Source organism: Chenopodium quinoa, unplaced genomic scaffold (assembly GCF_001683475.1).
Source record: "Chenopodium quinoa cultivar QQ74 unplaced genomic scaffold, ASM168347v1, whole genome shotgun sequence".
Classification (NCBI taxonomy): Eukaryota; Viridiplantae; Streptophyta; class Magnoliopsida; order Caryophyllales; family Amaranthaceae; genus Chenopodium; species Chenopodium quinoa.
This window is the reverse complement of record NW_018742651.1, coordinates 4,198,107-4,270,195: the sequence shown is the minus strand read 5'-3', so window position 1 is coordinate 4,270,195 and position 72,089 is coordinate 4,198,107. Positions and strand designations below refer to the sequence as shown.

Sequence of the window (72,089 nt, the reverse complement as noted above, 5' to 3'; positions counted from 1 at the left end):
TATTAGGGTTTCTCGGGATGCGTGCTGTGCATGATGATTGAATTTTCCTGTTTAGGGTTTGTCTAAACAGTCGGAAAGACATCAATTGAATGAAAACAACCAGCTTAGTGACATGGACTGTGTTCGAGTTCCGACATCATAACAACAATTTAATTTAATTTAATAATAATATTAATTATTATTATTATTATTATTATTATTTTGAAGTCGAGCCTAGTGCTGGCGGACTGGGATTGGGCTGGCTGCTTCCAGGTGGGGCCACTGGGGTGCCCTTTCCTGCCTGGACGAAGATGCCTAGGCCGGTTTCTTGGGTGCCATTGCCCGGGCGAGGATGCTTAGGCGAGCTACCTGGGCATTGCTTGGGCGATGTTGTAACTCGCCACGTCCCGGGCTGAGTGATGAGCACGCACCAGCTGGGCGATGCAGCGCTAGCACGCACCAGCCCAAGACTGGCTGGTTGGGCAATGATGTGCAGCACAAGCACACACCAGTTTGTGGCGGGCGCTACTCAGCCTAGCTTGGTAGGCGATGATCTTGCTAGGCCGACCCATTGTAAGCGATGATTTTATTGTGCGTTGCATCCCCTTGCCTTCCTAGGCGATGATTTGATCGCGTTTGCACGTCTTTTCAGCTTAAAAATAAGGGTGTTTTTAGGCGTTCGTGGGTCTTGTGGGCAATGAAGTATCTTGGGGACCTTCTGTAATTATTAGAAATGCTTAAAAATGACCTATCTCATCATTTATTGAAAGCAACGTTCTTTGTTATTTAATAAATTTTGACAAAAAATTCAGAAAGTCATAACTTAGTCCTCGGGTATTCGAATTAAACAATTTTTTTTTCAACTTGTGTATTTTTCTGAGCTCTGCGCAGCTGGGAAGTTTTGAAGGAGCTTCGACCCAACAAAACTGCAAAAAAGGCATCTAACATGGTGAAAATGCCATTTTTTCGATTATGGTATGTAGGCGTCGTTTGAAGTGCGCCTACGTTAAGCATGTGTGAATATGCTTGACACTCATAGGAAGTGGGAATTGACATATATGTTTAGGGATAACTATTAGGGACAAATAAAGTAGGGAGTCGCCAACAAGTTTTTAAGGAACTTGTAAATCGTTCACGGATCATTTAAGGCAACCACGATAAGGGACAACGATAAGCAACAACGATTGACCCGTGAAGGTTACACACCCCATTCATAATCCATGAGATTGCTAACTTCATATGGTTCGAAACTACGAAAGGAGGACTGGGGATGATGGTTCAAAGTGAGTATGAAGTCACATTCGCCCATATTGACCTCTACTCGGTTCTCATAGTGAAAAGTGATTTCTGCGATCTTAAAGGCATATAAACAAAATATTCAATTCGCTCCAAACTATTATTATGCTAAATTTATTGAATATTAATGCAACATATAATTCTAAAATATTGTGATTACTTCAATTAACAACAAGATTGAAAAGGAATCTAAACTGGTCGTCCAAATTATCTTATTAGGCGTGATTTTCGATTACCTATTCCCTTTAACATGCAATATGTTGATCATAATAACAATAGAAACATTAATATTGGAAACAATTTAACCATAATATCATTAGTCAAATCAAATAATAATAAACCTAATCATGATACTAGCATTATTAAAGTAAAATAAATAATTAAATTAATTAATTACTCACATTTCGCATGCTATTTTAAATTCATTATGAGTAAATTGTTAGTAATTTCAAGAAAAATATAAATCTAATTGAAATGATTAAATTAAATAAAAAGCAGAGTTGATTTGGTACAAACCCTACCTTTTACGTCTTGGTTTAAAGATGGAACCTCGAGTTAAGTATGAACTCCTTGGAGTGCTTAAGGGATGTATTGTGGAAGAATAGGGAAGGCTAGAAATTAGGTTAAAGAGGGTAGAGAAAAGAGAGAAGATTTTGATGTATAAGAGAGGAGGAGAGAATGATTTTTTGGTCCTCGAATTGCAGAAATGAAGGGGGGTATTTAAAGAGGAAACGAACAGGGGAATGCCCGGAGCATTTGAAGAGATAAGAGCCGCTAAAAAACTCTAATTGGGCACCATGACGTGTACCGTAACACGGTACTAGGAATATATCGTTGGAAAGCTTATCAAGTCAAATTTCCAACCTAATTGGAATCAGGTCAAATTCATTTGTAGCTTTTAAGATTTAGTCGTTTTAGTGAAAGGGTGTCGATTTTGGGTTGAGTTTTGTGTTTTGCTCATATCTTCTTCGTTTTAAATAAGAATTGGGCTTATGATATATCATTGTAAAGCTTATTGAAAGACCTATTCAACAAATAATAATTGGATTAAAATTATAAGGCCACACAATTATTTTTTCTTGGTTTTGTGATGTGGACACAAAAAAGAAGAGAATATGTAATGGTTTAGCAAAATGGGCTAGGAATTGGGTTGGTTTATGAAATGTATTGAATGGAAATATGGATTAAACACTCCAAAGGTTAAATACCCAACTTGACCAATAATGGCGGTGAAAGGTTGTTTATCATCGGGTTTGGTTTTGGGGAGACATTTTTAGGTGTCTACATGGTCTCGCTTTAAGGCATGACTTGAAATGGTGTCATGCTTAGATCACCCCATAATGAGCCCTTAGGGTGGGCGATGATATAATTGACGCTTTCAAAGAGCCCCTTGGGTGGGCGATGATACTAGATATTCTTTTGTATATGATTTCGTATAATTATACGTAATCTTCTACATGAGTAACAAGTATCTATGAGGGATTTATTCTGTATGAGTGACAAGTGTCTATGACACCCTTTTTTGCATGAGTGACAAGTGTGTGTGACACCCTTCTTTTGCATGAGTGACAAGTGTCTTTTAGCTCATTTTTCGAGGTAAATATTTCTCTTTATATAGTCAAATTCTCATACATTTCTCATCCACATTTTCATTCTCAAAAGATTTCTAGTGAGAGAAAGTTGTAAGAAAAATTAGTGAGAGAAAGTAGTGAGAGAAAGTATTGAAGGAAGACGTTTGTAACACGAGTTGGTAGAAGGAAGCTTGTACGCTCTTGTTCGGAGGTAGACGAGGCGGTATTCGTGGTTTAGCATGGAGCTCCATTTAGTTGAAAGACGCTTTTTATTAAGGTACGCCCTTATTCATTTATGTTATCTTTCTTTAATGGCTTCATAGTCAAGTTCCTCTAGCATTCGACTGCCATGGTGGGTTGAGCAAGGTGAGCCTGCCGTGGAAGTAGCAAAAGATTATTCTGCTACCTTTGGCATCCCTTATGTCGATGTTGTTAGATTTCGGGAAAACTCCACCAATTGGAGTGTATACCATTGATCACTTTATATAATGTTATAAGCCTAACCCTAATCACGTTAGGGAATCTCATAAGATAATTATACAAAATATATACAAATATATTTGTAATACCCAGTATTTTTTAAGTCACTTATTATTAACTATGGATTTTTCCGAAATATTTTATTATTATACAAAAATATCAATATGATTTTATAATTATATTTTATAAAGATTTTAATTATACGAGTCAAGTCAAAGTTTGTCGTATCCAAATCAAATTTTCAACCGTTAATAATTTGTACCTGATTTAGACGACAAAGTACAAAATTCGCTATTATACACGAGTTCAATTCATATGTGTAGTACACTAGTACTACACACAAAAAAAAAAAATAGTACATCCATTTACCTAGCATTCTACTTCAATATATATAATAATAATAATAAATAATTAAAAAAAATTGAGCATATTGGCAAGGGGGAGGGGGGGGGGGAACCCACTTGCCCACTTGCCTCCTTCATTGATGAAGGTTAATCAAGGAACAATACTTCTCTATAAATAGCCATGAAACATGAGCTATTTCATCACATCTCCTACTTCTCTTCTTACTTTCCTTCTCTTTTCTTCTGCCTCCTCCATATTCACCTTCTTTTAGCTTTCACCTTGTGGTCTTGAGCTCTTCACGAGCACCTCCCCACTGCCACCACTCGACCACCACCTTGCGGCCACCTCCCTCCTTGTTGTTGTTGACTGTAAGTCCCAAGCTATTGCCATACTTCTTAAACTTATGTCATGCACTACTACTACTCTCACCTAAACTACTACTACTACTATTACTCCTATGTTCTACGTACTACTACTACTACTACTACTACTACTACTACTACTTCCTATTGTTGTTGTTGTTGTTGTTGTTGTTGTTGTTGTTGTTGTTGTTGTTGTTGTCAAGTGTTAATTTTATAAAAGGGTTATAATAATAAGTTGTTCATGCACAACTAGTAAAGTCGATAGTTTAAGTCTTTGGGTCTATGAGTTGAAAAGTATTTGATTAGGGTTATTGGTGTGTTGTAGGAGGAATTTCCAGTTCGTAACTAGGAATCCCATGTTTGTTTTGCAAAGATCAAGGTACGTACACGTGACTATATTTTTTATAAAGTGAATTTTATATGCAACGTGATTTACATGTTAAGTGATTTCGAACCATGTTTAAATGATTGTGAAATATATTTCGGCGAAACATGTTTTAATTGTTTGATCTCAAATATTGACATATGTTATATGGTTCATTACAAACTTGTACTGATATTAAAGATGTTTAAAAAGTAAGTTTATTGCTTAAATTATCCTGAGTATGGGATATTGGGAAGTTTATTTAATAGGATTTATTCCTTGGATCTTTGGATTTTTAACTCCCACTATGCGGAGTTAGTTGAAGACTAGGGACTTTGTATGACTTAGTCTTTCCTCTTGATAGCACTATGTAAATGAGTTACTAGCTTGGGGGGTGTGCACACTTAGATGGGAAAATGATTTATGAAAATATGGATTGATCCATCCTATTCAGAATTATCTTTGGAAAGTTGGTTATTTCGAAAATTGGTCCTTTTGACAAGCTTTTATACATGAATTTTCTATTCATGAATGGTTTGGATAAATTATGATTTATGAAATTTAAATCTCTTCAAAAGCATGTTTAATTAATTAGAATGATTTACATGTCTAGCATTTGTATGTACTTAGAATTTTGGCTAATACGTATTTGTTTTGTTTTGGCTTGACCTTACTTATCATTTTGATAAGTAGATAGGTGATGGCGATTGGACAACGTGAACTATATGTTGCATTGGGAACAATGGGCGGTGATCACCTAATTTAATTTTGTAAACATAGTATTAGTGTTGTAGTTACTTTGGAAGTATTTTAAAACTATTACTATTACTATTATTATTAATAAAAGATAAGTATTGTTTTCCGCTGTAAAACTCTGTTAAAGCCTTACGTAATCACGTGGCGGTAATACTCTCAAGTTACTCCCTAAAGTTGGATTATTATTGTTAAATATTAGAGAGTAAATTGGGGGTGTTACAATATTCGACAAATATTATCTAAATATAATATCTATCACACTTCTGCAGTCATAGCGGGAGGAGGTCGTACGCTAATACTGGATTTGAAGTCGAGGAACAACTCTCGGGACAAGCGTTTAATGAATATGTCTGCAAACTGATACCTGGATGGAACATGAAGAACACGTACTTTGCCCAAGGCAACCTTTTCCCTAACAAAATGGATGTCCATCTTCACATGTTTGGTGTGTTAGTGTTGAACTGGGTTGCTAGTAAGGTAGATAGCGCTGACATCATCACAATAGGCAATAGTAGCATGTCGGAGAGGATAATGTAGCTCCAATAAAAGATTACAAAGCCAACACGCCTCAGAAAAAACGTTTGCGGCGCCTCTATATTCTGCTTCTGCACTTGATTTAGATAAAGTGGGTTGATGCTTAACTGACCAAGCCATGAGGTTGCCCCCTAGAAAACAACAATAACCCGATGAGGAATGTCAAGTGTCAGGGACAACCTCCACAGTCAGCGTTAGTATAAGTAATTAAACGAGTGGTAGCAGATGGATATAAATGTAAGTCATGATCAATAGCACCCTGAATATAACGCATAATGCGTTTTAGCGTATCAAAATGTGTTTCCGTAGGATCGTGCATAAATTAACACCTGTTGTACCACATAAGCAATGTCAGGACGAGTAAAAGTGAGATATTGTAAAGCACTTACAAGGCTGCGATACAAAGTAGGATCCTAGAAGGGAGATCCCGAATTTGCACTAAGTTTAGACTTAGTGTCAACTAGAGTGGCAGCAGGTTTACAAGAGCTCATACCTACACGCTCTAAAATGTCCCGAGCATATTTCTGTTGAGATAACAACATGTAAGAGGGAGTGCGTGTCATTACAATGCCCAAAATTTAACTCAATGGTCCCAAATCTGTCATAGGAAACTCTCTTTGCAATCTAGAGATAATTCCAGTAAGCAACCTGTTAGAGGATGTAGCTAGAATAATATCATCAATATAAAGCAGTAAATATGCCATATCGTCACCTTGTCGAAAAGTGAAAAAAGAGTTATCACTTTTGGCAATGACGAAACCTAACTTGAGTAGAAAATTCGCAAACCGCTGATACCAAGCTCGTAAAGCTTGTTTCGAACCATAGAGAGCTTTGTGAAGTCGACAAACATAGCTAGGTTTCCTCTGATCAACGAAACCCGGAGGTTGGTGCATATATATTGTTTCCTGCTAGTCATCATGTCAAAAAAAATTTTTACATCTAGCTAATGAATGGATCACTTTTTAGGCAAAGCTAAACTGAGTACTGTGCGAATAGCTGCCGGTTTGACCATCGGACTAAAGTTTCATCACCATCAACTCCAACTTCAACCGACCTGTAATCACATACAAGACGAGCTTTGTGCCTTTCAAAGTCACCATTAAACTTGTATTTATGCTTAAAGAGCCACATACAATTAACAATATTCACCCTCATAGGCCTAGGTACCAAATCCTAAGTCCTTGTTTTAATTAAAGCATTATATTCATCAAATTTCGCGGCATTCCAATTATGGTCCTGTAGAGCTTGTTTGTGATTTTTGGGTAATGGGGATTTATGCTCAATGGTCAAGTGTGCATACTTAGGATTTGGCTTTATAATGCCATGACGTGACCTGGTCTGCATTTGGGGTGATGAGAGAGTATTGGGTCTAGAAAAGAGGGTGGATTGGCGACCTGTAGGAGTGGAGTGTGCTAGGCTAGAGGAAGCACGTGAAGGCTGGGCGGAAATGTGGGTAGGACTCGGCCCAAGAGTAGGGGAGCCCAAAGGGACAGACCGGGGGGGTTGCGAGGGATCCAGGGCTCGGGGATCCAGCGCCCGTTGACTCGCTGGTTTCCAGCACCCAATGGGGATGGTGGGTTTGCAGTTTGGGCTTGAGGGTTGTGATGTTGAGTGAAAGAATTAGGCTTCTGCATTAGAAAATGTGTTAGAAGCGGTGATCTTTCATCATACCCCAAAAACTCAGTGTATTAAAGTAAAATTCTCCGGTTTAAAAGACTCGTTGAAGTTTACGTGACGAGAAATAATAATCTTGCAAGTGGCAAGATCTAGGCATTTGTAACCACGATGATTAGAAGGATACCCCAATAAGACACAAGGTGTGGACCTAGGAGAAAGTTTATTAGGAGCAGTAGCCGAGAGGTTTGGGAAACAAAGACATTCAAAAACCTAAAGGTGATCATAAGATTGATTTTTACGAGACAAAGCTCGAGTTGGGGTCATATGATTAAGAGATTTTATAAGAGATTTTGTGGGTAATATGTTGAGGAGATATGTGGATGTCTTAAGAACATGGGACCAATAGTTAGGAGGGAATGCGACATGAAACAAAAAAGTGCGTTTGACATTATTAGTGGTTCTAATCATGTGCTTGACTTTCCCATTTTGAGAAGAAGTGTGAAGATAAGAGGATCAAAATACCATTCCTTGTTCTATGCAAAACTTTTTGAAAGGGTCGTTGTCAAATTTGCGACCATGGTCGCTTTGAAAAGATTTAACAGGACATTCAAATTGAGTTTGCACATATTGTTTAAAATGAATAAAGCTTTGGAAGGTTTGAGATTTGTAAGCAAGAGGGATAGCCCACACATAATTATTAAAATCATCAAGGATAACCAAATAATATTTATGACCATATATGCTCCGAATAAGAGATGTCCACAAATCAGCATGAATAATGTTAGAAGGAGAAGAAGTATTATTATTTGAATCATAAAACAAAAGTCTAACATGTTTTCTAATCTGACATGAACATCAAAAAGAGGGGTCGTGCTCCTTATTATAAAAAATTTAATTATTGCTCCTAAGAAACTTTAAAGAAGAAGCCCCGGGATGTCCTACATGATCATGCCACGGGGTGACTGCAGTGAGAGATGTGGCTAGGCATGTGCTTGGAGTATTTGTGGTGACTAGATAAAGCTCCCTGACACTATTGCATCTCGTTATAACCCTCCCCGTACAAATATCCTTCAAAGATAAACCATTAGGGTCAAATTCAATAGACATCGAATTATCAGAAGTATATATACGCACATAATTAAGATTTTTGATAATTTGTGGTGCAAGAAGAACATTATTGAGCCTAAGAGAATTATTTGGAAGGATTGTGTGATCATAACCAGTAATTGGAATGTGATGACCATTGCCTACTAAAATATGGTTATTAGTGCTTAAATTAAAAAGGGGAAGGAGTGTATCGACATTGTTCGTCATATGAGAGGTTGCACCCGAATCCATGTACCATCTGTTTTCAGGAGTTGAGAAAGTCATTGACGAATATGCACTGCCTAATTCCGTTAGAGTCATCGGTGGCCCGTAGCTGGCTGGGCCATTGGAGTAGGCTTGCTGGGGTGGACGGGTGAGGATGGGTTGAGGCTGATATTGTCCTACTGTAGGGAAGGAAGAAGGTGGCACGACCCATGCCTGTTGTTGCTGCCAAGCCTGCTGAGAATTGGGCCATTGTTGCTGCTGGGCCCAAGGCTCCCCAATACGGCTGGCTATTACTGCCATTATTGTTGCGGGTTCAATTGCTGCTGGTAGTTTGACGGGGCGCCATGGCCTTGACCGCTGCGATCGCGATCTTTGCAGCTCCCCTTCCCACCGCCACCGCGGCCTTTCACGGAGGTGCTGCCTTCCCCGTCGCCTGCGAAAGGTGGCTGCTGTTGTGGACATGAGTCTGATTGTTGTTGGGACGGCTGCTGTTGGACAACAAACGACTGTTGTGGTGGTGATGAGTCATAGTTCCGACAAGTCTCTTCCGTTAAGAGTCAGGAACGCGCTGTGTTGAACGATGGCAACGGATCATTTTGAGCGATCATGGTAGCCACCATATCCAAGTCGATCTTGTTCAAACCTGTAACCAAACGGAGAACCATCTTCTTTTTGGAGACGGGCTAGTCTACATTGGCCAATTGATTAGCGATGCTCTTCAATTGCTGACAGAAGGCAGTAACATTAGAGAAGTTATCAAGATGAAAAGTATTGAATTAATTTTCAAGGTACACTGCCTTCATACTCTTGTTATTTTGAAAAACATCTTTGATACGGTCCTAAATTTGCTAAGTAAAAGATTTCAGAGCCAAAACGATATTAAGATCAAGCGATATTGTTCCGTAAATCCATTGTTTACTAACGCATCTAAACGAGTCCAAAGAGCATTAGAGAGATGTCAGTTGGTTTCTGTGTTTTGGGATCGATATGGTCAATGAAAGCACACACATGGCTCTCAAACAATTCAACCCAACTGGAATATTGAACATTAACATAGTCGAGGGTAATAGGGCTGGGTGAAATTCATTCACTGGTGGTGGCGGTGGTGGAGGATGAGCGTCCCCATCTTTAGTCATAGTTGGGGGCTAAAATAAAGAACCGATCACTGAAGCAAGAAGGACGGGCAGTGAGATGTAGCGAAAGCAAGAAAAAAATAAAAATAAATCTAGGATCTAAACCTAAAGATGTGATACCATGTTAGATTTTGGGAAAACTCCTCCAATTAGAGTGTGTACCATTGCTCAATTTATATAATGATACAAGCCTAATCCTAATCACGTTAGGGAATCTCATAAGATAATTATACAAAATGTATACAAATATATCCGACAAATATTATCTAAATATAAAATCTATCAGATGTGTTGTCGGATTATCCTAGCAGGTCTCCATATTTGTTTTCCGAGGAGGACTATGATCCAAGTGAGGTAACTGTAGCCTTCTCACAGGGAGACGGTTTATTTAATAGGCACCTTTTAAATGTTGTATTTATAATAATGGAGGTTGCAAAAGACCAAGGCAATGAAGATCGCAATCACCAAGGCAACGTACCACAATATCAACCGATTGGGAGAGGCCTGTAGGCTTATGGGTTGAGGGCGGTGTTTAGACACCACCTAGACCAAATTTCACGGTCAATGGCTCAGCGATATAGTGTAACCAGTCAATATGTGGGGTACACTCCTGATGACCGGGACACCCCCGCGACTCCACATTTGGGGTGAACCGCCGTGTATTGGGATTTATTGAAGCAGGGAATGTGTTTTCCCCTCCTCCCATTTGTAAGGACTTTGTTATGGGAGTACAACATAGCCATTTGCAATTTGACACCAAACTCTTGGCTAAAAGTGTACTCCTTTTTTATGGTGTGTTCCATGATAGGACAATCTTTGACTCTTAAGGATTTGGATAAACTTGTTCAAGTTTATCCCCTCCAAAGATAATTTTGGTACTAGTTGGTGGGAATTTCGCATCCGCAATGGTTTCAAAGTGGTGCGAGATCAAAGATCAACCGTCAAAAATTGGTGTGGTTAGTTTATGTTTGTTTTCTATCGTAGTTAGGACATCCCATTGGTTCCGAATTTAGGGGAACCTAACTTGAGTTTTAATTACGACGTTCCTCCAATGACGAAGAAGGAGGCTGTGGTTGTGCTTTGTCTAGAAACTCAGGGTTTTGCGATCAAAGGCGTTACCCATGACCTGGATACCCGACCGGGCCTTTCTAGACGATGAGAGAAAGCTTTGTACAGTAGGTCTTGGCTTCCGCTTTCAGGGTTTGATGGGAAGGGGTCTTTCGCACGTATTATAATTATGGATGTCTTTGCATTGTTGTTTAAATATCTTCCAACTCTTGTGCAGCTCTTGGATTCATGGATTCAAAGGCGTTGAAGAACCTGAAATTCCTAGCCCCGCAAGCTGCCACGATGAGGAAGCTATCAAAAAAGGTAACTAGGGAGATACCTCCCCCACCTTCGGTATGTTTTCTTTGTTGACTTTGAATGCATTTGGTGGTTTGAATATCAGTAATCTATAATATTTGCAGATGACCCAAGAAAGAGTTACTTCAACTGCAGTCGAAGTATTAGGGCAAAGTTCCCCTACGGTCATGGGGATCAGGAATGTCAGCCTACAATAATGCAAGAAGGAAATGATCAGATGGTTTCATCTCCTCATCGTCCATCAAGCCCCAAAAGGAAGAGGCGCGATAACGGCAGTAGTTCATCTAGTAAGGCCTCTTTTTGGAACCTCAACAATTCGGGTAAGGAGGCGCGTGCCGAGTCGGCCTTAAGTCACCTTTACTCGAGTGTTGATGCGGACCATTTCAGAGACTTGGATCCCCAAAATGAATTTAGGATCATGCAGCTGTCGTGGGCTGAGGTTAGTGGCCCATTTTATTTATTTATTTATTTATTATTTTTGTGTGGTAACTAATATGCCTTTACTACAGTTTTCAGTACAGGCCGCCGCATTTGTAAAGCATGGGTTTAGTGTGGAGCGTTTGACCCAAGAGAGAGAACAAACCATCCAAGAAGCCACCTCGTTGAGGCAGCATGTTGCGGACCTAGAGTCGCAACTTGAAAATATTAAACGCCTTCGGCAACAGGGTATCTGGAAAATGAACCGGATCAGGAGAGAGCGGAAGGAGGCTATGGAAAAGTTGACTGCGGCTCTGGCAGAGTTAGAGTCGACGAAGGAAAATTAAGCCAGCGTTGAGGGGCAATTGGCTAGTGCTCAACAAGAGATGGCAGAGGCTTGGTTTCAAGCAAAAGATGGTCGGGAACGTCTTGTAGACGAGAGTATTGAAGCGAATGAATTGGGCCAAGAAACAAGTGTTCGTCGTCTCTAGGCCGCCTTTGAGCTTGTTCACCCTAATCTCCAGTTTAGTCTTGTCTACGATAAGTACCAAGAAATTCGTCAGGGGGAGCTTGATGAAATGATGAAAAATTTCTCGGTTTGTGATGAAGAGTCGAGTACTGATGACCAACCCTAAGCGGGCAATAATCAATACCTAGTGGGTAATGATCAATACCATGTGACGAAAGCAAACTGTTCTCAGGAGGATGCCTCAAGCTCTCACTCGCACCATGACTAATTTAGCGTTTTATTGTTTAATTTCCTTTTGTTCGTGTATTTCTTTGTTCCTATGAAGACTCGCTTTGAAACTAATTGTGTTCTGGAAAAATTATGTCTATTGTTATGCAATTATGTTTTGGTAAAATTATGTTCATTGTTACGTTTGATGCCCCTTGGGTATATTGAGCCACTTGTATGGGCGATGATATGTTTGGTGCTTCTTGGGGCTATTGAGCCCCTCGGATGGGTGATGATCTGTTTGGCGCTCCTTGAGACTGATGAGCCCCTTGGATGGACGATAATGTATTTGGCGCCCCTTGGGGTTACTTAGTCCCTCGGATGGACGATGATGTGTTTGGTGCCCCTTGAGGCAAATGAGCTCCTTGGATAGACGATAATGTGTTTGGTGCCCCTTGGGGTTAATGAGCCCCTTAGATGGACGATGATGTGTGTGGTGCCCTTGGGGCTATTGAGCGCCCCTTGGGATGGGCAATCATGGAAAGCTTTGATGTATGATTTATTGACTTGTAACTTTGAAATGGAAAAATGAATTTTGCTATTCATGGAAATTGATTACTGTTGTGCCAACGAATGCATTTATTTCCTGAGCAAACGTCTTACAATGATGAAATGTTCACATAGCTTTTATAGCATCCATGTCCCATAAAAAATAAACTAAATTGAATAATGAAAAATGAAAAATATGAATAAAACATAAAACCTTATAAGGTTCTCCGCGTTCCATGACCTTTTTAAGGCTTTGCCTTGGGAATTCTTAAGCGAAAAGTCCCTTATGCGACTTGCTCTGTGACCTTGTAGGGTTCGTCCCAAATGGGCGATAATTTTCCTAGCACGGGCTTACGACCTGTGGCCTCTATATTGCGTAGCACCAATCTCCCACTCTGATTTGCTTCTCTTTGACCCTCCTGTTCAAGTAACGCGTCATTTTCTGCTTTTGTGTTATTGATCGGAGTAGGGCCTTGCCCCTACTTCAGGCAATAGATCTAGATCCATGACTTTGTTTGATTCATTTATGTCATAATCATAGAATGCGACCTTAGGTGAAGGGATTCTTACTTCGAAAGGTAGCATCACCTCGCTGCCATAAACGAGAGTGAACGGGGTTTGTAAGCCATGGAGTATGATTTTTTTTCGCGGCTTTGGTTAGGCCATTTGCTTGAGGATGAGATGCAGTACTAAAGTTTGTGTGTATTCCAAACCTCTCGCAATACTCAACAGTCGGTCGACTGTAGAATTGCCTCCTATTATATGACACAAGACTTCTAGGCACCCCGAACCTTTTGATGATGTTGCGCCATATGAAGTTCTGAATTTGCTTATCAATGATTGAGGCTAAGGGTTCGGTATTGATCCACTAAGTGAAGTAGTTTATAGCGACCATGAGAAATCTTCTTTGCCCCGAAGCTGATGGGAACGGTCCGAGCAAATCCATGCCCCACTTGTCAAATGGTAGGGTGGCGATGATTGTTTGCAACAGGATCGAGGAGAACCTTTGCACATTGGCAAACTTCTGACACTTGTCGCACTTTTTCACTAACTTGGTTGCATCTTCCCTTAAGGTATGCAAGTAAAACCTTGCCTTTAGTGCTTTTCCTGCTATGCATCGAGCCCCCTGATAACTTCCACAAGCTCATTGGTGTATCTCTTGCAGCACATAATATCCATCTTCTGGGATGATGCACTTGAGTGGGGGATGAGTGTACGACTTCTTGAATAGGTTTCCCTCGTACCAAACGAACCATTATGCTCGTTTCTTAATTGTTTCGGCCTCTTTAGGATCTTCTGGGAGTTTGTTGTCTCGCATGTATTGCATTATTAGATCCATACAAGTATTGGACTAGTTTAGGTAGTGAAGTGCTGGTGCATTGATGTTTGGCTACTTGAGAACTTCCCATATTATAGAGCGAGGGTAGTACCCTTGGGCAAAATAAGCCATTCGTGCGAGGGCGTCGGCTTGTTGGTTGTCATCCCTTGGAAGTTGCTTGATCCAAAATTCGGACAGGGGTAAAGCAGTTTCTTTTGACCTTTTTGAGATACATGCACATGCTATCTTTCTTGGCTTCAAATTCCCCTTGGACCTAGCTCACGATCAATTGGGAGTCGGAGAAGGCATTAACTGCCATAGCTCTAGCCACCTGGCACAACTCTAGCCCCAAGATGGGGGCTTTATATTCTGCCTCATTGTTTGAGGCGTTGAAGTCAAACTTGACTGCGTACTCAAACTTTTTGCTTCTTGATGATATGATTAAAATGTCGGCCCCGCTCCCTGAGGAGGAGCTTTCAACATACAACTGTCATGGTTTGGATCCATCATCATCAGGGCGATAAGTGCATTCGGCAATTAAGTCTGCTAAAGCCACTAGTGGAAAAAGCCTATTCGTAACGGGCAGTGGGCGTTATGTATACAACCGTTATGGATAAAAATATTATTTGTAATGGGTGCTTGCCCGTTACAAATAACCCGTTATTCGTAACAGGCACATTATTTGCCCGTTACGTTATTTGTAACGGGCAAATATTTTTCCCATTACGAATAACAGGTTATTTGTACCGGACACATATTTTCCTGTTACGAATAACAGGTTATTTGTAAAGGGCATGATATCTGCCCGTGACGAATAGTGTGTACCACAATTTTTAAAAATTAAAATCTAGCACATGATGTGTTGGATTAGCTAGCTTACACAATATTTATAGCACAATCATTTTATCAATTAATTGAGATAAAAATATATTTCATATTACATTATACAATCAGCAAAAGCCTACATTCATTATTACGAGTACCTAATAACTAAAACTAAAGAAAATAGAGCAAAAGAAAATCTCAATGGCAATAAGAAATTTTAATATTTTTCCACTAAATTAATGTTGAATCATTTACATCTTCCACCAATTTTTTCAAGTTACTGCAACTGCGATCTCAAATTCCGAATGTGCCTTAGGAACCAAATTCTGGCTTCTTGGTCCTTGCAATTTAAAAGAATAACATAATTAAGAAATTATAAGATTCTAGTAGAGAAGCCATAATAATAATTGGGATTGAAATTGAAGAACGAGTATAAATTATACCGTAATTAATTACTACTTATATCACCAACAAAAATTCTGGCCATGAAATCCCCTTGACAAAAAATAACTTGCATCAAACAAACAAATTGTACAACTACATACTATTTCAGTAATCTAGGACACAGAAATAAGCACTAATGAGTATCAAACATAGGCTGGAAACAAGAATAATTGATCCCAAACCAGAATGGAGCAGTGGTTAACAAAAAATTGTTTCAGATATGGTGAGTAGTACATAATGAAAATGCAATGCAAGCACGATCAAGGGTTTTAGCTATGCCTCTCTGAATAATTTAGAAGCATTAGTAGACCATTACAAATCTATAAGTCATGCCACCTTTTTTTTTTCTAGTTCCATCCAACCATTCAATCACACTAGTCAATAAGTAAGAGAGTACTAATACATTCTCAAGACTCAAAAACTCAATACAAGATTACAAGATACGAGTACCATTTTCAATGACACATACTAATGGAATCTATTTTTTTGTAGAATGATTGAAAAGCTACAATCATGAAGCACCACACACCAAAACCACAAGCAATCACAAACACCTGAAATGTAGAACTATAAACCTGACACATTGAATGGCAGAAGTACATGAAAGGGAAGAGAAGAGAGATCTATCCTGAAGACTAAACCCAAAAAAAAAGATATATATATCACATACCACAGCCTGAATGAACTCAGGTCGGTTGCAGGAGATCAAGTCGATCAACTGCATAATTTCAGTTAAACACTGCAATCGTGCTTATGCAATCTCAAACAAAAATTTTTAAAACCCCATATCCCAAAACATCGAATATAAATGAGAATTCATCAAATCCTAAACTATGGACAAAAATAATAGCAAATACTTTTAATAGTAAGCAATTCATTACCTAACACTCCAACTTTATCGTCTCCTAAACTTGACTCATAATTCACATACATGCAATAAAACCCCAAATCCCACGTTGAAAAAGAGTCCAATTTTCCAATACCTCACATTGTTCCACTTGTAAAACCTAAAATACAACACTTAAATCAACAAAACACCCAAATATTCTACAATGTATTCCATATCAACCCTTTAATCCTTAAATTCCAACATAAAAACTTCAAAAACTAGAATCAAATTTTATTCAAACAAAAACGAATAATATACACACAAAATAATGACAAATCTCATACGAAAAAAGCAGTTGTTAAAAATTAAATTGTTCGACCAAAATTGAGTTCTTACATATCTATTTCTTAAGATTTCAGTGATTTATAGACAACCCAAAATTCAACATTGATCACAGATATAAATAAAATCTCACCATAACAAACCTATGAGAATATACATGATTAAAGACAAAATCGATAAGCCCTATATCAAGTTCAATTTTTTCTGTATTGAGGGTCAGATTAACACGAAAATGCAAAAAAATTATCAAGCGACATCCTTTACCTCATCATCATCAAACTCAGCACCATACCCAACCTTCACATGGCCACAAAGCCCATAATACCTGAGTTAAATCCCGTACCCAGGTTTGCTCCACTGTACATTAGTAATTTGAAAGCTAAAAAACACAGATCTATATGATTTCAAGAAATCTGACAATGAAATGTTGTCAAAATTTAGTAATTGCGGTGCTGCATGTAATTGAGGAAGGAACTATTTCTATGGAGTAATATTGAATTAAAATCGAAAATCTGAAAACCCTTGGGTTCCGAAAACATGAAATTGCAAATTTGAGAAAAATAAAAACACGAAATAATGAAATTATTTAAAGAGAAAATAAGAAAAAAGCACGAACCTTCAGGGAAAATCATTTCGTGAGGGGGAAACGACGAGAGGTGGTTTGTATCAGCTCCTTGCGCCATTGCCACCGTTGCTAGGTTCGACCCACCGACGTGCCGTGAACATGAATAGAGGAAGGAGGAGAAAGAAGATGAGGAAGGAGGAGAGAGAGAGAGATTGAGAAAGAAGATAAAAGAAAGGATGAAAGAGAGACAGAGAAGAACGTTGAGGAACAAAAGCGACTGCGAAAGAGATTTACGACTGAAAAAAAATATTTTATAAGAAAAGGAAATTAGGAGCTGAATTGAACTGAACTGAAGTTCAATGTAAGAGAACAGACCCTTAGTTGTAACAAAATTAATATTTGGCCGATACAAATATTAATTATTTGTAACGGGCATTTATTTCTCCGTTACGATTATTAACTATTCGTATCGGGCAATTATGTGTCCGTTACAAATGACTTTTTTCCGTAACGGTCAAATATTTTGTTCGTTACTATTACTCTTTTTGTAACTAAATTTATCATGTCCGTTACAAATAACGTGTTATAAATGACAATTTTGCCACTAGTGATCTTGTGCTTTAATTGCCTTTCTAGGCTCCTATAAAAGACCAAAATTTGCAACCTGGTCTGCCCAATCTGTCATTCTGCTCGAGTGGTTTCTCCCTTCGATTGCTTTCTTGATGGGATGGCTGGTAAAAAATTTAATAGGTTGGGATTGAAATTAAGTATGGCTTCAACTTTCGGCTTGCCATAACTAGGGAGAACACCAACTTCTCAATTTGGGAATATTTTGACTCTGCTCCTCTATAGGCATGACTGACGAAATATAACAAATGTTGCGTCCTATCCCTCTCAGTAACCAACACGGTGCTGGAAGAGTATTCTGATATAGATAAGGAAAAACCAACTTGGGAAGAGAGTTCAAGTGCTCTTTTAACTGTTGGAAGGCGATCTCGACCGTTGCATCCCATTGGAATACTTTTATCTTGAGGGTATTGAAAAAAGATAAGCTCTTGTTCGCCGACTTTTGTAGGGAATAGTTTCAAGCCTTTAAAATCCCACTAGCTTGAACCCCATTGTGATCATACACTACCGTACGGTGGCGTCCAAAAGGGAAGAAGATAGAGCAAAAGAGTCGCCAACAAGTTTTTAAGGAACTTGTTTAACCGTTCACGAGGTGAAGGTTACACCCCTTAACGATCCAAGAGATCGTCAACTCCATAAGGTCATGAACCAAATAAGGGTTCGGGGATGAAGGTACAAATCCAACCTAAAAGAGATTGAACCTGCCCTAATAATAGGCCTCTACTTTATTCTGCTTGTATTCATGTGCGCTTTCTGACTAACATACAATCAATAGGATTAACCCTAAACCTGTTTAATCTATGTTGGTTGAATTTAATGCACAAATAAACTATTATGGGAGATCACTTGAAATTATAATCACAATTAACCTAACAAGATTATTAATTATCTTATTAAGCGTGGTTGCAAATACAAATTCCCTTTAACCTGCAATAAAAGGTGATCAAGACATAACAATATACAATAATATGCATATCAAGCAACATAATAAATAATCATCATCAATCATAATCATAAATATTAGAAAGAACATAGGAAGCATCATACTTTTAATCACGCTTAATATTAAAAACACCCTAGACATGATACTAAGAATCATAATAACAATCTAAGCATGATGTCTACATCATAAAATCAATTAAACCATTAAAGTACTTACTTGGATGCCTCGTACCTCTTTCTAATTACAAAATACACACGTTAGTAACTTCAAGGAAAATAATAAACAAAACAATTGAATTAAATAATTGAAATAGAGATTTGGGACCAAACCCTCAGAAATTAAAACCTTTCACGTCTAGGGCGAAGGCAACTTCGAATATGGCTAGGTGTATCAAGATCTTGTGAATGCGGAATTTTGTATGAAAAAGCAAGAAAGAAAGAATGCTAACAGATTAATGTAATCGAGAATTGATGAAAGAAAGATGATGAATGAATGAATGAATTGGATGAATGAAAAAGAATGAAAAAAGAATAAGGAGAATTGGTGAATGTAAGTGATTGTAGATTGTAGATGAATGAAAGCGGAGTTTTCTGAAACGATATTTATAAAGAAAATCGGCCAAAAAAGATAATTTATCAAAATAGAGCCTGAAGATCACATAACTAACTTGGCGCCAACCCTGGCTTATTGGCTCCAGGACCAGTGGCTAGCGCCAAGCGCCAATGGCTGGCGTCTGGCGCCAATCCTGGTTCCAGGCGCCAAGGCCTGGGGTTGGACGCCAAACCGGCTTTTAACACGTTTTCGAAAATCTGATAATTTTACCGTACTGGAAGATAAAATAATATAATTTCAGTCAAAAATGCTATTTGATCTAATTAAAACTCTAAAGAATCCTAATTGAATTAAGAATGATAAGACCTTCTAGAATTTTCTAGAAGACCAAAACCATTTCTAATTACATTAGGAATGATAAATCATATTAGGCCCTTCCCTAGATCATTGGGCTGTACTTAAAACTCAAACCGGACCCAGTTTAGTAAATTGGTCATAACTTCCTCAATACTCATCAGAATTGGGCTTATAATATATCGTTGGAAAGGTCTTTGCAAGCCCTATCCAACTACACCATTATTGGACCCATATCATGGACCAACCAAACTGGATCGGCTGTTTTCTTAAAATAAAGTTTTCAAAAACAGAGAGAAGAGAAAAGAAAAGAAATAAAACTTTCAGCAACACTAGACCTTTCCACACTTTCGTTTCATTCGATTATGATTCGACGTGAAAGGCACTCATCACTGGGTTTGGTTTTGGGGAGACACAAATGGGTGTCTACAGAAGCCCCCACTTTGACTGAGTTTGGAGAAACGCAAGTTTCGAAAACGAAAGTCAAAGTATCGATAGGGACAGAGAATGATTCAGAACGTTCTGCGATCCTAAATCAATCTTATAACGCCGATACCTGCAAAACTAGCATTAGTTAAACATATAGAAGAGTTAAGAAACGTGTATCTTGCACCGTCGAGCACACGTCTCTGAAAGTAACCGATTGCTGCTGTTGTTGTTGCTTTGATGACCTTCTACAAGCTAGAGAATGCCATCCCGCCTGAAAACCGCTACGCCTTGTAACTACTTCCAATTAGAAGATTGTTTTGCCTGAAACTACCTTCTCCGCTGTGATAATATTCCATATCCAAGGGAATACTATCGAAGATTGCTTCTCTTGAAACAATCCTCAGTTGTTTGTGACAAATCTCCACAATCTAGGGAACGTCATCTTGCTATTTGTTTTGACGATCTTCCACAATCTAGGGAACGCCGTCGATCAATGTTGCTACATCTTGAGCCTTTTCTTGAATCATAGTGACAACCTTTCCAATCATAGAAAAAGTCGTCGAAGACTGCCCATCTCGTGCTATCTTCTCAAATCTCGGGTGACAACCTCCACAATCTTAGCGAATGCCGTCGAAGACCGCCCATCTCGTGCTATCTTCTCAAATCTTTGGTGACAACCTCCACAATCTTAGCGAATGCTGTCGAAGACCGCCCATCTCGTGCTATCTTCTCAAATCTTTGGTGACAACCTCCACAATCTTAGCGAATGCTGTCGAAAATAACTTTACTTGAAGTCATCCTCAGTTGTTGCGATAATATTCCAAAGAAAATTACCAAAGACCAACACTTGTCGATCTTTAAAGCTCGCTCGAACTTTGTTTCCGCTATGCCTGTACGTTGGCGCTTTCGTTGCTTTGAACCTATATGTCGGTGCCTTTTCTGCTTTTGAGCCAATGCCTTAGCGCTTTAAGCTAAGTGAGACGATCTTTCATCAGGTCGATCACTTATTGCAATTGTAATCAAACTGACTACTTAATCATGTCAAATTGCTTATAGGGGCTAACTGGCGTACCAAGGAACCCGAAATTGCTGTATGAAGTCGAAATCACCTTTCTGGGAGGCTTCTAGCTCTGTCGTTGCTGAGATATTTCTGGCCCCAAGAATTGACTCTGTCGCCGAACGCTGTGATAGGGTCTTCCCTGTTCTGCTGCACCTGTATTTATTTTGACTATAGAACTTTGCCAATCTCTTTAATCATCTTAGGGTTGACCTAAGGCTTAACGTTGCTTGACTCATTGACTTGACACGACTCAAGGTATAAGCTTGACTCGATGTGATTGACTCGAGGTTGACTCGACTCAAAGTGAAAAGACACGTGTGACTCAAACCAAAGTGATATGGCACGACATGACTTAATGTGTACATGACTCGTGTGTGCATTGTAATGTGATCGTGCGACTCGAAAAAAAATGCAAAAAAGCAAAAAATTTCCGTCAATTTTGTGGAGGGTACCGACTTTCTCCTGAAAAAGAAAGACGCGAAAAAGAATCGAAAGTGAAGATGCATGTTGAATGAGCTTATCCAAATGTTGTTTGTTACTATCTCTCAAGGTGCAAGGATTAATCCATCCTAGGCTATCTCAATGGTTGACTCCATGATGAAAGTATTTGGGTAACTTAGGCATGGAGGCTAAGCACTTCATACTTCGTGATGCAATGACTATTATGATTGATGAGTGATGTTGATATGACAAAGCATGCTTCAGCATTATGATTTCATGACAAAGGGTTCCTAGGGGAATTATATTTGGTCATGTATCTGTGCAGTGTGTGATAGTGACACTAAAGTTAGGCCGCAAGAGCTAAGAGTGTGGAAAAAATATATTATTGAAAAGAGTCAAATGGTGGTGACTCTTAGGCTAGGCAAGCTAATAATATAAGGATCAAGCCCCCAAGTCTAGCTCTAAATGAATAGGGATGAGCATAGGGAATTCCTTGATATGATCATGGTGCAAGTGTGTGAATGTGAATATGAATGCATTTTTATTACGGCCGCACCTCGATGTGAGGTTGCCTACGTATCCGTTAGGAATCAGGCCGAACGTAGCTCTAGCCGAACCTCGCACAAGTGTGTATACCTCAAAAAAGGTCTTTTTAAGGGTTGTAACGTGGTTAGGCTAAAGGTATAAAGAAGATGGGGGTAAAGGCTCAAGACCCTAGATAAGCCCCCAAGGTGTACAACCTCACTTTTGAATCTTTGTATTTATGCTTGAGTTTCTACTCTTTTTTAGCTCTTTTTGCTTTAGCATTTATTTTATTTTTATAAGTGTGGGCAATCCCGATCATGCGGTCTATCACTCACTTGGCATTCATGTTTCTCAGGCACGGTACCGAGCACTCGATAAGAGACGCAATCTGAGACATGTTCTTATCGAAGATACTTTCATATCAAAGACATTGGAACACTTACCCTTTTGTACACTTGTTTTCGTTTTTTATTATTGCTTATTTTTGCTATTGCTTTCTTTTGAATTTGCTCAAGCTTTCTTTAGAATTGCATAAGTTGCACGCCATCCCATCCCAAGGTTAGGTAGATGTAGGTTGAAAAAAGAAGGGTCTATCGTTAGACGAGACTCAAAGTGGTTTATGAAGAAAGGATTTGTAAATTAGAAAGGCGAAAGAAGATATGATGTGGCTACAAGGGGGGCCTCAAATCATTAGTATACCTTGTGCTTAGCTCGACATGGATTTTTTTTTTTTTTTTGCAATGCAATGTGATGATCATATGCAAGGAAATAAATGCTCATTTTATTAAAAAGGGAAAAAGGAAAAAAATCCTATTAATCTACAAGAAAAGAAAAGGTGTCTATGCTAGACTTATTGGGGAAAGGAAAAAATGAAGAAGAAATAGAAAAAGAGGTCACGAAATCTTGTCGTCGCAGCTCGCCTCTTGTCTTGTGTCATTTTCTTCATCATCACCCAGTCTTCTTGTTAACTGGAGGCATGGGAAGCTTGTTATTATCAATCAAATGTTGGATAGCCTCCTTTAGTTTCCAAAAACTCTCAGTAGTATGACCCCTACCTTGATGGTACTTGCAGTGTTCGTCTGGATTCCAACTAGGCAATCTTTTTTCAGGTGCGGGATCTTGAATAGGTCCAATGGGAGTAATGAGTCCTTTGGCATGGAGTCGATCGAAGGCAGTATCGTAGCTCATCCCAATGGGGTGAAGTCTTTCCTTAGTTGCTTCTTAGATCCCTGGTTATCTATGGCTAAAACTTCACTGAGATCAAAGGTACTAACATTGTTACTAGAGTGGGCGTTTTCGGAAGAAGAAGGATTGTCGTTCTTTTTTCCTTTCCAGCCACCGTGGTTACCATTGTTAGTAGCTTTTTGCTTTGCAAGGTCATCTTCGATTTCAATTCCGATGTCATAAACGGCCTTGAAAGTATTCAAATTGTGTTGATATTTTAGGTGCTTCGAATACTTTTCTTGGAGATTTTTGATAAACATCCTCACAGACTCCTTTTCGGTGGGGACCTCAATCATCTTGGCGAAAGTTTCCCTCCATTTATTAAAGAAAGAAGTAAAGCCTTCATTTCCTTTTTGTCTTAGCATCTCAAGTTGTCTATGATCGGTTTCAACTTGGATATTGCACTTGTACCTATCAACGAAAGTGTTTGCTATCGATTCCCAGGTAGAGGTTTCCCCCTTGTCAAGGGAGAAAAACCATTGTTGGCAAACGGTTTCAAGAGATAGTGAGAACAGAGAGGGGAAAACCTTCTTATCGATACTCTTAATGGTCATTATAGTTTCAAAAGCTCTTAGATGGAAGTAAGGGTTATACGTTGCCTTGAATTTTGGGATGTCGTTGGCATTGAACTTCTGCGGAAGAAGATCTTTGTCCACCGAGACCCCTTGTGATGTAAGCTCTTGAAACTTGTAATCGCTAGACAACTTGCTTAGGCTCTCTTGCATGAGGTCCATCTGTTGTAGCTTTAAGGGATCATCAACCTTGAGGGTGAGTAGCTTCAGTGTTTCAGTCATGGTAACCAATTGGTTCCTAAGCTCATTGACTTCTTCTTGAGTTGCCATTATCTTCTTAGCCTTCCTCTTTTGACGAATCGGTTTATCAAAAAGCGAGACTTGAATAAAGAGGTTGTCCTTGATTAATCGCCCTTCTCTCCTCGACCCAGTACTATGGAAAAGGAATTTGGGGATACTTATTGTTAATTATTTGACTCAAACTTTATTCAACATGCAATGGATGGAGGAGGTGAAGAAGGATCGGAATATAATGTGAAAGAAGATTTAGATGGAGGGATATGAAGAATTAGGAATAGAATGTACCCCCAACTCAAATGACGGAATGACCGACTCATGCATGGACCTAAGACATGGTCATGGTGGTGTATACTCAAAGCGTGTGCTAAGACTAGTGAGTGTAGGTGACATGTTAAGACTCGTGTCATGACCATGTGGCTAGACTATGTGACCAAGACTCGATTAATGACTCGACACGGTGTTATTGATAGCGAAAATTGACCGAATTAATTAGCAAACTGGTTAATTTGACATTAGGTGATGACTCGACAGATAATCCGAACTGTCGGCCAAGCGACAGGACTGGCGTCACAATATGGTGATTGACACCAGACTTTTTAGTAAATGTCTGGCGCTACACACCATACAGTGGCGCTACAGCTCAAATTTTGGCACCAACATTAGAGCCTCGGTCTGGGACTGTTTTCGATATTATTAGTCAACTTGGGTATGCTTAAAGTCGTACTAGGTCAATTCCGATTAAAAGAAGAAAAAACTTTATTGACTCGAATTAATTAATTAATTAATTCATTAGGCAAAGTTCTTTAAGTCATTGATTATAATCTCAACACAAATCAACAAACGGTTAGGAGGAGCATAGAATATATATGCGCAACAAATAATGCACAATTAGTCAAGTAGGCACAATATGATGCAATGAGTTCGCAACCTAACCATGGCGCTAGTTCTCTAACGTTCGGGATATGGTTTAGTCAAATAGGGTCCATGGTTAATTGTTCAGATGCACCGCGTAGAAGCCTAATCGTGAAGGGTTAACGCGTGTGGATAGAACACCGCGAGTTTTTTAGAAAAAACTCGCTTCCATGGTTTGGTGAATTCAACCTCTCAGATGTACCCTTTGTTGCCAGGAGCGTTCAATCGGGTAGATAGAGCATGAATTCCCAGAGGGTTATGTCCATATGTAGAACACATATGGGTTTCAGAAAAATGAGAAAAAATTCAATCAGGAAGTAGGATTGAGCAAACAATACGAAAAACCGGTCGAAATTAGAACGCATATTTCTGGCTCGGTATTGGGGGAAATTGGCGCCAGCAAACAGAGACTGGCGCCAACCTTTAACTGTACCGCCTGACGCCAATACTGGCGTCTGGCGCTACGGAAAAAAGTGTGGCGCCAAGCTCTGGCCCCTGACGCTACTTCCCACATGCCTCAGCAGCTTTCTGTGCTCAATAAAATAATCCAGTTTCGCGCGGTGTTATTTCAGTCCTAGTTGTGAAAGACATTTCTCAAATTTCCTACGTGTAAAATCCTATGTTTTTGACTCATTACGGATGGTCTTTCCAATGAGAACCTTTTTATGCATATGACAATAATATTAATCAAAATTACGCACATGAAATACTTAGAACTTTTCGAGTCTCATCCACTCATTCTAAATCATTGCCGAAACAAATTCAGGAATTAAAATAGAAATCCTCCCTAGTGGAGTCGCCAAAAACTGTAGGGAATAGTTTCAAGCCTTTAAAATCCCACTAGCTTGAACCCCACTGTGATCATACACTACAGTACGGTGGCGTCCAAAAGGGAAGAAGATAGAGCAAAAGAGTCGCCAACAAGTTTTTAAGGAACTTGTAAACTGTTCACGAGGTGAAGGTTACACCCCTTAACGATCCAAGAGATCGTCAACTCCATAAGGTCATGAACCAAATAAGGGTTCGGGGATGAAGGTACAAATCCAACCTAAAAGAGATTGAACCTGCCCTAATAATAGGCCTCTACTTTATTCTGCTTGTATTCATGTGCGCTTTCTGACTAACATACAATCAATAGGATTAACCCTAAACCTGTTTAATCTATGTTGGTTGAATTTGATGCACAAATAAACTATTATAGGAGATCACTTGAAATTATAATCACAATTAACCTAACAAGATTATTAATTATCTTATTAAGCGTGGTTGCAAATACAAATTCCCTTTAACCTGCAATAAAAGGTGATCAAGACATAACAATATACAATAATATGCATATCAAGCAACATAATAAATAATCATCATCAATCATAATCATAAATATTAGAAAGAACATAGGAAGCATCATACTTTTAATCACGCTTAATATTAAAAACACCCTAGACATGATACTAAGAATCATAATAACAATCTAAGCATAATGTCTACATCATAAAATCAATTAAACCATTAAAGTACTTACTTGGATGCCTCGTACCTCTTTCTAATTACAAAATACACACGTTAGTAACTTCAAGGAAAATAATAAACAAAACAATTGAATTAAATAATTGAAATAGAGATTTGGGACCAAACCCTCAGAAATTAAAACCTTTCACGTTTAGGGCGAAGACAACTTCGAATATGGCTAGGTGTATCAAGATCTTGTGAATGCGGAATTTTGTATGAAAAAGCAAGAAAGAAAGAATGCTAACAGATTAATGTTATCGAGAATTGATGAAAGAAAGATGATGAATGATAAATGAATTGGATGAATGAAAAAGAATGAAAAAAGAATAAGGAGAATTGGTGAATGTAGGTGATTGTAGATTGTAGATGAATGAAAACGGAGTTTTCTGATACGATATTTATAAAGAAAATCGGCCAAAAAAGATAATTTATCAAAATAGAGCCTGAAGATCACAAAACCAACTCGGCGCCAGCCCTGGCTTATTGGCGCCAGGACCAGTGGCTAGCCCCAGGCGCCAATGGCTGGCGTCTGGCGCCAATCCTGGTTCCAGGCGCCAAGGCCTGGGGTTGGACGCCAAACCGGCTTTTAACACGTTTTCGAAAATCTGATAATTTTACCGTACTGGAAGATAAAATAATATAATTTCAGTCGAAAATGCTATTTGATCTAATTAAAACTCTAAAGAATCCTAATTGAATTAAGAATGATAATACCTTCTAGAATGTTCTAGAAGACCAAAACCATTCCTAATTACATTAGGAATGATAAATCATATTAGGCCCTCCCCTAGATCATTGGGCCGTACTTAAAACTCAAATCGGGCCCAGTTTAATAAATTGGCCATAACTTCCTCAATACTCATCGGAATTGGGCTTATAATATATCGTTGGAAAGGTCTTTGCAAGCCCCATCCAACTAAAATATTATTGGACCCATATCATGGACCAACCAAACTGGATCGGTTGTTTTCTTAAAATAAAGTTTTCAAAAACAGAGAGAAGAGAAAAGAAATAAAACTTTCCGCAACACTAGACCGTTCCACACTTTCGTTTCATTCGATTATGATTTGACGTGAAAGGCACTCATCACTGGGTTTGGTTTTGGGGAGACACAAATGGGTGTCTACAACTTTGAAAGAAATATGCCAAGACGGCTATGCACCCACTCAGCCTCTGCACCTCCTTTACACTTCAAGGGGACTGCATGTCTAGGATGACACTAATTTTGTTGGGGTTAGCTTCGATGCCCCTTTCGTCGATAAGGAAGCTAAGGAATTTGCCGCCCTTGACTCCAAACACACACTTCTTGGGATTCAGCTCCATCCCACATTTTTTTAATGTCATAAGCGTTTCGACCAAGTCTGTGACATGGTCATTCTCGTGGCGACTCTTTACTATCATGTCTTCAACGTAGGCCTCAAAGTTTCTCCCTAATTTCCCTTCGGATATTTTGTTGATGAACCTCTAGTATGTGGCTCTTGTATTTTTAAGGCCGAAAGGCATGACTTTTTAGCAGTATACTTCTTGGTTAGTGATGAATGTGGTATGTGGTTAGTCCTCTTCCACTATTGGGATTTGATGATATCCTGCATTTGCATCCATGAAATTGAATAAAGCATGCCCAACTGTTGAGTCCATAAGCTTGTCAATTTTTGGGAGAGGATGGTCATACTTGGGGCACGCCTTGTTTAAGTTAGTGAAGTCAACTCATATCCTCCATCCCCAGAGGGTTTCTTGACCTACACAACATTTTTAAGTCAATCTGTATACCGGCACTCTTTAATAAACTCTGCTTCAAGTAGATTTTTTACCTCCGGTGCAATCGCGGCAGTGCGTTCTGGGCCTTGATGCCTCAACTTTTTCTTAACATACTTGTAGCCTGCCTTGATGTTCAAGCGATGAGTCATAATAGCGGGGTCTATGTCGGGCATTTCATCTACTGTGTAGGCGACGTCTCAATGTGCCTTTAGCACATTGATTATCTGAAAGCGTAATGTCGCGTCGATGTACGTACCGACCCGCACCATTCCTTTTGTGGTACCAATGGCTTCTTCCTTATCTCCTTAAATAGGTTTGGGTTTGTCCATCCCCTTCGATTCTTCAGTGAAGAAGACAGAATTGTCGGTTGTTTTGCTCTTTTTCGACGGTTCAGCTAGCGCTTCTGATCCCCGCTTTAAGCTATTGACGTATCATTCTCTAGCGGATCCTTGATCCCCATTTACCTTCCCAACTGATCCATCTTCTAGTTCGTATTTCATGAACAAAAGATATACTAATATAGCCGCCTTTACCTATTCATCAGCGGCCGCCCCAGTATGACATTGTAGGGAAAGGGTGTGTCTACCACCAAAAAGTTGGCGATTACCGACTTTCCCCTTTCCCTTATGACCAAGTCGAACTGGTAAACGTATTGTCCCTTTAGGAAAGACGGACTCTCCCCCAAAGCCAATTAAGGGTTGACTCACGAGTGAAAAATCTTCTTCGTTGTAGTTCAAACATTTCAAGCAATCAAAGGTAATGATATCTGATGATGACCCGCTATCAACGAGCACTCGACTTACTCTGAAGTTGGCAATTTTCATCTTAATGACCAAGGGGTCGTCGTGAGGGACTTGCAGTGGGCGTTCTGACTTTCCTCCGAATGTCATGATGGGCGAAGAGGGCGTTAAAGTTGGTGTGACCTTGATCAATTTATGTTGTAAGGTGTGTAGGTTGTCTTTTGCTTTTTTTATCGATCCTCTAAGCGCTAAGCCATCGGCAATGACAGCAACATGTCCTCAGGTGTCGTCGCTGCGAGCCTCTCTTGCCTTTTCTTTTTCCTTGTTTGAGCGGTCAGACCCCTTAAGGTATTTGTTAAGTTTTCCTTCGTCAGCAAGTTGATCAAGGACTTTCCTTAACTCCCTACAATTCTTTGTGGTATGCTCGCATTTGCGATAGTACTCGCACCAGAATCTCTTGTCCCTCTTTTTCTCAAGGGTCCGAGCTACAGGAGGCCTTGGCAACATGTTTTTCTCCTTGATATCCAAATAGATCTCACGATGACTACGATTGTACCGAGGGTCGTTACTATGATCTGTGATCAGGTTGGATCGTTTGGATGGTTGGCTCTTTGAAGGTTCATCCTCATGCTTCCTTTTTTTCTCTGGTTGAGAATTCTTACGCCTTGTGCCACAAACTTTTGAGGCTTGTATATTCTTGTGTGTCCGCTCTAGGGCTTCAGTGAGGGTTGAAACCCCTAACTCAATAAGCTTAAATTTGAAATCCGTGAAACTCAGCCTGGGCAAAAAGGATGTTAGTGCGGTCTCATCCGGTAAGTTTTGGATTTTCAAAGACTTTTAGTTGAACCTTCGTATATAGTTGTGCAAGGTCTCCGTCTTCCCTTGGAGACCTTGCGTCACAGACATCATATTGACACTTGTTTTCTTCTGTTTTGCTTCGTGCTTGAAACGGCTAACAAACACACGTTCCATATCTTGGTAGCTATGGATACTACCCTTTAGCCCACACTTCCAGAACCACAACAAGGCTTGTCCCTTTAGCGTGGTAGGAAAAATACTTGGGCCAGGTGGCCTCGTAACTCGTTTGTACACTCATTTTCGCGACATATGCGGCTAAGTGCTCATCCGGATCGGTAGTTCCAGTGAAAGGCTCTATGGTTGGCATCTTAAGCTTTCCCTCTTTTGGGGTATTCATCAACTCCTGACTCAATGGAGTTATTGGCGCAGATAAATATGATGGCCGCTGTGGGGAATAATTTCAAGCGTTAACCCCTAGCTTGAACCCCACTGTGATCATACACTAAAGTATGGTGGCGTTTAAAAGGGAAGAAGATAGAGCAAAAGAGTCGCCAACAAGTTTTAGAAACTTGTAAACCGTTCACAGGGTGAAGGTTACACCCCTTAACGATCCAAGAGATCGTCAACTCCATAAGGTCTTGAACCAAATAAGGGTTCGGGGATGAAGGTACAAATCCAACCTAAAAGAGATTGAACCTGCCCTAATAATAGGCCTCTACTTTATTCTGATTGTATTCATGTGCGCTTTTTGACTAACATGTAATCAATAGGATTAACCCTAAACCTGTTTATCTATGTTGGTTGAATTTAATGCACAAATAAACTATTATTTGCGACCACTTGAATTATAATCAAATTAAAACCTAAACAAGATTATTAATTATCTTATTAAGCGTGATTACAAGTACCAAATTTCCTTTAAACATGCATAAAAGGCGTGGTCAAGCAATAAAAATAAATATCAAGCAACATAATAAATAATCATAAATAAAATTATAACAATAATAACAATCATAATTAAAAATAATCAATAATAATAATTATAACAATTATATTAATAATAATAATAATCATGTTAAAGCATAGCAAGATCCTAGGCATGATACTAACAAGATTAATAACAAACCCTAGCATGTCACTAAACAATAAAAATCAAATCTTTAACCCTAACATGATACTAACAATCATAAATATTAGGAAGAAAATAAAAGGCATCATACTTTTAATCATATTTGATATTAAAATTACCCTAGACATGATACTAGGAATCAAAATAACAATCTAAACATGATTTCTACATCATAACATCAATAAAAACCATTAAAGCACTTACTTTGATGCCTCGTACCTCTTTCTAATAACAAAATACACACGTTAGTAACTTCAAGGAAAATAATAATCAAAACAATTAAATTAAATAATGGAAAAAGAGATTTGGGACAAAACCCTCAGAAATTAAACCTTTCACGTCTAGGGCGAAGGCAACTTCGAATTTGGTTAGGTGTTTCTAGATCTAATGAATGTGGAATTTTGTATGTAAAAAGCTAGTTTAGAAAAAAAGAGATAGAGATGGTGAATGATTAGAGAAGAGAATGAGAGAGAATTGATAATTGTGAAAATCGTTAAAACTGGTTGTAGGTGAATGAAAACGGAGTTTTTACGACGTTATTTATAAATAAAATCAGCCAAAAAGATAAAAATATCAAAACAGAGTCTGGCGCACAAAAAACAGAACCAGCGCCAACGCTGGCTGTTGGCGCCAGGCGCCAACACTAGAGCCAAGCGCTACAGCTGGCGTTTGGCGCTGATTTAGAAAATCACGCGTTTTCTTAAAATCAGATAAAAATTACCGTACAGGAGGATAAAATCGTATTTCCCTCAAAAAATGCTCTTTGATTTTAATTAAAACTCTGAAAAGTCAACAAAAGTCAATTTATCAATGCTAATCGAATTAAGAATGAAAAGAACCTTCTAGAAGAATTTAGAAGACTAAAACATCATTCCTAATGCAATTAGGAATGATAAATCTATATTAGGCCCTCCTCTAGATCATTGGGCCGCATATAAGGCTCAAACCGGGCCCAGTTTAATAAATTGGCCATAACTTCCTCAATATTCATCGGAATTGAGCTTATAATATATCGTTGGAAAGCTCTTGTCAAGCCCCATCCAACTACACTACTATTGGACCCATATCATGAACCTACCCAACTGGATTGGCTGTTTTCTTAAAATAAGTTTTAAAAAAAACAGAGAGAAGAGAAAAGAAATTAAAACTATCCGCAACACTAAACTTTCCACACTTTCACTTCATTCGATTATGGTTCGACGTGAAAGGTACTCATCACTGGGTTTGGTTTTGGGGAGACACAAATGGGTGTCTACAGCAGCCGTGGTGGCTGCTCATCTTGATCTCGATTTCTTCCTTCATTCCGAGTTCTATGGCTTGTATGACGGGATATTGGATCTCGCTCAAACCTGTCCTGCCTTGGTGGATCTTACGAATCCCCTACATGCTCCCTACGATAAGGTGATCGGCGATCAGGCAACCTAGGGCTTCGCCTTTGCCTATGACTTCGCGCCATATTCTCGTTGTTTTCACGAGCTTGATGTTGCTCTATTACCCTATGCCTATTAATGAGTTCTCGGGTATCCATCTCGCATCGCTGTAGGCGCATCTGATCAATGAGTCGCCTAGCACCCTGGACTCTGACATGATTAGCTTGTTCACCGTCCCTCCAGCATCGACTTGCAGTAGAGTGTTGACTAGTCTCTATGCGGAAAGGTGATATGACAGGCCGATCATGGGGAGAACGACGATGGTTTCTAGGTCTACTATGGACGGACCTTGCCGCACCGATGGGTTGTGCCCTACGACTGTGTCCCCCACTTCGTCGAGGGACATCATGGGGTTGCACCCCTTGATTGTTTCGTGACCTCAGGCTCCCTTGGACCTGTGTCAACCGATAAGAGGGACTCGCCTGGTTGTTTTTCATAGCTTAGGTCAATTTTTTGAGGGTATATTGGAGAGTTGTGTTGAACTGTTCGGTCATCTTTTCCAGATCTTGTCTAGTTACAGGTTGCTGATCTCCCTGATAGATCAATGGGTTGTTCTACCTCCATGTTGTCACCCCGATCTTCACGATTGGATTGTAGGTTATTCCGCGGCTGACAGGGTGGGCGCGATTGACCTTGGATTTGATTTTTCCCACCAGTATTTTGAGAAGGATCAGTTCGACGGGTGGTAACCATGACTTTTTGTTCGACGAGTTCCCACGAACGGCGCCAATTTTTTCTGCAAAAAAAATCCAGGATCTGAGTTGTGGGGGAACCTGTTCGTCTGTTCAAACTGAGTCCTGCAAAACAACGAAAGTTAACTGCCTCAGGGGGGTGTTCCCGAGAAAGCCCCTCCAACGGTCAAGTTAGCCAATTGTGTAGAAAGAGAAAGTTTGTAGAAAGAGAGAGAGAGTGGAGAAAATTAATCACCTCGCTAATCTGTGTAGATTAGTATTTATAGGAGAGAATTAACTAGATTAGGGTTAGGATTAGAGTACCTGACCGTTCTGGGCCGTATTAGGCTCTGTTGTGCCATATTAGGGTTTCTCGGGATGCGTGTTGTGCATGGTTATGGAATTTTCCTGTTTAGGGTTTAGATAAGGGCATTTAGGTAATTTTCGTATTTAATGAACGTGGGCCACAGGGGGTCCAAACACAAGTCATTTGTGAAGAAACAATCTTGTTCGTAATTGTGAGACTATCATGTTTTTGTGTTAATTATAGTCAGTTGATTGAATCTGTACCAGGAAAGAGATAGATTGATTGTTCTATCTTATACGATTCTGTTTAAGTTTATTTTGCAAGGCTTGCTATTAATTGTTCTAAGTAGGTGATCTGAACTGTTAAGATTATTGCTTTCAGTCTAACGATGTAAAAAATAATTGCAGCCAAAGAATCTTCCAAATGAGGGTTCCAGAGAATTATGAGTGACTTCTTGCTTGAAGATGGCACCATTGAGAATTTCGAGACCAGAATTGAAGTGTATGTATTGAAATTCTTCCACACCATCTATTATTTGATATTTCTACTTATATAGTGCTTCAATTGCTGAATTCTGTTATATTGAAATTTCAATTTACTACAAAGTATGTTTACTAGTACTGTAGTTTTGCATGCTCCCAACTGAGAACTTACAGTATTTATTTATTTTATTTTTTAACTTGTGGTAGATTATATGGAGTGCTAAGCTTCTTGTGATAATCACGTAGTCCAAGAAAACTACTCTCTTCCTGAAAAAGGTTGTTCACATACATCATGCAATTGTAACCCAAATTTAATATTCGATTGATATCTTCCAATAAGTTAAAACAAATAAGGTGTACTTTGCACTCCTTTCATACGATTATGTTTCCATCTCCACAACTCGTTCTTGAGGATCAATGTCTAATAACAAAGGGAGGAGTAACAATGTAACATCCTTTTTTGCGCCATAAGTCGAAAGTAATGAAAGAAAATAATTACTCCGTTATTACTTAGTGGCCATGTAGACCTCTCATTGCGCAACGTCACATACTAATTCCTTAATACATCACGTCACCCAATTAATTGAGGTTCGAACACTCAAACCTCTTAGAAGAAAGACCATTGTTTAACCATCTAGACTAATTGTCACTTATCCTCTAATCTTGCACACAAATTAATACTATACTACAAAAGTATGGCAATCATATTACAAAATTAACAGTTGCGCAACAAGAAAAAGTAGCTAGGGGCAACGCTCAGACTACACAATAGTTAATGACGTTAAAAAAAAATGTGTCTGGTCATACCCTGTGGCCAGCCATCATAGAAATTATTCCGTGAGTGTTATAGGGTTACCCGGTTAATGTTTAGGGGTTACTTCGTCAGTACTAGAGGGGTTACTTCGTTTTTTTTTTTACAAACGGTTACAAGGTGCGGCAAGCCACACACAAGACACACTATACTTTTAAAGGTTTTTAACCTTCACAAAAATTATATTAAAAATAATAATACTATTACCCATGGCAAGTTGGCAACCCTTCCATTTAAATTCCCTTCTTTCTTCTCCAATCAAAATCTAAGGTTTCTCATTTTCTCTCTCCCCATTAAAATTAACACCATTATTAAGTAGTTTGAAATCAAATCTAAACCCTAATTCAAGCATTTGCAATGACCCGTTCTTTTGGGTGTGGGTGGCTTCGTGGGAGGGGTGTTATTCGTTGGTGGGGACTTAGCGAGTTGGAGGTTTCTTGTGTGGGGGTTTAATGGGTACAGCCGTATAGGTAGGTTTATGGTGGCAGGACAGTTTTGTGGGGGTGTTTTTCATGGATGGAGTTTAGGTGGATGTTTCGTGGGCGAAGGTTACTTGAGTGGGGTTTGGGTGTATGGTTGGTTTCGTGGTGGGTTTTGGGGTTGGTGATAGCCAGGTTGCGATTGGTGGTAGGGATGGGAGTGAGGGTAGGGATGGTAGTGGATCTAGACCCGATTCGGATTCGTGGATTCAGGTATGTTTTTCACATATTTAGGTCTTCTAAATTTGGACCCGTCAGATCCAGGTCAAATTCGGGTCTTGCTGGAAAAAAAAGGATTTGGATCCGGGTCCAGTCCTTAGACCTGGACCCAGACCCATTTACCCGTTTTTTAATTTTCCTATTAAAAAAAAACTAATTTTTTTTTGTTTTTTTATTAAAAATGTTGGAGATGTTAATAGTGATAAAGATTAGTACTTTCGAGAGATGAATTTTGGATGCTCATATCGGATACATTATTGTTATTTTTTCACTTGCTCATTTGTAATATCGTACTTATTATTGTTTTTTTTTGACATGCTCATTTGTAATATCGTACTTTTTTCGTTGTTTATAATTTATATTTCAAAATGTAAGTGTATAGGTTGGTTACTTTGTCTTTTCAGATTAGTTGTGTAACTTTTAATTAGGTTGAACTTAATAACCCCGACGGAAGTTTGAAATTCATTTTTTAACCCAAACGTTACATTTATCGCAAAAAATTAGGTAAAATATGTTGGACCCAATAAAATTCATTTTTTGTTGCAAAGCATAAAAAGTCAAACCTCACATATTCTACGAACTTTCACTTCCTACAAAATGAATTTGCCTTCCCGTCTTCCCTTAGATAAGTGAAATTTTGCTTTTATCCTTTTAAAATAGTAATTATTTAGAATAATCTAGTATACATAATTGTCTTAGATAATCTAGATTTATAGTGGGCTTGTTTGGTAAATGGCTTTTCATTGACTTTTTTATTGGCTTTTTCATTTGGTCAAACATCCAAATTTGTATTTAGTAATTGGCTTTTTCAGCCAACTGAAAAGCTGGCTTTTAAGCCAAAATGAAAAAGCTACTTAGAGTAGGTTTTGGTTTTAAACTTTTGGCTACCTTAGTTACTAAAATGTATAAATCTTATAGTGTTATGAAATATTGTGGATGCCTATTATACAAGTAGTAAAATCTAGAACTAACTACAATTGCAAGAATAATGGAGCAAAAAACCACTATACAGGCTATAAATACATGCTATGTGTATGTATGATATAGAGTGGAGTCAATAATATTCACTAAGGTTTTGGGAAAGCTAAAAGCATAATAGCATTATCATTATTGATTAGAAAATTTGCATAAATTTATATATATAGGGGGAGGCTCTCGTGAGAAATTTTCTTATGTGAGAACACTCTTTATGTTCTAAATTTTTACTCGTATGTTCTAAATTTTAAATCTGATGTTCTAAACTTTTCCTTAGGTGTTCTAAATTAAATCAAATGTTCAAATTTAGTACTCACATGTTCTAAACCATAAATTAGTTAAGTTTAATATCATAAATTTTAAATAACTTGTTCCAAAATTTTAACTTATATGTTCTAAATTTTAAAATGTGTGTTCTAAGATTTTTAATTATATGTTCCAAATTTTAAAGTGTATGTTCTATTTTTTTATTCGTATGTTTTAAATTTTTTACTCACACTTTCTATATTCTATATCAGTTTGTTCTAAATTTTTATTCACATGTTCATAATCTTAAACAGATGTTCTAAATTTTACTCATATGTTTAAAATTTCATAAAGTAGATTTTATAAATTTTTAATCACTTGTTCTAATTCTTAAATCAAATGTTCTAAACATATTACTCAGATGTTCTAAATTATTAATCAGATGTTCTAAATTTTAATTTCAGACACATGTTCTAAATTTTTACTCGTATGTTCTAAACTTTTACTCACATGTTCTAAATTTAAAATCAGTTCTCATATAAGTATGAATTCTCACATATGAACCTATTCTCACCGGATCCCTCCCCTATATATATATATATATATATATATATATATATATATATATATATATATATATATATATATATATATATATATATATATAACCAGGTTATAATGAGAACCTATTCTACAATAGGAACTAGGAACAAATCTGGACCGTCAAATGTAGGAGAAGAGGCGCGCGATCTGACAGCCCATATTTGTTCAGACAAATTAAATGCAAAATTCGATTCAGGCGCCTTTTCTCTCTCCTCTCTCTCTCTCTCTCTCTTTCCGCGATTTTCTCTCTCTTACTCGCCATTTTCAACTGCAAAAACCTTCGAAAACCGCCATAACCGTCAAATCAACTGCTCAATTTTGCTATAAAATAACAATTTCATGTTCTACTTTCTACATTTTTCAATTTCGGAACAAAAATTTTCGAAAATTGGGAAAAATTGACGAATATAAGGTATTTTATCACAACTTCGAAGTTCATACTATTTTGTTTATTTTTGTTGCAATTTTATACTTATATTTGTGTTTTTTGCTTGATTATGTTGGAATTGAAGTAGCAGAACTTGAATCCGAGAAATTCGAAGTTCAATTTTAGTATTTTCAGTTCGATTTCTTCATAATAAGGTATTATCGCAAATTAGTTCATTTTTGTTAAAATTATGATTAATTTACTTATCGTTTCTGTGCAAATTTATTGTAATTTAGGTTAATATCGACATGCATGTGAAAATTATTCAAAGTTTTAATTTTTTTTTTTTTTTTTTGCTTGATTATGTAGGAATTGAAGTAGCAAAACTTGAATCGGAGAAATAATTTTAGGCTAAAATCATGGATGAGAAATTTATTCAAAGTTTACATAAATTAATATTATGTTTTTCATAAATTAGGTATAAAATTATAATAAAGTATTTTTGAAATAATATTTGAAAAACTTTAGATCTGTTTATATTTATGAACTTAAGTAATTTTACTTAAGCTCATACTAATTTAGAATAATTTTGGTTAATTTATGAGAAATTTTTAAGTGCATTATTGTTGATATAGTACTTCTGTTCTACTATTTGAGTGTCAGAAATTTGCTAAAAGTAAATAAAAAGTAGTTGTTTGAGTTTCTATAGTTTTGAGTGCATAATTTTTTAAAAGTAGATAGAAATTTGTTAAAAGTAGATAGAAATTTGTTAAAAGTACACAGAAATTGCCTAAAAGTAAATTTATTAATTGTTACTGAATTACTATGAAATCTCTAGCTATTGTAGCTTGTGTATAAATCAATAAATTGATGTGACTTTTTTATTATGGCTTGTGTATAACATATCAAAAATGATGACAATCCTTGCTCATTACATTACCCTATTGTAGACACCCATTTGTGTCTCCCCAAAACCAAACCCAGTGATGAATACCTTTCACGTTGAACCATAATCGAATGAGGTGAAAGTGTGAAAAGTCTAGTGTTGCTGTTAGTTTTTGTTAAAATTCTTTCTTTCTGTTTTCGAAAACCCACTCTATTTTATGAAAACGTCCATTCCAGTTTATTTTGGTCCATGATAAGGGTCCAATAGTGGTGTAGTTGGATGGGTCTTGAAAAGACCTTTCCAACGATATATTATAAGCCCAATTCCGATGAATATTGAGGAAGTTATGGCCAAAATACTAAACTGGGCCCAACCCGGATTTTACCTACGACCCAATGATCATGAGGAGGGTCCAAAGGTTTAATCCTATTCCTAAACTAATTAGGATTGATTAGAATCTTCTATAAGTTTCTAAAATATTTTAATTATCCTTTTTTGAAAAGATAAGATTAAGGAATTTGATTTAAATATAAACTTTCCTTTTTTATAAAACTTTCCTTTTTAAAAGTCCTAATTCTATTCGGATTTAAACATGTTAAAAGACAGTCAGATATTATTTTCGTGCCTCATATTTTTTATCCAAATTTTATATGGTTGGATAGATCTTGAAATTATCTTTCCAATGATATATTATAATAATAATTTCGAGCTATAACGGAAAAGATATGAATAAGATATCAAACTCTATCCAAAACTGACACCGTCTCACTATTTCGTTCATATCTTTTATTCTAAAACATATTTTAATCTGATTCTAATTGGGTTAGAAAGTAGACTTCAAGATCTTTCCAATGACATCTTATTCATTTTATTCCAATTCCTGGATCAAAAGATATGATAAAAACAAAATCCGTAAAAACTGCTGTCTACGAGTTTTATTTCGATTCGAATTTGGATTCTTTTCTTAATTCTTCGACCCTCTTTTTTCCTATAAATAGAGGTCATATCTCCCCTTTTTCAATCACCAACTCTCATCAAGATTTTCTTGATTATTATTCTCTCTCTTTTCTAAACTTTGTTTTCAAATACAAAATTCCGCATTCACAAGATCTAGAAACACTTAGCCATATTCGAAGTTGTCTTCGCCCTAGACGTGTAAGGTTTTAATTTCTGAGGGTTTGGTCCCAAATCTCTCTTTCAATTATTTAATTTAATTTTTTTGATTATTATTTTCCTTGAAGTTACTAACGTGTGTATTTTGTTATTAGAAAGAGGTACGAGGCATCCAAGTAAGTACTTTAATGGTTTAATTGATATTATGATGTAGAAATCATGCTTAGATTGTTATTTTGATTCCTAGTATCATGTCTAGGGTAACTTTAATATCAAGTATGATTAAAAGTACGATGCTTTCTATATTCTTCCTAATATTAATTCATGTTAGTATCATGTTAGGGCTAAAGATTTGATTTTTATTGCTTAGTGACATGCTAGGGTTTGTTATTAATCTTGTTAGTATCATGCCTAGGATCTTGCTATGCTTTAACATGATTATGATTATTATTATTATTAATGATGTTGATTATTTATTATGTTGCTTGATATGTATTATTTTTTATTCTTTATTGCTTGATCACCTTTTTATGCATGTTTAAAGGGAATTGGTACTTGTAATCACGCTTAATAAGATAATTAATAATCTTGTTTAAGGTTAATATGATTATAATTCAAGTGATCGCCAATAATAGTTTATTTGTGCATTAAATTCAACCAACATAGACTAAACAGATTTAGGGTTAATCCTATTGATTGTATGTTAGTCAGAAAGCGCACATGAATACGAGCAGAATAAAGTAGAGGCCTATTATTAGGGCAGGTTCAATCTCTTTTAGGTTGGATTTTTACCATCATCCCCGAACCCTTATTTGGTTCATGACCTTATGGAGTTGGCGACCTCTTGGATCGTTAAGGGGTGTAACCTTCACCTCATGAACGGTTTACAAGTTCCTTAAAAACTTGTTGGCGACTCTTTTGCTCTATCTTCTTCCCTTTTGGACACCACCGTACTTTAGTGTATGATCACAGTGGGGTTCAAGCTAGTGGGATTTTTAAGGCTTGAAACTATTCCCTACAGTTTTTGGCGACTCCACTGGGGAGGATTTCTATTTTAATTCCTGAATTTGTTTCGGCAACGATTTAGAATCAGTGGATGAGACTCGAAAAGTTCTAAGTATTTCATGTGCGTAATTTTGATTAACATTATTGTCATATGCATAAAAAGGTTCTCATTGGAAAGACCATCCGTAATGAGTCAAAAACATAGGATTTTACACGTAGGAAATTTGAGAAATGTCTTTCACAACTAGGACTGAAATAACACCGCGCGAAACTGGATGATTTTATTGAGCACAGAAAGCTGCTGAGGCATGTGGGAAGTAGCGTCAGGGGCCAGAGCTTGGCGCCAAACTTTTAGCCGTAGCGCCAGACGCCAGTATTGGCGCCAAGCGCTACAGTTAAAAGTTGGCGCCAGTCTCTGTTTGCTGGCGCCAATTTCCCCCAATACCGAGCCAGAAATATGCGTTCTAATTTCGATCGGTTTTTCGCATTGTTTGCTCGATCCTACTTCCTGATTGAATTTTTTTCTCACTTTTCTGAAACCCATATGCGTTCTACATATGGACATAACCCTCTGGGAATTCATGCTCTATCTACCCGATTGAACGCTCCTGGCAACAAAGGGTACATCTGTGATGTTGAATTCACCAAACCATGGAAGTGAGTTTTTTCTAAAAACTTGCGGTGTCCAGTCCACACGCGTTAACCCTTCACGGTTAGGCTTCTACGCGGTGCATCTGGACAATTAACCATGGACCCTATTTGACTAAATCATATCCCGAACTTTAGAGAACTAGAGCCATGGTTAGGTTGCGAACTCATTGCATCATATTGTGCCTACTTGACTAATTGTGCATTATTTGTTGTGCATATATATTCTGTGTTTTTCCTAACCGTTTGTTTGACTTGTGTTAAGACTAAATAAACTGATTAATGACTAAAGGACTTTGTTTAATTAATTAATTAACTTGAGCTAATAAATAAACATAAAATCGAGTCATAGTTCCTTTAAGTCAACCCGGATTTTTATTCTCGTATACTGTACAAACGTCAACTTGTTTTTGTCATATCTGGAGTTCTAGAAAGAACTACGAGTCGCACAGCCTATGGATCTATAGCCCCGAGTTTTATCTTTAATTTTGCGTTGGTTTCATTCCAATCAGAGTCGCAGATAAAAATTTATGACTAAAATACCACAGTCTGTCCAGTTTAATGCATATACGTGAAGTCTTTACTTAATCTTTGCTTGAGTCTAGTTACATAGTCTAGCCACATGGTCATAACACGAGTCTTAACATGTCACCTACACTCACTAGTATTAGCACACACTTTGAGTATACATCACCATGGCCATGTCTTAGGTTCATGCATGAGTCGGTTTTTTCCGTCACTTGAGTTGAGGGGGTACATTCTATTCTTAATTCTTCACATCCCTCCACCTAAATCTTCTTCACATTCTTCCATATTTCTTCACCTTCTCCATCCATGTGTGTTGAATCGAGTTTGAGTCATGTGATTGACAAACAAAAAATGAGGGTAATGATGAAACAACACAAGAGAAGAGGCGAGCTTCAACGACAAGATTTCGTGACCTCTTTTTCTATTTCTTCTTCATTTTTTCTTTTCCCCAATAAGTCTAGCATAGGCACCTTTTATTTTTCTTTTAGACTAATAGGATTTTTTCCTTTTTCCCTTTTAATAAAATGAGCATTTATTTCCTTGCATATGATCATCACATTGCATTGCAAAAAAAAAAAAAAAAAAAAATATCCATGTCGAATTAAGCACAAGGTATACCAATGATTTGAGGCACCCCTTGTAGCCACATCATATCTCCTTTCACCTTTCAATTTACAAATCCTTTCTTCATAAACCACTTTGAGCCTCGTCTAACGATAGACCCTTCTTTTTTCAACCTACATCTACCTAACCTTGGGATGGGATGGCGTGCAACTTATGCAATTCCTAAAGAGAGCTTGAGCAAATTCAAAAGAAAGCAATAACAAAAAATAAGAAATAATAAAAAAACGAAAACAAGTGTACAAAAGGGTAAGTGTTCCAATGTCTTTGATGTGAAAATATCTTCGATAAGAACACGTCTCAGATTGCGTCTCTTATCGAGTGCTCGGTACCGTGCCTGAGAAACATGAATGCCAAGTGAGTGATAGACCGCATGATCGGGATTGCCCACACTTATAAAAATAAAATAAATGCTAAAGCAAAAGAAAGAGCTAAAAAAAAGAGTAGAAAACCTCAAGCATGAAAATACAAAGATTCAGAAGTAAGGTTGCACACCTTGGGGGCTTGTCTAGGGTCTTGAGCCTTTATCCCCTTCTTCTTTAGCCTTTAGCCTAACCACGTTACAACCCTTAAAAAACCTTTTTGAGGTATACACACTTGTGCGAGGTTTGGCTAGAGCTACGTTCGGCCTGATTCCTAACGGATACGTAGGCAACCTCACATCGAGGTGTGGCCGTAATAAACATGCATTCATATTCACATTCACACACTTGCACCATGATCATATCAAGGGATCTCCAATGCTCATCCCTATTCATTTAGAGCTAGACTTGGGGGCTTGATCCCTACATCATTAGCTTACCTAGCCTAAGAGTCACCACCATTTGACTCTTTTCAATAATATATTTTTCCACACACTTAGCTCTTGCGGCCTAACTTTAGTGTCACTATCACACACATCACACATACATGACCAAATATATTTCCCTTAGGAACCCTTTGTCATGAAATCTTAACGTTGAAGCATGCCTTGTCGCATCACTCATCACTCATAATTGTCATTGCATCACGAAGCATGAAGTACTTAGCCTCCGTGCCTAAGTTACCCAAATACTTTCATCATGGAGTCAACCATTGAGATAGCCTAGGATGGATTAATCCTTGCACCTTGAGAGATAGTATCGAATGACATTTGACTAAGCTCATTCAACATGCATCTTCAAACTTTCGATTCTTTTTCGCGTCTTTCCTTTTCGGGAGAAAGTCGGTACCCTCCACAAAATGACGGAAAATTTTTGCTTTTCTGCATTTTCGAGTCGCACGATCACATTACAATGCACACACAAGTCATGTACACACTGAGTCATGTCGTGTCATATCATTTTGATTTGAGTCTAATACATGTGTCAAACACTTCGAGTCGAGTCAACCTCGAGTCAGTCAAACATATCGAATCCAGTTTATGCCTTGAGTCGTGTTAAGTCAATGAGTCAAGCAATGCTAAACCTTAGGTCAACCCTAAGATGATTAAAAAGATTGGCAAAGTTCTATAGTCAAAAATAAATACAGGTGCAGCAGAATAGGGAAGACCCTACTCCAATTCTTGGCGCCAGAGATATTTCAGCAACGACAGAACTCGAAGCCTCTCAGAAAGGTGATTTCAACCTCATGCAGCAATTTCGGGTTCCTTGGTACGCTAGTTAGCCCCTATAAGCAATTTGACATGATTAGTAGTCGGCTCGATTACAATCGTAGTAAGTGATTGACGTGACAATAGATCGTCTCACTTAGCTTAAGCGCCTAAAACACTGGCTCATTACAATCGATTCAAAAGAAAGCACTCAAACGACAATATTTCCAAATATGGATTGTCGCGCATTCTTATTAAACGACAAAGCTTTCCAAAAATTGGATTGTCATCCCCAACTGACAATATTTCCAAAAATGGATTGTCGTGCATCTTCTTCAACGACAATTTTTCCAAGATTGGATTGTCATCTCTGGCAAAGTTTCCAAGCGTGGATTGTCGTGCTCCTTCTTTTATTGGCAAGTTTTTCCAAGTTCGGATTGTCATACGTTCATCGGCTCGTTGGCAAGTTTTTCGAGATGGGATTGTCATGCACCCAGTTCCCTATGGCAAAATTTCCCAAAGGATGGTTGTAGGTCTCTACTCATCATAAATTTCGATAAAAATTCCTCAACGTGGATTGTCATTCATTTCAGTAAGTGGCAAATTTTCCCGAAGTGGATTGTCGGTCGACTCTTTTTTGCAAGTGTTCCAAGACGCGGATTGTCAATAGTGGCAATATTTTCCCAAAAGGATTGTCGCACAACGTTGGCAAATTTCCAAGGTGGATTGCTCTTAAGAGTTATATTCCAAGATGTGGATTGTCGATCGTAGCAAAGTTCTTATGAAAGATTATTACGAAGCATTGGCAACTTTTCCAAAGATTGGATTTTGGCAAATTTTTCGAGGTACGGATTGTCGCTTCATCGTGACAACATTTCCAAGGATGGATTGTTACGTAGCATTGACAACTTTCCCTAAATCGGATTGTCATACATCATACAAGAGTTGTGTTGGCAACTATTCCCAAAGAAAAGAGGATTGTCATCACAGCAAAAGCACCGACATACTGGTTCACAAGCAGCAAAGCGCCGACGTACTGGCATAGCAAACATTAAGAAGCAGTGATCTTTTCGAAGACTATCACAGCGGGAAAAAGAAGCTCTTCGTGCAGAGACGCGTGAACATATAAAAAAGAAGCTCTTTGTTCAGAGACGAGTGAACATCGAAACAGCAAGGTGGCGTTCCCTGGATTATGGAGAGTTATCACAAACAACTGAGGATTGTTTCAAGAAAAGCAATCTTCGATAGTATTCCTTTGGACGTGGAATGTTATCAATGCGGATGAGGATTGTTTCAAGAGAAATAATCTTCGATGATGTTCCCTAGGATGTGGAATATTATCATTACGGAGAGGATAGTTTCAAGAGAAGCAATCTTCTAATTTGGAAGCAGTTATAGGCGTAGCAGTTTTCAAGCGGGATGGCATTCTCTAGCTTGCAGGAGGTCATCAAAACAACAACAGCAAAGAAAATCGGTTACTTTCAGAGACGTGTGCTCGACGGTGCAAGATACGCGTTTCTTAACTCTTTTATCTATTTAACTAATGCTAGTTTTGCAGGTACCGGCGTTATAAGATTGATTTAGGATCGCAGAACGTTCTGAATCATTCTCCGTCCCTATCGATACTTTGGCTTTCGTTTTCGAAACTTGCGTTTCTCCAAACTCAGTCAAAGTAGGGGCTTCTGTAGACACTCATTTGTGTCTCCCCAAAACCAAACCCAGTGATGAATACCTTTCACGTCGAACCATAATCAAATAAGGTGAAAGTGTGAAAAGTCTAGTGTTGCGGTTAGTTTTTGTTAAAATTCTTTCTTTCTGTTTTCGAAAACCCACTCTATTTTATGAAAACGTCCATTCCAGTTTATTTTGGTCCATGATAAGGGTCCAATAGTGGTGTATTTGGATGGGTCTTGAAAAGACCTTTCCAACGATATATTATAAGCCCAATTCCGATGAATATTGAGGAAGTTATGGCCAAAATACTAAACTGGGCCCAAACCGGATTTTACCTACGACCCAATGATCATGAGGAGGGTCCAAAGGTTTAATCCTATTCCTAAACTAATTAGAATTGATTAGAATCTTCTATAAGTTTTTAAAATATTTTAATTATCCTTTTTTGAAAAGATAAGATTAAGGAATTTGATTTAAATATAAACTTTCCTTTTTTATAAAACTTTCCTTTTTAAAAGTCCTAATTCTATTCGGATTTAAACATGTTCAAAGACAGTCAGATATTATTTTCGTGCCTCATATTTTTTATCCAAATTTTATATGGTTGGATAGATCTTGAAATTATCTTTCCAATGATATATTATAATAATAATTTCGAGCTATAACGGAAAAGATATGAATAAGATATCAAACTCTATCCAAAACTGACACCGTCTCACTATTTCGTTCATATCTTTTATTCTAAAACATATTTTAATCTGATTCTAATTGGGTTAGACAGTAGACTTCAAGATCTTTCCAATGACATCTTATTCATTTTATTCCTATTCTTGGATCAAAAGATATGATAAAAACAAAATCCGTAAAAACTGCTGTCTACGAGTTTTATTTCGATTCGAATTTGGATTCTTTTCTTAATTCTTCGACCCTCTTTTTTCCTATAAATAGAGGTCATATCTCCCCTTTTTCAATCACCAACTCTCATCAAGATTTTCTTGATTATTATTCTCTCTCTTTTCTAAACTTTGTTTTCAAATACAAAATTCCGCATTCACAAGATCTAGAAACACTTAGCCATATTCGAAGTTGCCTTCGCCCTAGACGTGAAAGGTTTTAATTTCTGAGGGTTTGGTCCCAAATCTCTCTTTTAATTATTTAGTTTAATTGTTTTGATTATTATTTTCCTTGAAGTTACTAACGTGTGTATTTTGTTATTAGAAAGAGGTACGAGACATCCGGGTAAGTACTTTAATGGTTTAATTGATATTATGATGTAGAAATCATGCTTAGATTGTTATTTTGATTCCTAGTATCATGTCTAGGGTAACTTTAATATCAAGTATGATTAAAAGTACGATGCTTCCTATATTCTTCCTAATATTAATTCATGTTAGTATCATGTTAGGGCTAAAGATTTGATTTTTATTGCTTAGTGACATGCTAGGGTTTGTTATTAATCTTGTTAGTATCATGCCTAGGATCTTGCTATGCTTTAACATGATTATGATTATTATTATTATTAATGATGTTGATTATTTATTATGTTGCTTGATATGTATTATTTTTTATTCTTTATTGCTTGATCACCTTTTTATGCATGTTTAAAGGGAATTGGTACTTGTAATCACGCTTAATAAGATAATTAATAATCTTGTTTAAGGTTAATATGATTATAATTCAAGTGATCGCCAATAATAGTTTATTTGTGCATTAAATTCAACCAACATAGACTAAACAGATTTAGGGTTAATCCTATTGATTGTATGTTAGTCAGAAAGCGCACATGAATACGAGCAGAATAAAGTAGAGGCCTATTATTAGGGCAGGTTCAATCTCTTTTAGGTTGGATTTTTACCATCATCCCCGAACCCTTATTTGGTTCATGACCTTATGGAGTTGGCGATCTCTTGGATCGTTAAGGGGTGTAACCTTCACCTCGTGAACGGTTTACAAGTTCCTTAAAAACTTGTTGGCGACTCTTTTGCTCTATCTTCTTCCCTTTTGGACGCCACCGTACTTTAGTGTATGATCACAGTGGGGTTCAAGCTAGTGGGATTTTTAAGGCTTGAAACTATTCCCTACACCTATACATTATTCTTGGTCATCTCATATTTTCTTTAAATTGTTCACATATTAAAATGGCCAAAACTACAAAGAAAAAACCTGCAACAAAACCAGATCCATCAAAGGATATTTTTGCAGCAAAGAAGGTTGCTGCAAGTAAAAAAGTTACTGCAGTCAAGAAATCTCCTGCAACCAAGAAATCTCATGCGGCCAAGGTGACTCCTAAAGCCAAGAAAGTTTCTGCAAATACAAAGCAATCTCCAATTGAAGGTATATAATATAAAGTAAATGGAGACTGTTATAAAGTAAATAGAAACAATTAGAAAGTAAATCATTTATCTGTATAAGTCTGTGTTACAAATTTAAAGATGCACACTATTACATAATTGAATATAAAAAGTAAATGCTTAGTGTAGTAACGTAAATAAAAAAGCTTATAGAGTAAATATATATGTTTTAAAAGTTTTTTAATATGTCTATACTTATAAACTGATTGTGTAAACTAAATGTAATAGGTGCTAATTAAGCTTCAAAGGATTTCAAAAAAGCAAATATTGATAAAGAGAAGAATTAAGGAACTAGAAGCATCAAAAGGTTCATAAAAGTTTATAAAATTAAATTCATATGTTATGTATTATATTGCACTAAGGTATTACACCAAGATATTACATAAAAGTTTATAAAGTAAATGAAGATTGTTATAAAGTAAGTACAAATTGTTATAAAGTAAATAGAAACTCTTCTAAAGTAAATGAAAACTGTTTTAAAGTAAATTGTTATGAAGTGGACTATTAACTATTATATGTCTATGATGTTTATTGATAACTTTAATAAAGTTAACAAAAATGCTTATAAAGTAAATATAAATGTTTTCAAAGTTGGTTAACATGTTTTAACAAATTATAGGAACAAAGAAAAAGGTAAAATCTGAAGTGAAAGATAGAAATTATGAACCAGAAGAAGATCATAATGAGGATTCTGATGGTTCATCAGAAGAAGACAGAAAAAAGGGAAAAGCTCATTTAAAGAAAAAAAAATGAAGCTTGACAATTTTGACCTTGATGTACATGAAGTTATTGATGTTAATGATGATGATGATGGTAATCTGGAAATCAAGAAAACACACTATAGACCCAATGTAGTTGTTGATTTAATCAAGGATTTTAGTGAACTGCAAAAAAAAGATGTCATAAGTATTGGTTTTGGAGGACTGCTTGAACTAAAGTTAAGAAAAATTTCAACAAAGATGCTTCCATGGCTTTGTCACCATTTCAATGAAAGCAGCTGCATGTTCAAGATTGACATGTTGAAAGAATTTTCAGTGAGTTCCTACGATGTTGAAGATATATTCTTGCTTCCACATGTAACTGAGAACAAGGTGAGTTTTCAATTAAGGAAGCAACCTCTATCAAACTTGCTGATTCAAAAAGAATGGAAGAGGAAGCTAAGAATTCCAGAAGATGATGAGATAATTGTGAATAATTTAGAGAACAAATTAAAGAGTCTAAAGGAAGTAGGGGAGGATTTAAAAGATTCTTTGTGATGTATGTTTGCAGCACATTCTTGGCCCCTGTTGCAAATAGAGTGATTGATTACAAGATAATCAATTATGCAGACAATGTAAAAGAAATACATAACCTAGATTGGTGTGGTTATGTGATGAATAACCTGTGCAAATTAGTGGGGAGCTTCAAGAACAACAACAAAAAAGGAATCAAGATCGGGAATCAGTGGATGTATCCTTATTCTTCAACTTGTCTACTTTCATCATCTAGCATTCAGAGGGCAGTCTGAACCTACAACACTGCCATTGATCCAACATTGTTCAGATGAGAAAGTCAAAGAAAGAATTGCAAAATAGGCAAAGGCATCTTTTGGTCAAGGAGAACTTCAAAAAGATGACTATCCAGTTTGTAGAAAAAAAGGAAAGCAAGCACTCTTGGGAGATGTAATTGAGAATACTTATAGAATTTTACTGATAGAGAGAGAAGATTGGTGTCATTCAACCTACCAGAAGGTGTGGTGACAGATAGTGAAATACATGAAGCTGCAAAATATGTGAGTAATTTTTTTTAGTTACAATGATTTCATTTATTTACTTTAAAATGAAATGTAGTTACTTTATCTCATATTTGTTTACTTTTATTATATTAAATTGCTCTGCTTCTATTAGTAATAATATATAGTAAATGATAAACATAAAGTAAATAATGTTGACTTAAAAGTAAACAAATTAACTTTAAAAGTAAATATTATTTGTGTTAAAAAATAATGTACTAATATATTGTTGTTATTTATTTTGAAGGAAATCGAAAAAGAACTGCATTTGTTGACTAGAGATTCACAACTCTTTGCAATGATACACGTTGAGCGTATAGCTACCTTAGGAGAAAAGATGAAAAGGCAACAAATGAATGTGTCTAATCTAATTCTCAACAGGTTTCTGAAACACAAAGGCTGATGGAAGATCCTAGAGTACAAAGGGCTATGGATGAAATAGTCAGGCTTTATGATGATCTAAGAAATGTATCTAGTGTGATTCTGTTTACATGGGAGGAGCAACATAAAACTGACATAGATCCTAAAACTTTTGAAGAAGATGCAGTTGATCCTAAAATTGTCCATTTGGATGTTGATGATGAAGATTTTGAAATAGAGGATCTGGATGATGGAAATAAAAAGAAGGATGACAAAAAAGAAGAGAATGAAAACAAAAGGCAGGAGGAGGAAGAACATGAGGAGGAGGAGAAGAAAGAAAGGGAGAAAAAGAAGAAGGATGAGGAAGAAAAGGATAAAAAGGAGGAGGAAGAAAAGGATAAAAAGAAGGAGCAGGAGGAAGAAGACGAGGAGGAGGAGGAAGAAAAATAAAAGGAACAAAAAGAAGATGATGACAAGAATGAAAAAGAGGAGGAAGAAAATAAGGAAAACAACGAACAAGAAAACCAGGGAGAGAAAGGAGAGAAGAATGGAGAGAAAGGAGAGAAAGATGCTGATAATCATGAGGTTGATGCTGATAATCAGGGAGAGAAAGATGCTGAAAACCAGGGTGTTGATGCTGATATTAGATAGGTAGTACACTCAATTACTGAGAGTATCCTAAATCAGCCAACACTTACAAAGGAAGCAATAAAAAAAACAATTGAAGGTAAGTTGTTAACTTTAGTAAATATTTAATCAATCCATAGTCAATAGTGTATCATTATATTGAAACTATATCTGCTATTTTATTACAGTTGTTGCTGAAAAACAACTTCAGGCAGAAACATCCACAAATGAGTTTAAGGACATTCACAATGAGATAGTTTCAAAAGTTAAAATCAATTTAGATTGTGGAGAGAAAGATGTTGACATTGATTTTGTTTCTAAGACAATGAAAGGAAACAAATCAAGAATGAATGAAATGCCATTGCTTTGTGAAGTACAGCCCATTCAAACAGTAAGTAATATATTATTTAATTTCAAACATATTATATATACTTTAAATTATATTTAGTTTACTTTAAATAATATTTTATTTACTATAAATATTTAATTTTGCACAGTGAAGGGATTGGGAAATTTGAAAGTCTTCTCATGATAACAAGAGATGACACAACATCCCTAGCTCCAACATCCCCTGCTCAAATGATAAAATCTAATATAGTTCAATGTTGGTCATTTCTAATGAATGATTCTCGATTGAAAGAAGATCCTTCATGCTTTTTATTTGGCATTGATCACAGTGTAAGGGTTAAAAAAACTGTTAAGCTCAATCATAATTAAACATGTATGATCTCATATAGTAATATGTTGTATGTTCTCATTAATACACAGAGACCTCTAGAGCTGTCTCTCAGGTCACAAGATGCTTCCTAGACAACAGATAAAAAAACAGAGGTGAAGTCTCCTTCAGTACACTCACAAGAATTAAATCAGGCATGGTACGATTGGATGTGCCTATGTGATGCAAAGGAGAAAATTAAGACAACTCAGTTGGTATGTCTTATTATTCATGTTTATTAAACTACATTGTATGGAACTATGATTTTGAATTTGTAAACTAATAACTGTAATTTTAATGACAGATTTTTGTTCCAATCTGTATGAGTAACCACTATAGTTTGATAATGGTTAACTTTATGAATCAGACCATTCAATACTTGGACAACAGGAAGTATGATGACAAGCACAAGCCTTTCTACAGAATTCTTGGATCTATTGTGGTAAGTTTTTTTTGGTTTATAAAAAGTAAATTATTAAAGTAAATAAAAGTACTATTAAAGTAAATGAAAATGTATTAAAAGTATAGATTATAATGACAGTTAAAAAATAAGATAAAATATAAAGTAAAAGATGATCTGATTAAAGTAAATAATATTTTTATTAAAGTAAAAGAATATCTATTAAAAATACGCATTATATTACCTATAAAAATATAATATAAAATATAAAGTAAAAGATGTTCTGATTAAAGTAAATCATATGTTTATTAAAGTACTTTATACTATAAATTTGTTTTACTTATATATTACTTTACAAATGTTAAAGGTGGAGGAAATCTCAAACTTTCTGAAGAGAATTAATCATGAAAAGGCTGATGAAATTCTTGAATATGAGTTTGATGAAGTTAACTTCAAGTGGAAGACACCAAGATATACTCTTGATTGTGGTGTTTTTGCAATGATCCATATGCTGTGTTTTTCAGGAGAGACTTTTGATTCTGACCTTGATTTAGCAAATAGGAGAAAGGTGTATCGTGAAGAAATATGTGCTACTCTTGCTTTGGCAGACATATATAAACACCAAAAGAAAACAACTTCAGAGAAAAATTTCAAGGTTCAGGGTAGTTAGAAAACTAGAGAAGGAGAAAGGGGTAGAAGATATGATTTGTGTTTCTGATTTCTTGAAGAAACACAAGGAAGTAATGGATAACATGAGTTTGTAATGTTACCGAGTGATTGACTACTTAGCAATCAATGATGGTGAAAACTTTCCAAACAAGAGGTATGTTTTAGACTTCCTAAAAAAACAAATAATCATATTGCATTATATATAATATTGTTTGACATAAGTTTAACTTTAACTTTAACTTTAACTCTACATTACAGCGAAGTAGTAAGCTGGTTTATAGATTCAATTGAAATAGTAAGGCAAGATTGTAACGCTTTGCTCAACAAATGGAAAGTTTCAAGTAATGTGATCACTGCTTGGTCAAACCACCTGAATAATATTGAAATGGAAAAAGATAGGTCTGAAAATGACTTGGTTAGATAATTTTTTGGATCTGACTTCATGGTAAGTTTTTCAAATTAACTTTTATAGTTTAGAATTCTGCATTAAATAAATATTAGAAATAATAATTGAATTTTTTTTTTTGGAAGGATGCTTTAACAATGTGTTTGAAAGCTCATGGAAAAAAGGGAGTAACAAGTCTGCAAAAACTATGGATTGATTGGAACACTTCACAATCATTAGACTTGGATGCAGCTCAATGTGTAAGATAGAATTAATATTAAAGTAGAACAATATATGTTTAAAGTAATTAAAAACAGGTTTAAAGTAAATATGTTTAAAACAAATCTATATGCAGGTATATATACCTTTGATGTTAGAAGATCATTACTTTCTTGCTGTGATAAACTTCAAAGATGAAACAATTGATCATCTGGACAACACTTTGCATGAGACAAATGAAGGATTTGAGCTTGTACAGAGTTTTATCTTAGAAACGGTAAAGAATCAATAGGTTAAAAATTATCTTTAAATTCATTTTTCAATATCTTTTATTATACTAATATTCATTGCATTCAGGTGATACAAGTACAAAAGTTGTTTAAAAAAAGGAAGCATCCACAGGCAAATGATATGTTGACCTACAAGTTGAGAATAATTGAACTTCCATTCCAAAAAGAAAGAGAAGATAATTTCTCAGCAAGCTATCTACTGTTGCATATGAAGGTTTATGATGGTGAAAATGGCATAGGATTAGGAACAATAATAGAGGTAAGTTACCATACTTATTTTTGAAGTCGTTACACTCTAGAACTAATCTATACTTAGAGTATAATTTATTTATAATTTATTTTTTAACAGAAATTTGCAAGACTGAATCACCATCATATAAGAAAAGTACTTGATCTACTTCTCAATGAAAGAGATCAAATGAAACAGAAACTGCTAACAAATGTTGAGGATTGGGAAGAAAAGAAAGAATCAGAACAATTGTATATGATATCAGTAGACTTGAATATATCATAGATATTAGAGTAATTGAACTTGTGTAGTATTAATGCAAAACTTTTGTTAAGTAGTGGCTGAAGATAAGTTACTGGTGCAGCTTCAAGTTCTGCAACTTCTAGTTCTGCTGCTGTAGCTTCTACTTCTGGCGGCTGCAGCTTCAAACAGTGCTACTAATGCTACAGTAGCTAATGATATGTCTCTGTAGTTATATGTGCTTTTTTGTGATGGATGAAAAGAGCTTTTGGGTTAGTGCAGGTTTAGGGAAATGAATTTCAGGGACTGTTGTATAGCAATTTGGTAGTTCTAGTATAACATTAGGCTTTATTTTGGTTAGCATCAATTATAAATGTAAAAATTATGTGATGCTATTTGTAATTAAAATATGGCTTTAGCCACTTAATATAATATTTCCAGTTTGTGTTAAAAAAAAGAATACATATTATATATCTAAGTTAAATGAATCAAAAGTAGAGGTGGAGATGGGAAAAAGTATTAAAGTCAAAAAAATATTATTCAATTATAAGTAAAAGAAAATAATGTTAAAGTAAATAATACTATGTTTAAAATAAAAGGAAAAGGAAAAATACACTTTAATAATCCCAACTATGGGTGATTTACCTACAATAATCCCAACTAACGTTTATTCTACAATAATCCCAACTATTAGGTCAGTTTTCCTCCAGCAGTCCCAAACCAGTCAACAAAAGCCAACAACCTATTATTGTAGATTGTTTGACACGTGTCATCGTGTGAGTGGTTCCCAAAAAAAATACAAAAAAAAAATCTAGCAGCCAACCCTAACCACCACCTCCTGTCGCCCCACCACCACCTCCAGCCCTAACCACGACCAACCGCACCCCCGGAACACCACGACCAGCCGCACCCCCAAAACACCACAACCAGCCGCACCCTCGAAACACCACGACTGGCCGCACCCCCGAAACACCACCTAAATCGCACCAGCAGCACCCACGACCAGCCGCCCTTGCTCGTGAAACCACCAGCAGTCCAGCAGCCCCAAATCGCCCCGAAACCCTAACCCGTGAACTGATTGGAGCTTGAATCCACGACGCCTCGCCGGAAACCACTCGGATTTGGGAGTGAAGGGGTGGTTGGTGGGGCGGGTTTGCGATTTTGGGTGACCGGTGGTTTTTGAGGTTGGAGGAGGAAGAAGGAAGGGGAGCGATAGAGGCATGGAGCGGCAGTGTGAGGCTACGATTGGTCGGAAGTGGCAGGCGACGGTGGGCGGTGGCGGAGCTGTGATGTTGAGAGAAGAATTGGGGTGGAGCTGCCATGTTTCGTGGTGGGTGTAAGGTGGTTGAAGGGAGGAAGGGGTGGCTGGGATTATTTTTGCTATTTTTTTCTTTTTAATTTTTTTTTTAAATTAAGCCAATCATGTGCTGACATGTGGCATTTAAAAAACCAAAAAAAAAAAGTTTACCATTTCAGCAGGTAACCGGTTTTTGGGACTACTGGAGGAAAATTGACCCAATAGTAGGGATTATTGTAGAATAAACGTTAGTTGGGATTATTGTAGGTAAATCGTCCATAGTTGGGATTATTAAAGTGTAATTTTCCAAAGGAAAAAAGTTTTTTTAAAAAAAACTTTATGAAATAAGGTGTTCAATTTTAAAGTACAAAAAATTTTGTTAAATTAATAGAAAATGGATATAAAGTAAAGGGAGAAATGGGAAAAAGTATTCAAGTCAAAATCGTTGACCCAACCCGAATGACTCGACGCATGACCCAAAATTAACCCAAAATCATTAACCTGAAAAATGACCAATACCCGAAAGTAACCCAACCCAACCCATACCCGACTCGAAAATGGAGTTGACCTAATGTTGACCAATCAAACACCCAACTCACCTGACCCGAAGTTGACCAACTCGAATTTGACCCAGAGAGTTTGCCCGAAGTGTTTAACCAACCCGAACATGATCCGAAGTGTTTGACCTGAAGTGTTCTACCAGCTCGAATGTGATCATACACCAAACTGAGGATGGTTCAAGTCTCCTACTTCATTTGCCTCACTAACATCTGGCCTATGTTGATCGAATTACAATCGGCCTTACATCTTATTAGATTTGGTACAAGTTTAGGTGAGTTTAATAACCGGTCAAATTACATTCAAGTAAAGTCAATAATTAATGGTTAGAAAATCAACTCATTCTAGAATTTTAGTCAAATTTGGTTCAAGTCAATAATTTTACGGGTTATAATCAAGTTGAAATCACCAAGTCAATAATATATGGGTTACATTTGGGTCGGGTCATTTACACGTTAATTCATGTTCAAAATCGGTATCTAATTTGGTACAAGTTTATGTGAGTTTAATAACTAGTCAAATTACATTCAACTAAAGTCAATAATTAATGGTTAGAAAATTAACTCATTCTAGAATTTTAGTCAAATTTAGTTCAAGTCAATAATTTTACGGGTTATAATCAAGTTGAAATCACCAAGTCAATAGTATATGGGTTACATTTAGGTTAAGTCATTTACACGTCAATTCATGTTCAAAATCGGTATCAAATACTCTTGTCAACTCAAGTTCCATGAAAAATGTGACAAGTATTTTAGAACATAAAATGGATATGATAACAAGTATTCTAGGACAAAGGGAATAATACAATAAATTATCTTTTATTTTGTAAGTAAGAACATTATATAAATCAAATAATTCATATGATATAAAATATGATAAAAGTAAATGAAATATTTCATAAAGTTAAAGTATAATAGCTAAAAGTAAAAAAACTAAACTTAAGTTCTGTAGTACAATTACTTATAGTAAATGTAAAATATTACAATAATAAAAATAATAAAAAAATATTTGTTCATTAAATCTTGATCTTCCAAAACATCTTGTAATTTCCAAGTATTAAAATAACTGCACAAAAATAAACATCAGTTATTTGTCACAAATTATATTAAAGTAAATAAATTAGAATGTAAAGTAAATAAATTACAACTTAAAGTAAATAGAAAACGTAAAGAGGTAAAATACTAAATAAAAAAAATACCAAGTATAATAACCCCTGCACAAAATAAAAAGTAAATGAAGTTACTGTTAAAGTAAATAAATAGAAGTTTTAAGTAAATGGAACACACTTAAAAGTAAAAATACCTTAAAGACTACTTGTTTGGACATTTTCTACTATCATGGGAAACACCAGATTGCCCACAAGCTCTACAAGTTCTGCCTTTTTTAGATTTTTCTTCACTAGCTATTTCTTTTGCACTCTTCAACCTCTTTGAACTTCTGGCAGAACCTTTATTAAGACACTGATTTGGAGGCAAGACATTTACATCAACTTCATTTGACCCAACCAAAACCTGAATATCAACATCTTTCACCTCTTTTGAACTAAGTGCATTTTCAGGATTATTCTTTGATATCATCTGCTCCTCAAATGGGGATAATGTCCTAATAAGCTTAGATAAATCATCCTCATATTGGTCAGTTAAACTCACACAACTGAAAATCTTGGACCATACATCACTGACCAATTGCTTCTTCTTATCATACTTAGAAGCATCATCCAGAGCAACATCTATGGCAAAAGCTTTCTTCAAAACATCTTTTCTCCGACGATTCAAGATATAAGCATTAGAAATTTCACGTATACACTTGCCTTTCATAACAAACAAAATGTGTCTACATAAAACACCTTGACTCTCAAACATTCTACAAGTACAACTTGACTCATATGTTGCCAAGTCAAAATTTACATCAAAATTTTTCCTTTTCTCATGATCAACAATAACAAAAAACTCCACACCATCTCCATACAGAGAACTACAACTTTCAACACCACACGAAAAACAGGGTCCCTGGCCTTGAAAATCATAAAATATGGAACGAGTATAAACAACAGCAGCATGCTTTTCCTAGTGTAAATTAGTAACCAATTAAGGCTCAAGTTTATTAAGCCTATACAACTCATCCTGTTCATGCCTTTGAGCATCAAGAGCAGTTTCATAACGGACAAAGAATTCAACACAGGTCACATGAGGGTTTGTAAAATTACAAAAGAAAATGTTTTCACCTCAGACCTAGATGTAGAACGCAGTAACCCACCCATAAATAAGTCCCTAAAATATGCAGGAATCCAAAGATGTTTAATCTTGAACATGTATGAAAACCACTCATGATCAACAAGGTTAAACTCCTCCATAACACTATTCCAGCCATCAACAAATACATGAGGATCAATCTCTCTATCCCAAACTACTGCACTTAGCTTTTTCAGGAAATCAGTTTCATTACAAAAAGCAGTTCCAACCATTTCAGGTACCTTCCTCATTATGTGCCACATACATAGCCTATGTTTAGTCTTGGTAAAAACCTTTTATATGGCATTACCCATTGCAGGATCTTGATCAGTGATAATACAAGAGGGTTCTCTTCCCATACACTTCAAAAAAGTTTGAAATAGCCACACAAAAGAATCTATGTCTTCTTTAGATAATAGAGCAGCACAAAATGTAACACATCTCTTGTGATTATCAACACCAGTAAAAGGACAGAAAACCAATGAATATTTATTTGTATCATAGGTAGAATCAAAAGATAAAGAGTCCCCAAATAATTGATAATCTCTTCTACCAATAGCATCAGCCCAAAAGACACGGGTCAAATGCCTACTTTCATCAACACAGTAATCAAAATAATAACCCCCTTTACTGGTTTTCACTTTTTGTTCAAGGTTCTGAACAAACAATGCACCATCAGCATTAGAGATATAAACTTTCAAGTCCTTAGAAAAATTTTTGAAATCATTTTTACTGCCCCTGACATTTTGAAACCCACCACAAAATTCTTTCATGATCCTATAAGACATAACAGCCCCTATATTTAACTTTGAATTGTCCAAAATAAACCTCTTATGAGCAAAATTTAAACCAACTTCATGTTTAGTAACCTGCCTAGTAATAGGTGTAGAAAAAGGGTGAGAATGAGATTCATAAAAACAATACACCATATACTTCCCACCAGTACAAAACCTAAATTTTATCTTAGCAGGACAACCAACTCTCTTCACAGTCTTTCTCTTTAAACAAGCACCTTCAACTTGTTTACCAGATTTCTTGTTATTTGTCACATACCCTTCTTTGCTACATAATAAATATTTAATTATAGTAACTCCTTTACCAGTAGGATCATTCTTATTCTTTTGTGATTTAGTAGTACTAAACCGGACTTTAAATCCACACTCATTAGCATATTTGTAATAAAAGGCAATACCATCTTGAAGGGTATCAAATATCATTCCAACAAAAGGTTTGTTTTCAGAAGAACAACATGGCATATACTCTTTATCACCTCCAGAATTATAATATATTTTAGGAAGCAAAGGCTGAGTGGGTGTTTTAAAAATTCTTACATTGTTATCTTCAGTAGTGACAGAAGAAGAACAATGCTCTATGCTTTCAGACATGTTCCTGAAAAGTAAATGAATAGAAGGAAAAAGTAAATAAAGAATAAATAAAAGTAAATTAACTATAACTAAAAGTAAATAATATTTTAAAAAATATGCTCTACGCTTTTAGACATGTTCCTGAAAAGTAAATGAATAGAAGGAAAAAGTAAATAAACAGTAAAAAAAACTATAACTAAAAGTAAACAATATTTTTAAAAAAATATACTAATAAAAACTATTAGAGATATACTAAAAAGTAGATGCCTCAAAGCATAAAGTAAATAAAAAAAATAAAAAATTTGAAGAAACTAAAAAACATGAAATTATAAGAATTAAGTAAAACTAATAATGAAAAGTTAATGACTGAAAGCAAAAAGTAAATTTAAAACAACAACAAATTATACTACTAAATTAATAACAGCAAGCAATATACCAACTATATGCAGAAAACAACTACATTGAATCCGTAAGTGTAAAACCATAAAATAGGAATTAAAAACCAATATCGTAAAAATAAAACCCAAAATCAAACACTAAATTGTATAGAATAATTCAAAGAACAATTAATAAGCAAAAATTAAGAAAAATTACAATAAAAAACCCTAAATCGAAAAACTCATCTCAAAATAAACAAACAAAATACAAATATAATTACAAAATTACCTCAATGAATGAAAAAAATTGAAGAATACAATGTAATTGAAGATCAAAATCAAAAAATCTGAGCAAAAAATTCGCTAAATCGAAGAACTCAGTAGCGGCGGAGAGCTTGATGTTAGAGAGAGAAAATGAGGACGCGAAGAGAGAAAATGAAAGGAAGAGAGAGAGAAAGAAAGAAGGTCATTCAAAGTGGCAAAATTACCAAAATGCCACTACTGAAATGAAAAACGCGGGTGGGATGTCAGCCATTGGATCAAGGACGATCAACGCACCAGATTAGTTCCTAGTTCCTATTCTATGCTTAGGTTCTCACATGATCCCTTGAAGATATAAAAGTTTTGAATTTGGCACATAATAAATTATCTGAAGAGTTACCAGATTTAGTATGTTCAATGAAAAATTTGTTGAATTTGAGTATTGAGTATAATTTCTTTTCTGGGTATAGTTCAAAATGTTCAAATTTGTTCATGGGAAGTATTGGGTTTGATTTTTCATTGAATTGTATACCTGGAAAAATGATGCAGAGGCCTCCACCAAGGTGTTATATATGGAATTCCTGGAGTGTGAGGGCTGCCACAGCTGCTGGCCCTGCCAAGGCTGCTTCCATAGCTACCGGCCCTGCCTAGGCTGCTGCTGTCCCTGCCATGGCTTGCTGCTGCCTTGCCATGGCTTGCTGTTGCTATGCCATTTCTGCTCTGCTGCCTGTTGTTGCTATGCTACTTCTGCTCTACTGCTGTACATGTTACTCGGGAGTTCTTAGAGTAGAGCAAAACGGGAAGCTGCTTTGAGCAAGAGTGCAGCCTATGCACCTAAGAAGCCTGTGATGAGAAGCAGCAGAAGCAATATTATTTATTTACTTTAATGATGTTTTAATTTACTTTTTAGTCTTTTTTATTTACTTTTGAGGTATATTGATTTACTTTTACTTCCAATGTATAATATATACTAGCTTATTAGCTCAATAGGTAGAGCATTGTGCAAGTGCACAAAAGATGTGGGTTCGAATCCCACTTAGGTTTATTCCTTTTTTTTTTAATTTTTTTGTATCTACCCTACTTTTGAGAATTTTTTATTTACTTTTAGAATATATCCATTTACTTTTTACTATTTTATATTTACTTTTGAGATATATTAGAGGATGACTTGAAAGTATGATGTAAAAGGTCATGTGTAACAAGTTTCTCTTACTCTTTCTTCCTATAAAATACTATGTAATGGTACTTTGGAAAAGTCGATTCATATTGGTTCTATATCCTGTGTTTGAATTTTGATTTTTTTAAAGCAAATTTTATTTACTTAAGACATAATTTGCTCTGCTTTTGATTACTTTAGATATATTTGGAGGTAGAAATAGAGTTGAAGTTGAGTTCTTAGCCAATCTTGAAAAAATATGACAACATTTTTAAAGTTTTTCTATGTAATGATAGTCGAGGCCTCCAAACCCAATTAATTGTATGTGTATCTTAGAGCTAATTTTATTTACTTTTTTAGTTATTTTGATATACTTTTGAGGTGTTTTGAATAACTTTAGAATGTTTTGTATTTACTTTTAGAGGTAACCTATGTAGGAATTGAACCTACACCTCTATGCATCCGCATAGTGCTCTACCACTTGAGCTAATAGGTTTACTTTAAAGTCCTTTTTATTCACTTTATATTCTTTTTTATTTACTTTTAGAGACAACAAATGAATTTCTCATTATGAGTTTTTTTTTTTTTTTGGTTGACAGAAAGCTTACAGAATGCTAGCAGAATCTATCATAACAGCATGCATTACATAGGGAGAAGCCTTCCCAATCCACACTCTCATCTCCCATACTCTCTACTAGCATGAGCAAGTTTATGGGCAGCAAGAAGCCAATAACATTACCATATCTACTTACTAAAGAGAAATAGATATGATTACAAAGACTAGCCCTGGCAATGTACCCAAAACCAGAAACTTCCATAAGAAAATAGTATAGTTGTTAGTTTCAAGGATAACATTGCTACAGCTAGCTTCCATAGCAATTGTTAAGGCATGTCTAGCTACAAACGCTTCCGCAACCTCAACCTCAACCTCAAAGCTACCTTTCATCAAACAACAACAGCCATAATGTCACCCTCACTGTCACGCACAATACCTCCAACACAACATCATTAGTATTGATTGAAATAATCATTGGTGAATTGAAATGGTTACAATAGTTAAACAGTTCCATAATTACACACAACTGCAAGGAACAAAACAATTTAACCACAGTGCAGGCAAACTTAAAAAGCTTATGTGAAAGTGCCATCGATAGCAACAAACAGAGAGGTGCAAATGCAAAATAGAAATATAACTCACCGATTGCCACTTTATCACGTTTACCAAGCTGTTGCAAAACATCAATTTCAATCATTGCTGCCAAAAATATTTGAAGTTATTATCATTGAAACAACAAAATTAGTATTGATTTTATAGAAGCCAAAGTCAGAGAGGTCCCAAGTCTTGCAAGTACTAGCAGCTGAGGTGCAGCAACCACATTAGCTTTTTCATATTCACCAACCAAATTCATAGCCCTATTGATCACATCCTCAACTTTCAAACCAAAATCCTTTAGCACTAATTAGCACAAATTTTCTATTTACTTTTGAGACTAATTGTTTTACTTTTACTAATTTTCTAATTACTTTTAAACATAACAAGAAGCTTTAACAATTCATATTCACTCAGTTTGTAAGCAAGAGATTTGAATAATTCTCACCAAAATTACAAACTTTAAAATTGATTAAAGGAAGACATTGATTGTTGCAACTACCCTTTGATCCCTGCCAGCTTACTTGAGATCTTGTAAGTTATAATAATAAAACAACCAATCTGGTATGTTCTTTAACAACCAATAATATACTGTCTAAGCTAAAAAAAAAATTGTGTTAGCAAGCTGATCAGGTAGAGGGCCAATGAGATGATTGTTAGGCAGTTGCAAAGATGTTAGTCTGAAATTGTCAAAACTTGAAGGACTTTGACCAAAAATCCGGTTATTATAGAACAAGATAGCCCATAGTTGATGGCAGCTTTCCTGTAATCGTACGGTTCTCTAACATTATGATAATTTTAGTTTTTTTATTTACTTTAAAATATAATTCATTTGCTTCTACTTAATTTCTATCTAAATTTGAAATTGATAAAATAATAGGATTCATTGGGGAATTTAATCAAACAGTTAGTGTGCATCAAAATTTATGCACAAATTAGTGAAATTAAAGTACCAAAATTGACAAAATCAATCGATATAACCATTCATAACCTCATAAATTATAAATTAAAGTTTGAATTTTACTATAAAGAACCCTAAATTGACTAACTCATAGATAGTGAAATTGAATTTGTTAATTTTAAAAAAAAAAAAAAAAAAAAAAAAAAAAAAAAAAAAAAAAAAAACATCGATCTTACCTCAGAAGCTGCTTCAATGGAGAAGAGTAAGCTCGAAAATCGCTTCTATGGAGAAGCGAAAGCTCGCAAGTTGCTTTAATGAAGAATTTAGAGAAGTGAGAACACTAGCTTCAATGGAGGAGATCAGGAGAGAGATTAATCAGAGGAGTGAGTGTGGAGAGCGTGATAAGAAATTCTAAAATAATCTGATCCGCCCATTCTTTTTTTATTCCACGGTTGTGATTAGTTCCTAGTTCCTAATTCCTATTAAGGATTGGTTCTCATTATAACCTGATCCTATATATATATATATATATATATATATATATATAGGGGAGGGATCCGGTAAGATTCCTCTTTTATATAAGAACAAATCTTATATAATAACTAATTTCAACCGTCAGATTAGATTAATTTGAATGGATCTTGTTTAGGGTAATTCTACCCTGCCACGTGGCCCAATCAGAAGGTGACACGTGTCAGCCCCAGATTGGTCTAAAATGGACCAATCCCTGCTCGACACGTGACATTCCCGAAATCAAGGGAAAAGGCGGCCTTCAGGCCCAAATCCCGAGAATGCCGCCAAACGGCGCAGCCCACCAATGATTAGGGTTCAGTAACCTAATCAGGGGCACAATTCCCAAAGACCCTATAAATAGGGAGATGTCCCTCATTTTGAGGACACGTTTTTTACCATTTATTACACATTTTACTCTTTGATAGAGACATCCTGAGCTTGGAATCCGAGCGGATTCCCACCTAAATTTCCGCACCTTTTCCTCCCTTCAAGTTTCTAACTTGTGCGTCGGAGGCGGAGCACCACCCAACTGGTGTCTCCGTTTGTTTTGCAGGTACAGCTCACCCAGGATCAGTCTTCGTGTTGTAACTCTCCCGAGGGACAAAAACACCCAAAACATTTGGCGCCGTCTGTGGGGAGAGTACCTCGAAGATGGTTCAAGAGTCTGTACCACCCCCTAACCGGGAGATCATCAACCGGAAGAGAAATCAATCGCTGTCTGAGTCGGCTTCAACGTCGAACTTTCCAGACAGCTTCAACAATATTTCTGCAGGGAGTGCGCCCTCCTTGCATGGGAGTCAGACAGGCGGTAATACCGTCCATTCTGGCCCTCATATGATTGGAAATGTACCGTATGTGCCTACTCAGGCTTACGGACAGTATCCTCCTCACTTCATGCAGCCGACCTACTTTGGGGGTCAGGCGGCATATCCAAATGTCCAGCCATTGGACTAGCAGCTTCGTCTGCTGCGCCTGGGTGAACAACCTTCTGCGTTCACTCGGGAGATAGCCGAGGCGGCACAGCCGACCAAGGTTAAGAATGTGTTGGTTGGTACCTATGATGGTACCACCAATCCGGAGGATCACCTCATGGCTTACACCAACCTCATGTATCTGCAGGGGTTGGATGATGCCACTTGGTGTCGATGCTTCCCGGCTACATTGAAGGGCATTGCCCAACAATGGTTTGACAATCTGCCAGCCGGGTCCATAGATAGCTTCAGGAAGCTTGCCTTCTTGATTGCTTCCAACTTCTCAATGAACATCCCTGCTAAGAAAACAAGCCTTGATTTGAGCACCGTTAAGCAGGGAGAGAGAGAAGGGTTACGCTCATATGTCAGGCGGTTCAACCTGATCAGAATTCAGATTCAGGGGCTGTCTGATGAGGTAGCCTTTACAGACTTTTTTAAAGGTCTGAGAGACGGGTCGACCTTTAAGTTCAACCTAGTCAGAAAAGGGGCTTTCACCCTACAGGCGGCCCTGAGGGAGGCGGAAAGCTACATTCAAGCTACCGACCTCTGCTCGCCTGGTAGCCAGTCAGACTCCAAGAAGTCTGACAAACAGAAAGACAGCCGGTCAGCTCAGCCGGCTAAAAACAAAGAAGAGAGCAAGAAAAGAAAAGAAGTCTGGGCGGTTACTGACTCTGACCAGCCGTCCCAGAAGAAAAAGAAATAATTTAAACCGTACGTCCCCAAGTACGAGTTTAATAAAGACTGCAACTCCATCTTCATAGAGGTAAAGGACCGGTTGTCCATTGAGAAGCCAAATCCTATGAAGAGTTCTGTTCAGACACGGAATAAGAATAAATTCTGTCAGTTCCATGAGGAGGTCGGCCATGACACCAACAACTGCTTCAGTCTTCAGCGTACGTTGGACCGTCTGGCTGACAAAGGGCTGTTGAAGTCCTACATTTCTAAGTCCCCAGCCGGGGCAAAAAATAAAAATAAGGGTCAGTCCTCCAAGACTACCCCCCAGCCTACTAGTAGCTCGGATACCGATAAGGAGCCGGTCTATAAAGATGATGATGAACAGGCGGAAGCCAGCTCCTCCTTCCCAGACGTCTTGATCACTGAGAAGGATAGGGGCAGCGTTCGCCGCCCGCATGATGACCCGGTGGTCATTGAATGTAAGGTTGCCAATCAGCTGGTTGGACGGATCCTTATAGACACCGGCAGCTCATCAGACATCATCAGTCTCCGGTGCCTGCAAAAGCTTAAATACAACGTCAGCAACATGCATCCGGTCACTCACCCCTTGGTAAGTTTTGGGGGTGGGATGGTCTACCCAGCCGGGAGAATTGACTTACCCATCCGGCTGGGAGAGAAAGGCCAGGGACGACATATTGTCGTCAGATTCTTGGTCGTTGAGGAGTTGACCGCCTATAACATCATTCTTGGCAGGCCAACCCTCAACGTAGCCAAGGCAGTAATCATCCCTTCCCTCATGCTCATCAAGTATGAGAGGGATGACGGCTCTGTTGGTTCCTTGAATGGGGATCAGAAGACGACCCGAGAATGTTATCTCTCAGCCGTCCGAGATACCGTGGCCCTAGGCGGTCAGGAACCAATAGACCTTAACAACGTCAAGGATGCCGACCCAGCTCCTGCCCCATCAGCAGCCGGAAGAAAAGAAAGGCTCCTCTGCTGGTGGAGGTGAAAAAAGAGAAAAAATAGCAATCACTGACCGGTGAACGGTCAGATGAGCTCCGTCCCCAACCGGCTGGCGAAAGCATTGATCTCGTACTGGACGACAGCCGTCCAGAACGCACTGTTAAGGTTGGGATGGTTGCTCATGCTACCTTGGGTGCAAGCTTGCACCTTCTGCTGAAAGAATTCAAAGACATGTTTGCCTTTGAAGTGGAAGAGATGCCAGGCGTCAGCCCGGATCTTGCTGTCCACAAACTCGCCGTGGACCCCAAAAAGAAACCCATCTGGCAAAAGAAAAGAAACCACGGCGAGGAAAGAAGTCAGGTGGCAGCTGCCAAAGTCAAAAAGCTGCTAGACGCTAGGTTCATTCGGCCTTGTAATTTCCCCGACTGGGTGGCCAATGTGGTCCTTGTGAAGAAACCGAATGGAACTTGGCGCATGTGTGTTGATTACACAGACCTCAACAAGGCGTGTCCAAAGGACAGTTATCCGCTTCCAAAGATCGACAGTCTGGTCGATTCTACAGCCGGTCACGCCTTGATGAGCTTTATGGATGCCTACTCCGGCTTCCATCAGATACCCCTGTGGAAGAAAGATCAAGAGAAGACGGCCTTCGTCACTGATCAGGGGCTATTCTGTTATACTGTGATGCCGTTTGGCTTGAAAAATGCGCCTGCCACTTTCCAACGGATGATTAATACGGTCTTCATTAATCAGATTGGGAGGAATGTGGAGGCGTACATTGATGACATGATAGTCAAATCGAAGCTACAGACGGATCACCTTGCTGATCTCCGAGAAACATTCACCACCCTCAGGCGGCATAAGGTTATGTTAAATCCTAAGAAATGAGTCTTTGGTGTTGAGTCTGGGAAGTTTCTCGGATTCTTGATTGATCAAAGGGGGATAGAGGCTAACCTCGAAAAGATACAGGCGGTGATTGACATGAAGTCACCCCGCTCTGTTAAGGAAGTTCAAAGACTCACCGGTTTTCTGGACGCCTTGGGGAGGTTCCTCAGCCGGTCAGGTGACAAATGCCTCTACTTCTTCCAAGCAATCAGGAAGAAGACCAGATTTGAATGGGGGGATGATGTTGAGGCGGCGTTCCAGAGGTTGAAAGAGCATTTACATTCTCTGCCTAGGTTGGTCAGTCCTTTGCCTAGGGAGACGTTGTACATGTATTTCGCCGTCTTAGACCATGCCCTCAGTGCCGTTCTCCTTGCTGAGCGAGACGGCATGCAGCTCCCGGTTTACTTCATTAGCCATGTTCTTAAAAATGCTGAACTCCGGTACCCCATGGTTGAAAAATTTGGCCTCGCTTTGTATATGGCATTCAAAAAATTGAAGCCTTACTTTTTGGCACATCCGGTGGTGATTTACACGGACCAGCCACTCAAGCGGCCAATGTCTACCTTGGACTCATCCGGGAGAATGTTGAAATGGGCTATTGAAATGCAGAGCCTTGAAATCACTTACGAACCCAGAAAGGCAGTGAAAGGTCAGGCGTTTGCCGACTTCATTGTGGAAATGACTCGTCCGGTGGCTCCGGATAATCTTGATCAGGTTTGGAAAGTGTACGTAGACGGGAGCTCTACAAAGAACGGATGTGGTGCATGCGTAATTTATGAGTCTCCTGAAGGAGACAGATTTGAATATGCACTACGCTTCAAGTTTCAGGCCCCTAACAATGAAGCGGAATATGAAGCCCTGCTAGCCGGCATACGCATGTGTAAGGCGGCAGGGGCCATGAAAACTGACGCCTACTCTGATTCTCAATTGGTTGTTAGCCAGTATGAGGGAAGTTATGAGGCTACCCATCCGGCTATGATTAAATATCTTCAGGAAGTCAAAGAAGAGACCAAGGCACTTGAGGAATTCCGGCTGAATCAGGTGCCTAGGTCGGAAAACAACCAGGCGGATGCATTGTCAAAGCTGGCATCTTCCGCCTGCCATGATACGCCTCGGTCAGTCTTCTGGGAAGTTCTTGAAAAGAGAAGCATCTATGAGGATCCCGTTGGAATTCTGGACCGAAGATCTACCTGGATGGATGGCATCCGGGCCTATCTCTCAGACGGCACACTTCCTGATTCGCCACATGAAGCAGCCGTCCTGAAAAAGCGAGCTGCAAGATTCAAGTTGAAAAATGGAGAACTCTTCAAGGCGGGGTTTCTGAAGCCTTTGTTGAAGTGTGTCACCCCAGAAAAGGGGAAAGAAGTTCTCGAAGACTTACACTCGGGATTCTGCGCCTCTCACATAGGCGGCAGGTCCCTAGCCGTCAGAGCCAGACGACATTACTTTTGGCCCACTCTTGAGGCGGACGCCAAGGAGTTGGTGAAGAAATGTGACAAGTGCCAAAAATTTGGTAAACTCATTCACCGTCCGACTACTGATCTGACGGCCATTCACAGCCCAATCCCGTTTGCAAAATGGGGCATGGACATTCTAGGTCCTTACACGCCTGCTCCAGGCGGAAAGCGTTATATCTTAGTGGCTGTGGATTACTTCACCAAGTGGGTTGAGGCTGAGGCGGTTAAAAACATCAAGACCTCAGACGTAATTTCCTTCATCTGGAAGAACATTATCACCTGGTACGGGGTACCCATGTCTACGGTTTTTTATAATGGTCCTCAGTTTGAGACGCCTCAGCTAAAAACTTGGTTGGGAGATCAGGGGATCTCAAGCTATTTCGCATCTGTTGGCCGGCCCCAAGCAAACGGCCAAGTTGAAGCTTTCAACAAACTCATCTCAGACGGCATTAAAAAGAAAATAGAAAGAGCCGGTGGCTTATAGGCAGAAGAATTAATCCATGTCCTGTGGGCCATCCGGACAACAGCGAAAGGAGAAACCGGTGAAACCCCATTTCTCATGGTTTACGGTGCTGAAGCCGTCTTTCCCATCGAACATTACGAGCCGACTCTCAGAGTCATGCTGTATGATGAAGAGGCAAACTGGGAAGCAATGCGCCTGGCATTGGATTCACTCCCAGAACGCAGGGGCAATGCCGCCTTGCGTCATGAGATTTACCTTCTGAGAATGACGAGAGCCTACAACAAAAAAGTACACAAGTGTCCCTTGAAAGTTGACGACTTAGTGTTACGAAAAATGGAGGCAACCGGTAGGGCCAATGAGCTGGGAAAGCTAACCCCAAATTGGGAAGGCCCTTACCGGATCTATGAAGAAGTAAGGGACGACACCTACCGCCTGGAAACTCCAGACGGCAGGCGCCTGCCTAGAACTTGGAATGTAGACAATCTAAAAAAGTACTACTTCTGAGAATGTAAACTTTTTGTAAACAGTGAGTCAGTTAATGAAGATTCAGACTTTGTTTGCAAAATTATCGTGATTATCCATCCGGGTAATATCCAGGCGGATTCCTCATTTACCTAACTAAGTTCAATACTTAGTGAAGGTTTCATTTGTTAGTCCGCCTGGGTAATACTCGGATCTCTTGTTTATTTAAGTTTGATACTTTGTTTATTCAACTGCTTGACTATCCGCCTGGGTAATACTCAGACGGATTCTCCATTTATCTAACTAAGTTTGATACTTAGTATGATCAAATATTTGTCTGTCCGTCTGGATATTACCCAGATAGACTCGTATGCTTAAAAAACTAAGTTCGATACTTAGTGTAAATTCAACACTGATTAAGAAACTAAGCACAAAAACGTTTAGTGGCTACACAACCGGTCTCAAACAGGACCAGAGGCTAAAATGGCCGGATGGTTGCTGTTTTTATAAAATCGCCTGTCCCAACATGGACAAAGGCGTCCGGCGACACCCCTCCGGGTGCAATCGTCGCAGAGAACAGATTCTGTCGGTTCTACGTATCCATGCAGACGGCAAAAATTGAACGACCAAATTGGTCAACTCATAGCCGTCTGACTAAAATAACCTACGAAGAACGAATAAGTTCCTAAATTGCACCTCACCCAAATTGGGGCAAGAGTTCAATGGCTATGAAATCTCTACCAAGACGGGCATAAGCCGTCTGTGTAGTGACTGAAACGCCTGTTGGTGTAAGGCTGTGCACTTGGTTTGGGGCAATCGCTACTGTGATTGATTGACTTACAAACATATCATGCTCTTTGCAGCATCAGACGTTTTCAAGTCAATCAACCAGCTCCAATTGAAACCAATCACACAGCCGTCCAGGGGCAAGGACAGCCGGACTACTGATTAGTTAGGCAAGAAATCGCCGCATGCTTTTGATAAGTTAGGCAAAAATTAAAATTTGCAAAAAACAAAAATTCAAATGCTAAATGATCAAAACGGACTTAGTCGGTGCAATTCATAAAAGTCCATCCAACCAAACGGTTGTAATGGATCAAATGTTAACCGGACCCCGTCCGGGAGAAAGAAATTGTTAATTAACCCGGCTCCATAGCCGGTAAAAACACAAATACTCGGCACGCAGGCCGGAAAAAGCAAGTTTTGGCATACAGCCGCTGAATAAAAATTAAAAAAGCAAAGACTGGCATACTGCCGCTGAGGGGTCACTTCTGGCCTGCAGACGGAGCCTCCTGGTTCTCCCCCTTCTCCTCATCATCTGAGGGAATTTGATGCGCTTCATCGGGACCAGGAAGCTCAGGCGCGGTTGGCTCATTGTTGCTGAGCCAGGCTTCAAAGGAGGCAGGCTCTGGCTCACCTTGCTCTCTCAAGTACACCACGTACTCGGCATAGCTGTGTGCCATTGCCCAGATGCTATAATCAGCGTCTGGGTACAAGGCAGCCCAAGCAACTTTCATACGGGCGTCGTTGTCAGCATCACTCTCAGCAACAAGGCAGTTTTGCTCCGCCTCCAGGGTTGCTGCAAAGTTTTTCTGAGCTTGAGCAGCATCCTTCTCCAGCCTCTCAACCTTGGATTTCAGTTTACCAAGGTCCGTCTGGGTCTTCTTGAGCGCCTTTTCAGCCTGTTTGGCGCTCTCGTCTGCTTTCTTCTGAGCCTCCTCCGCTCCCTTCTTGGCCGTCTCAGCATCTGTTACCCGCTGGTCGGCCGCCTTCAGATCTAGCTCCAGCTGCTGGATTTTAGACGCCTGTGTCATAATTATTGCTTTAGTTTCAAGTTCATTTACGATAGTTGAGTGTAAAGCAATATTACCAGCGTCTATGGCGGACTTCTTGGCCCTTTTTACCTCTTCCCGTTTGCGGGAATAAGGACGTTTGAGCCCGTCCACCCGCAGCATGGCCTGCAAAAAGTTTCTTACCTCAGCCAGAAGGGATAGAATGCGTTTAAGATTGAACGTCTCTATCCCAGGGATATTGTCCTTATCCCTCTTCCGGACGGCATCCAGCATGGCCTTGGCGTGCTTCTGGACGTCTGGCCAGCGGGGAGATTGATCTGCACCACAATCAATACGTGATGAGTGCGAAACTAAGGCAGCACCTATCTGTTGCCGACCGTCTGAGGATGACGTCTATTGGGAGTGGGATTTCACCCGTAAAGGCCACCCCAGCTCAAGCGGGGATTCAAAAGGGTTCTTACCTTCAGAGCCGGCCAAGCGGGAACCGCTTGCAGGCGTGGTGAACCCCGCAGCTGCTGATAAGGGGTTGACAAGATCAAGGCACACGCTGCCGCCTACCTTCTCGAGTCGCCTCGATATCCGCGTCGTCTTAGCCCCGGCTGAGGCACCAGGAGTTGACGCAGAGGCGGACTTTTTATTTTATTGAGAACGGCTGGGGCCTCCTCTCTAGCCCGTTTGAGATTCTTCTCAAACGATTTCCCAACTTCTCCCCCCTGTGAAAATACATAAGGTTAGTATCCGGGCAAGACAGTTTATAAAATAAACTTAAGAAAGGGTCAGGCGCTCAATACCTTGGCCCTGAGCTCGGCCGCAGCTTTCTCCGCAAGATC

At 37.7% G+C, this 72,089-nt stretch overlaps 5 protein-coding genes and 2 long non-coding RNA genes across 7 annotated transcripts in view; 2 read left to right on the top strand and 5 right to left on the bottom strand.

Moving 5' to 3' along the window:
• LOC110722148 (dual specificity protein phosphatase 1-like) overlaps nt 1-5,286 on the top strand; it is a 20,163-nt gene extending 14,877 nt beyond the window's left edge. The window contains exons 7-8 of the mRNA XM_021901408.1: nt 4,359-4,412; nt 5,091-5,286. Of these exons, the coding sequence (XP_021757100.1) occupies nt 4,359-4,382 (24 nt within the window). The 3' untranslated portion in view covers nt 4,383-4,412; nt 5,091-5,286. The remainder of the gene's footprint in view (nt 1-4,358; nt 4,413-5,090) is intronic.
• A 2,909-nt stretch (nt 5,287-8,195) lies between these two features.
• On the bottom strand, nt 8,196-8,915 carry LOC110722184. The gene has a single exon (XM_021901451.1). The coding sequence runs from the start codon at nt 8,913-8,915 to the stop codon at nt 8,196-8,198; it is 720 nt and encodes a 239-aa protein (XP_021757143.1).
• A 6,257-nt stretch (nt 8,916-15,172) lies between these two features.
• On the bottom strand, nt 15,173-17,375 carry LOC110722147. The gene is made up of 3 exons (XR_002511545.1): nt 17,130-17,375; nt 16,778-16,870; nt 15,173-15,238 (listed from the first exon to the last, which is right to left on the bottom strand). It is a non-coding gene; the product is annotated as an uncharacterized LOC110722147 (long non-coding RNA).
• Nucleotides 17,376-47,664: 30,289 nt separating this feature from the next.
• On the top strand, nt 47,665-48,630 carry LOC110722183 (histone H1-like). Its single transcript, XM_021901450.1, has 2 exons — nt 47,665-47,860; nt 48,497-48,630. Exons 1-2 carry the CDS (start codon nt 47,665-47,667, stop codon nt 48,628-48,630), a joined length of 330 nt encoding a protein of 109 aa, XP_021757142.1.
• Nucleotides 48,631-56,947: 8,317 nt separating this feature from the next.
• On the bottom strand, nt 56,948-58,119 carry LOC110722182 (protein FAR1-RELATED SEQUENCE 2-like). Its single transcript, XM_021901448.1, has 2 exons — nt 57,862-58,119; nt 56,948-57,703 (listed from the first exon to the last, which is right to left on the bottom strand). Exons 1-2 carry the CDS (start codon nt 58,117-58,119, stop codon nt 56,948-56,950), a joined length of 1,014 nt encoding a protein of 337 aa, XP_021757140.1.
• A 45-nt stretch (nt 58,120-58,164) lies between these two features.
• On the bottom strand, nt 58,165-59,253 carry LOC110722181 (protein FAR1-RELATED SEQUENCE 5-like). The gene has a single exon (XM_021901447.1). It carries the CDS (start codon nt 59,251-59,253, stop codon nt 58,165-58,167), a length of 1,089 nt encoding a protein of 362 aa, XP_021757139.1.
• A 2,163-nt stretch (nt 59,254-61,416) lies between these two features.
• On the bottom strand, nt 61,417-63,535 carry LOC110721989. Its single transcript, XR_002511502.1, has 2 exons — nt 63,314-63,535; nt 61,417-62,281 (listed from the first exon to the last, which is right to left on the bottom strand). It is a non-coding gene; the product is annotated as an uncharacterized LOC110721989 (long non-coding RNA).
• Nucleotides 63,536-72,089: the final 8,554 nt, after the last annotated feature.

Bases quoted from the DNA above. Each gene is read 5' to 3' on its own strand.
- LOC110722184 (XM_021901451.1), bottom strand. From the start codon at position 8,915: ATGGCAGTAATAGCCAGCCGTATTGGGGAGCCTTGGGCCCAGCAGCAA.
- LOC110722183 (XM_021901450.1), top strand. From the start codon at position 47,665: ATGGCCAAAACTACAAAGAAAAAACCTGCAACAAAACCAGATCCATCA. The intron at 47,861-48,496 runs GTATATAATATA...AACAAATTATAG, and splicing joins AAAGCAATCTCCAATTGAAG to GAACAAAGAAAAAGGTAAAA.
- LOC110722182 (XM_021901448.1), bottom strand. From the start codon at position 58,119: ATGAGGAAGGTACCTGAAATGGTTGGAACTGCTTTTTGTAATGAAACT. The intron at 57,704-57,861 runs GTGAAAACATTT...AATTTACACTAG, and splicing joins GTTCTACATCTAGGTCTGAG to GAAAAGCATGCTGCTGTTGT.
- LOC110722181 (XM_021901447.1), bottom strand. From the start codon at position 59,253: ATGTCTGAAAGCATAGAGCATTGTTCTTCTTCTGTCACTACTGAAGAT.